The sequence below is a fragment of the Azolla caroliniana genome, unplaced genomic scaffold, assembly GCF_043228905.1.
Source record: "Azolla caroliniana isolate FFs.n. ecotype wild unplaced genomic scaffold, voAzoCaro1.0.p SCAF_10, whole genome shotgun sequence".
In the NCBI taxonomy this organism is placed as follows: Eukaryota; Viridiplantae; Streptophyta; class Polypodiopsida; order Salviniales; family Salviniaceae; genus Azolla; species Azolla caroliniana.
Genome location: NW_028230445.1, coordinates 12,140,743 through 12,212,831, shown reverse-complemented (window position 1 = coordinate 12,212,831; position 72,089 = coordinate 12,140,743). Strand labels below are relative to the sequence as shown.

The 72,089-nt window shown below is 46.1% G+C and overlaps 1 protein-coding gene across 6 annotated transcripts; it reads left to right on the top strand.

Annotated features, from left to right (window-relative positions):
- The first annotated feature begins 64,931 nt into the window (after positions 1–64,931).
- LOC147859055 (basic leucine zipper 2-like) lies at positions 64,932–71,227 on the top strand. Of its 6 annotated transcripts, none has more exons than XM_087325790.1 (7): positions 64,932–65,240; positions 68,587–68,654; positions 68,774–68,881; positions 68,977–69,671; positions 69,750–69,840; positions 70,126–70,252; positions 70,340–71,227. In XM_087325790.1, the coding sequence occupies exons 4-7, from the start codon at positions 68,992–68,994 to the stop codon at positions 70,675–70,677; spliced, it is 1,236 nt and encodes a 411-aa protein (XP_087181916.1). In that variant the 5' UTR covers positions 64,932–65,240; positions 68,587–68,654; positions 68,774–68,881; positions 68,977–68,991; the 3' UTR covers positions 70,678–71,227. The 6 variants fall into 6 exon arrangements, with proteins under 6 accessions (XP_087181916.1, XP_087181915.1, XP_087181918.1 ...); XM_087325789.1 differs by having other exon boundaries at positions 68,578–68,654; XM_087325792.1 differs by lacking the exon at positions 68,774–68,881 and having other exon boundaries at positions 69,001–69,671.
- The last annotated feature ends 862 nt before the right edge of the window (positions 71,228–72,089 follow it).

The following is a 72,089-nucleotide window of genomic DNA, read 5'->3' as shown; positions in this document are numbered from 1 at the left end:
AGTGAGGAGTCGGGATGTAATATTTCTTAGAAGACAAGACGATAGAGGACTGGAAGAAATAGAAGTCAGAATCGACTTCCAGTCGCCCTCAACTACCACCTTAAGACCAGTTGAACCACCACATTCGGCTAATCGGAGACAACTAGATGGAAGAGTTGAATCGGAGTTCGTCGACTCAAAGCAACCGACCTATGAGTCGGAATTGATGGACCTACTGAAGTCGATTGATGAATATGAATCAGAGTCAATGGACATCCGACAACCGATCAACATGAATGAACCTGAGCCGAGAGAAGAGTTGGTAGAGCCATTTGGAAGGAGATATCCTCTTAGAGAGAGAAGAGCACTGACAAGATATGCATGCCAGTCAATACATCCTCTTGATTGATGAAGGTGAACCAGAGTGCTATGATGAAGCCATTGTCGACAAGCACAAAGAAAGATGGTTGAGTGCAATGCAAGATGAGATGGGCTCCTTGCATGAAAACTACACCTACGACCTGGTAGAATTACCGAAAAGTAAGAGAGCACTCAGGAACAAATGGGTGTATAAGATGAAGACTGGAGAAGTCTACCATGCGCCTAGGTATAAATCTTGCATAGTTGTGAAGGGGTTGCAACAAAAAAAAGGTCTTCACTTCGTCGAGATTTTCACACCAGTCGTGAAGATGAGATCCATCCGAACTATTCTAAGCATTGTTGTTGGCATGGACCTAGAGATCGAACAATTGGATGTCAAGATAATATTCTTTCATGGGGAGTTAGATGAAGAGATCTACATGCAACAACCCAAAGGCTTTGAGGAGCAAGGGAAAGAGAACCTGGTGTGTCGACTGAAGAAAAGCTTGTATGGTCTGAAACAAGATCCACGCTAGTGGTACAAGAAGTTCGAATCTTTCACGGTGGAACATGGGTTCCAAAAAACACTAGCGGATCACTATGTGTTTGTCAAAAGGTATGATGACGGGGTCCAACGACAACATCGGTTGATGCGGCATCCGTGCTTGCTCCGTTGGTTGGCCCAGTCGCTGACATAGGTCACATTCCTTTGCATACCGCATGACATCCTTCAATGTTGTGGGCCACCACAATCCGCTTCTCCAAATTTTCCTTGCCGTAGTGTCTCCGGCATAGTGGCCTCCTGCCACCCCGCAATGGGATTCTCGAAGTATTGCCTCCTTCTCGTCATTCTGGATCGCACGTCGCCATATTCCGTCGGCTCCTTTATGGTACAAGGTGTCCTGTAATAAGCAAAAATGCTGACTCTACACTACCAACTAGTTCCGTTCATCCCGATTCAATTCTTCCGGAGGTAGTCTGGTGCTCAGGAACTGGTGCATGTTTGTAAGCCAATTATCCTCTCCGGCCACTATTTCATCCACCTTCGTCTCCGCGGTCACCCTGAATAACTGTGCCTCCAGAAACTCGTTGGGAACATCGTCTTTGGTTTCCCCGGATTCTAATCGGCTTAAGTAGTCGGCTACTGCATGTTGCACTCCCGGTCGGTGGAATATTTCAAATTCAAATTCTTGTAGCAACAACATCCACCGGGCCAGCTTGCTAGTTAAGAATGCTTTTGAGACCAAGTATAGTAGCACCGAATGATCCACATGAAATGAAAATTTTCATCCTAGGAGGTAATGGCGGAATTTTGTTACGTTATAAACCATCCCCAAGGCTTCTCTTTTTGTTGTAGAGTAGTTTCGTTCAGCCTTTGAGAGCTTCTGACTCACGTAGTACACTGGCCGGTACCACCTTGGTTCGGTGAGCTGCATGAGAACGCTGCCGATCGCGATTTCTGACGCGTCCATGAACACATGAAATTCCTTGGTCCAATCTGGGGGTTGCACTACCAACGCCTGCGACAACATTACTTTCAACATGTGATATACGCTATCCTCCAGCTCCGTCCATTGGAATGGATTCGGTGAACGGCCGCGTGTAAGGGTGTGGCAAAGTCGGCCAAATACCGGAGCATCCGGCTGTGCCACCAGATTTGTCCTAAGAACCAACTTAGTGCTTTGGCATTTGCCAGCGTCGGCACTTCCAAAATCGCTTTTACTTTATCCGGATCAACCGCAATGCCATCCTTGCTCACCATACATCCTAGTAATGTCCTGCTTGTCACTTCAAACACACATTTCGCCGGGTTCAGACTCAACCGGTATCCTCGGCACTTCGCTAAACCTAATCGGAGATGATCTAGGTGTTCACCTGGTCGGCTGTATACCACAAAGGCATCTAGAAACACCTGCATGAACGCATGAATGAATTCTCCGAATATCTCCTTAATGATGCGTTAAAAAGTTGTTGGTGCCGTCTTTAGTCTGAACATCATTACTACCGCCATGAATACTCCCCACTCTGTAATGAATGTTGTCTTCTCCTGGTCCGTTGAATGCATCCGGATTTGATTGTATCCACTGAATCCGTCGAGGAAGCTATACACTTCATGACCAGCTGTCGCGTCCAGAACCCTATCTGTAAATGGGAGTGGCAATGCATCCGTTACCGTTGCTGCATTTAACTTCCAGTAATCTACACAGACCCTGATTTTGCCATTTTTCTTGGGTACGACCACAATCGGGCTTAACCATGTTGTTTGCTTTACCGGCCGGATAAAACCGAGTCGAAGTAACTTGTCGATCTCCTCTTTCACTTTGGCCGCATAGTTCGGATTCATGCAATATCGCCTCTGTGCTACCGGTTTTGCGTCCTTGCTCAGGTGAATTTGGTGATGATATAGATGGGGGTCCAATCCTCGCATGTCTTTGTACGACCATGCGAATACGTCCCGGAATTCTTTTAGTAATGACACCATCGCTGCTTTTTCGAACAGTGGCATTTCTTTTGCCACATTGACCTGTTTCGATTCCTCCCCAGTTCCGAGGTTCACCTCCTCCAACTATGATGCTTTTACTCGTTGTGATACCCCGCCATTTCCTGTTCCAGGGATTGATGTGCTTGACGTAATTCCCGAATTGCTTCCTGATCCAGCTCCTCACCATCGTCTTCTGGTTGCACGATATACGGGGTAACTGCTTCTGCAATGTCTACTTCGAATAATGGCACTATCCTTGGATGCTCGTCTACGTAATGGTCTATCTCTTCGTCGACTAGGCCTTCTAGCATGTTAATGCTTTCTGCATATAGTGGCGTCCACTCGTTATTGGCGCCCATCCGTGGGTGTGTCAGTACTTGCACTTTTGCTTTGCCACATCGGAAAGTGATGATATTCCTCTGCCAATTCTGTTTTATGTGCGCCGTCCGCAGCTATGGTCTCCCTAGCAACAAGGGATATGCTCCTTGTGCGTTTAGCTGCCGCACCACCGCGGATATCCGTAATGCATGTTCGCCAATTGTGACCTCCAAATCCCGAATCAGTCTGGTTGGCCGGACCGAACTGGTATCTGCCATCCGGAGCTAGAATGGGCATGGTTCCCATTCCTGGATCCCCAACGTATCGCATGTACGTTGGCTAATTACGTTCACTCCCAATATGCCATCCATGACTGTTCCTGGTACTTCTCGTCCTTTGACGATGACTGTGATTGTAGGGTTTCTCGTGTCCACAATGGCCGATCCTTCTTCCAGATTCGAAAAGAATGTCGGAGCTGATGTGGGATTTTGTGGGGCCAATACCGATTTCAGTCCGTCAGTGAATCAGGGCACTAATTGCAGCTGTCGGCGTAGTGGTAGCATAATCTAGCAGTCTTGTAATGCCTACTACGTTGGATTCTCGTCCATGGTTTCTGTTTGTTCCTTCAGAGGTTTCCTTTGTTCTCATAGTTCGGTCACGTTCCATTCGTTCGCCTTTTCTATCCATTCAGTGGCCTGTTTCCGGATTGCTTCCTCAGCCTCCCATTCTACCGTTCTTCTTTTCGATCAAGTGGTGACCTGTTGAATATCAGCGACCTCCGCAATCACCATATTCACTGCCGGTTGTTTCTCGTTGGTCTTGACCGGGCACTGACCGTTATAGTGTCCTTCTTGTCAGTAGTAGTAACAGTACACTTTCCGTGTGTTACTTGATTCCGCTTTTCCCATATTACCGGACCGAAAGCCGATTATTGCCTAGTTTGGCTTGTCTATTCTCCATTGCTCTAATTGAGCACTGGTCATGTTTCTATCGGGCTCCCGTTGATAGTCTCTTGCTGGTTCTCGACGCTCATTTCTCCGCAAATTTCTCCTCCGATTATGGCGCCGGTTGTTCCGATTTCCCTCCTGGTTTGAGTGACGCCTATCCGAATCTGCATATTCTCCTCGTTGTTCATCCCTCCTTCTATTATAGTCGGGGGAATAATTGCGATCATACCTATCACGATTATATTCTCGGCTCTTATCCCTACGATCCAGATCATACTCCCGTCTGTCGTACTGGATATCTTATATTGGTCGGTAGCAGTCATGTCGCCTGAACTGTTCATTATCGTTTTGCCACTATGTCCAAGGTTCGATCTGCCGGACTAGTGCCATCTGTCGGTTTAGTAGATTATATTCACATTGGTCCATTGTGTGGGCTCGGGAATGGCATTACATGCATTGTGCCCTCATTGTGCATTCTACCGTTGAGTGTTCGAGGTTAAGGCACGTTGTGCATTGTACGGCCTGCCGAAACCGGAGGTCCTCTTCAATAGGGAGTGCTCATTGGAGTGCCCCCATTGATAGCCACGAATTGTGCTTGTTCATTTCCATTACCCGGTCCTTGACTTGGTCTATGGTGTTGGTTTGGAAATCGATTACCGCACACATTGTTCGGAGAGGTTCTTGAATCGAAGCACTGCCAAAAATATCGCTTTCACTTCTTCCGGCGGGGCTCTGGTGAGTTGACTGTGCAACATTTGGAACCGAATGATGAACTGCGACACGGTTTCTGTTGGGTCCTGCCGTGTCATGTAGAACTGACCGACGATTTCCCTTTGTTCCACCGGCCTGTGGAAGAAGCGCAGAAACTTTTTCTTTAATTCTTGAAATGTGGCAATGCTGCCAGGAAGGTGCTTGTTCGTGCCGCCAGTCCTTCCAGGGTCATGCCGAATTCCACTATCTTCGAGCGTTCGACGTTTGCTTTGGTCAGCCGTTGTGAAACATGGTTCGCTTCCCATGTTTGGAGAAAGGCGCAGATGTGGGCCTCCGCGTCCGGGTCATCCTGATATGTCGGATTGTAAAGAAATGAGGAGGCAAGAGTGGTTGTAATGCAGCGGGAGATGAGTGAGTGTGTGTGTGTGTGTCAAGATAGAGAGAGAGAGAGAGAGAGAGAGAGAGAGAGAGAGAGAGAGAGAGAGAGAGAGAGAGAGAGCTCTTACGAAAGAGATGGACAAACTGTATATTAACCAAAATTACATCAAAACATAAAACATCCAACAACAACTAAGTTACAATGCGTTGGTTTATATATCAACTAAGCTAGGGCAAGTGCCATTTCTATTATTTACAAAACTAGCCCAACATGTCGATGAGCTAGTGTGAAACCTATCTAAGGGAAGTTGTGTTCGACTCTCAACACGCCCCTTCGAGCACAACTTCTATCTATCGAGAAGGTTGTCCGGTTCGTACTTCGACTTGTCTAGTCGGATGTGTTGCGTACTCATTGCGTATTGCTTCCATGTCGCTTGTACCTGTACTCCCCCTCAAGTTCGGCAATGTAGATGTTGTGAGACCAAGGTCCGATGCAAATTGCCCGAGCTTGTCGACTCCTCAGACCTTCGTAAATATATTAGCAACTTGGAGGTGCGTACTGGTATGTTGTAGATCGATCTCGCCGGCCTGTACGCGCTCGCGGATGAAGTGGTAATGTACTTCAATATGTTTAGTCCACATGTGAAATATGGGGTTCCGCACCAGGTAGATACTGCTCATGTTGTCATAGTAGAGACGAATTGGATCGTTGATGGGAATGCCCAGATCCTTTAGTATGCGTTTACGCCATACGGCTTCACATGCGGCGACTGCAACACCCCTATATTTGGCTTCCGTGCCCGACAATGCGACTGTCGGCTGTTTCTTGCAGCTCCAGGAGATTGCTCCACTTCTGAGGGAGAAGACAAATCCGGAGGTGGATCGTCTATCCGCTTTATAGCCTGCCCAGTCCGCGTCGGTGTATCCTTATACATGATGTCGTAGGCCATTGTCATACTGACATACCGTAGTATCCTCTTAGCACAATCAAGATGAAGGTTTCACGGATTCTGCATGAATTGGCTAAGTAGGTCGACTGAATAACTGAGGTCTGGTCGCGTAATGGTTAGATAGATCAAACTACCGATCAGTTGTCGATACTGAGTCGGCTCTCTCTCAGCGGTTCCGGAATTGGCATCAATCTTTAGGTTACGATCGAGAGGGGTAGACATAGGCTTGCACTCGGTCATTCCGAACTTGTAGAGTAAGTTAAGAACGTAGTGCCTTTGTGAGATCATTATCCCGACTGGTGTCCGAATTACTTCAATGCCTAGGAAGTAATGGAGTTCGTGTAGGTCTTTCCTTTTGAATCTACCGGAGAGAAATGTTTTGACTTTGTTGATCTCGGCGAGATCCTTTCCTCCGATGACCAAGTCATCCACATATAAGATGATGATGATCGGGCTACCCGACTCATTTAGGATGTACAGAGAAGTATCAGATTTTGACATCCGAAATCCGACTTGATGAAGATACTGCGTGATCTTCAAATGCGAAACACGCGGTGCTTGTTTGAGGCCGTAGAGTGGCTTCTTGAGTTAGCATACGACGTGCGGATGTTTACGTGATTCGAATCAAGGTGGTTGTATCATGTACACCTCTTCTTCTAACTCTCCTTGGAGGAAAGCATTTTTCACGTCCATTTGGTGGAGGTGTCATCCCTTCGCTGTGGCGAGTGCAATTACTGTCCGTACAATTGTCATCTTTGCCACCGGGGCAAAGGTTTCTTCGAAGTCTATGTCGTGCGTTTGCACGTAGCCTTTCGCAACGAGCCATGCTTTGAAGCGATTTACGGATCCGTCGGCATTGTATTTTAATTTGTATATCCATATGCAGCCAATCGCTTTCTTGTTCGGAGGGACAGGAACAAGATCCCATGTCTCGTTTTTGCATAAAGCTTCCATCTCCTCATTCATCCCATCGACCCATCGCGGATCCTTTGCGGCTTCGGAAAGCATTTCTGGTTCCCGTACTGATGCTACTTTCATAATAAAAGTGTAGTGATACGCCATGTACTCATCGTAGCCATAGCGGTTTACGGGGTTCTTTTCATGTGTGGATTGGCGTAGCTCTCGATCTGTGGGGAGTATGACTTTCTTCACTCCATCTATGCGGATGTCGAGATCTTCAAATTCACTGTCAAGAGAGTGAAGCATCTTGGTCTCTTCCTTATCTTCATATTCCCACATTTTCGCCTTCCCTTTGTCCAGCTTCGGACTCGGCCGAGATGTGCTTTCATCGCTCGGCGGCTTTGATGGCCCACTCAACCGTGTCGTAATTGGGTTGTCTCCTAACATTTTTCTGAGCCGATCCTCATCTTCTATTTCTATTTCAGTGTCATCCGTGTCGAGTGGGGTTGGAGTCGATGTGTTCTCTGGTGCGTACCAGGATGTGTATTCGTCGAAGACTACGTCTCGACTTGTTCGAACCTTACGAGTAGATGGGTTGTAGCATTTGTACCCTTTCTGTTCGAGTGAGTATCCTATGAGGATACATTTCTCTGACTTTGGGTCAAGCTTTTGCCGCGTATTGTCGGGAATATGTACGTAGGCGATAGAACCGAAAATGCGGAGATGTGACAAGTCCGGCTTCTTTCCGAAGAACTTCTCATGCGGAGTTATATCGTGTACTCCCGAGGTTGTGCACCTATTCATGAGATATACGGCTGTATTTGCCGCTTCTACCCAATATGATTTCGGCAGGTTCTTCTCGTTCATCATGGCTCGTGTGACTTCTACAACATGACGATTTTTACGCTCTGCTACGCCATTCTGCTGAGGCGTATGTCGACACGAGAACTCTCGTCTGATTCCTTCTTTTCGAAGATACGCCGAAAATTCATTCAAAAAATATTCTTTGCCTCCATCTGATCGAAGACAGTGTACATGTCGTCCCGTAGTTTTTTCGACTTCGGCTTTGAATGTCTGGAAGTGCCTGAACACTTCACTCTTCTACTTCATCGGATAGATCCAGGTGTTCCTGGAGAAGTCGTTGATGAACATGACATAGTATCGGCATCCGCCGAATGTTGCTGTCTCGGCTGGTCCCCACACATCTGAATGTACGACATCCAGGATTCCTTTGCTCACATTCCGCTCTTTAGGGAATGGGTGACGACGTTGCTTTCCGAACCGACATGCTTCACATACGCCTGTAATCTCCTTTGCTGTGAAGTTCGGGAGCCGATTACGACTCCTTTCGATTGCATGTTTTGTAGCTTCTGGAGATTAATGTGGCGGATTCTCTTGTGCCACAGTTTTATGTCGGTTTCGAATTTTTGGCCCTTTGCATACATGGCCGACTTTATCTCGCTCGATTCGAGGATGAACATGCGGCCTTCTCGTCGGCCGTGAGCTACGACTTGATCGCCTTTCTCAATGAAGCATCATCATTATTGAAGCATACTTGCATTCCTTGTTCGACAATCTGACCGACTAAGACCAGGTTTTTCGTAATGGTGGGGACATGCAACACGTTCTTGAGGTAGGTTTGTTTGCCATCGTTTCCAAATGGGTCGTTCCTGATATGCTGTATGGGGTGAGTCATGTCATCTCCTGTTTCGACATATCCGGGACGTTCGGGCTTCTGAAGTTCCCAAAACCTATCTTCATGGGACGTCATGTGATTGGATGCTCCCGAATCGACAAACCATACGTTGTTCGGAGTGGAAGCGGTAGTTGACGCAAGTGCGGACATTGAGTGCGCTTCGTGCTTCATTGTGAACATTCCGCCATAGTCGCCGTAGTCGGAGTTCGTGGCGTAATTTGTTAGTTTTCGGCCTTGCTCACGCTTCTTCTTCCGACATTCCTCTTCGTAGTGGCCGGGTTTTCCATAGTACCCGCACTTAACTAGGTTCCTATGGTTGCTTGGTCCGGCGTGATGACTTTCCCTTCCGCCGAATTCTCTGGGACCGTTTCTGTCTACTTGCCATTGGTGGGAATTATGCTCATGGTTCTGTCGGTCTTGGCCGAATCGACCTCTCCTTCTGCGGTTTTGTCCTCTTCCTCCATCGAAGTTCGAATATAGCATTTGTCTTTCATGTGTGTTGTTCCTTTGACACACGTTATTCTCTTCGACTAGCAACAATGAAAGGAGGGAGGATTCTCTCTCGCGAGAACGGCTGATCTTATTGCGCCAAATCGCAGTGCCAAGCCACCGAGGCATATCTACACCATTTCTTCGTGGTCAATGCTAACATGAATCGATCCAAGGGCATCGCACAACTCCTTGATCTTTAAGGTGTAGTTGCCGATTGACATGTCTCTTTGTTGAAGATTGTTCAGCTCCTGTCGAAGTTGGAGCTTTCGTGCGGCCGTATTGGTTGCGAAGATCTTCTTGAGGTTTTCCCACGCCTGCTTCGGCATTTTTGCCTCTCGAATGTAGCCAAGCATATGATCATGAACGCATGATGCAACCCAATACAACTCACGGCTTGTAGCCTGCTCCCAAGCAGGATAGTCAGCGTGTGTTGGGTTGGGGTGTGATTCGTGACACGAAATATGCGTGTGCGGAATATATCTCGGCCACAACCAAGACTTCAATTACTTCGTTAGAATCATAACCATCGAAGAAATGGGCAATGAAGGTAAATGCACGTACACACAAATAATATGAGCAAGAGAGAGTAGACAGTATGTTTACGTTGAAAACCCTAAACGGGAAAAACCACGGGATCCCACTAGCTCCAACTATCACTATGTAAGGAGAATACAACAGAGGAACACAGAGGCAACAACCTCTTGCTCTAAATCTTTGCCTGACGGTAGTTACAACAGAGACACACTCTATCTCTGTCTCTTTGTCTCTCTCTCTTTCCCTCTGTTACGCTCTGTACAGTAGTTACACCAATAACTCTATACAAAATAATGACAACACAATGATACACTACTACACTCTGTTTGCCCTAGGTCGTATTTATACTAATATGAAATTACAACTATTTACAAATATAGCCCCAATGGGCTCTCAGAAACATATTTGCATATATGTCCCTTCATCTGGTGAGAGCTTCTCACCAGGCTTGCATCATCTGGTTCTCACCGGGTCTTCCTTGCCAGGTACTCATCATCCAGTTCTCACCAGGTCTGCATTGCCGGATACTCATATCCCGAAGGGACGGAAATCCTAACAAACTCCCCCTTCACTCCGGCATGGGATGCCTCGTCAATCCGATCCTCTTCCTGCATGCATCTAGCTTGTTAGGTGTAAGCACTTTGGTCATCATATCTGACCCGTTCTCCTCCGTGTGGATTTTCTTCAGCGCGAACTCCCGATCTTCTACTCGCTCCCAAATCCAGTGACACCTGCGCTGGATGTGCTTTGTCCTGGAATAATAGGCAACATTCTTTGCAAGGTGGATGGCACTCTAACTGTCGCAGTAGAGCCAGTATTTCTCTTGTCGGATCCCTAGCTCTTCGATAAAGTCCTTCATCCATAATATTTCCTTGCCGGCTTCCACAACTGCCGTGTACTCCGCTTCCGTGGTTGACAACGCAACCGTCTTTTGCAGCCTCGATTGCCACGAAACAGCTCCCCCTGCATATGTCATATGTAAAGAATCGGATATGATTCTTGTGAAACGGAAGAGATGTGTGAGAGAAGAGAGGAGAGGATAGAAACACAAGATAGATAAGAGACAATATGAAGTACTCAAGAAGAAGGAGATGTATATTAACAAGTAGACTATGAGATACAAAAAATAGCGCTACAAGGAGTCACAACCAACTTAATATGGACTAGGAGGGTGCTTTATATAGATTCACCCTCTCTCTTCATTTACTGACTACAACGTTCACTCTCTCACTAGAGCCTTGAGGAATGTGAAGCCTTACGGTCATGGGGAATGTGGAACCATTAGTTATGTGTCATAGAATATGAATCTAAGACACATAGTTTAATGTGTAGAGAGTGGTGGTGTGACTCTTGACCTTTGAGTGATCATATATTCTCAAAAGGTGTGTTCACACGTTGCTCTATGTTGAGCTTGATTTTCAACACGCCGCCTCAAGCTCAACTCGGGTCAGATCCTTTTGGTTGATGTCCGCTTCGGTTGGTATCCGGTTTAGACGATCTCCGTTGTCCGTTTCGGCTTGTACCCAGTTCGGTCTGTATCTGATTCTCGCATGTACTCCCCCTCAAGCTTGGTAAGTTAAGGATCATCAATCCAAGGTCTGACATGAATTGCCGAAGCTTGTCGGCTCCTGGGGCTTTCGTGAAGATATCGGCCATTTGAAGATTTGTGTTGATGTGTAGAAGATCGACATGTCTGGCCTGAATAGGCTCTCGAATGAAGTGATAGTGCACTTCGATATGCTTTGTGCGTGTGTGGAACACCGGGTTCCGAGCCCAATAAATACTGCTCATGTTGTCGCAGTAAAGGGGAGTTGGATCTTTGATGGGAACGCCCAGATCCTTCAAAATCCTCTTAAGCCATACGGCTTCACATGCAGCTACGAATACGCCCATGTATTCCGCCTCCGTAGTCGAAAGAGCGACGGTAGGCTGCTTCTTGCTACTCCACGAAATCGCTCCACTGCCGAGGGAGAAAACGAATCCAAAGGTCGATCGTCGATCGGCTTTGGAGCCAGCCCAATCCGCGTTCGTGTATCCTTCGAGTCGTATTGGTGTGGCTGATTTGTAGAGAATGCCGTAAACCATTGTCCCGCTCATATATCGTAATACTTCCTTAGCGCAATCAAAATGGATATCTCGCGGAGTTTGCATGAATTGGCTAAGGAGTCCGACCGGATAGCTAAGGTTGGGTCGTGAGATCGTGAGATAGATGAGACTCCAGATCAGTTGTCGATATTGAGTCAGATCGCACTCGTTCGTGCTGGAGTCGGCATCTAGTTTGAGGTTTCTATCGAGAGGCGTAGCGATCGATTTGCACTCTATCATCCCGAACTTGTATAAGAAGTTGAGAATGTAGTGCCGTTGCGAGATCAGAATGCCGGCCAGGGAGGATGGAGTCGGAAGACGATGATCTCGTGGTGATGGTGGCCGAAGTGGTGTTGGAGTCGGCACGAGTGGTGATGAGGCGAGAAGCAGCGCGACAAGCGGTTGAGCGAGTGGTCGAAAGAGTCGGCCGTTTCAATGGGGACGAAGTCCCATCTTACTTGGAAGCCTACAATGCGGAAATGGAGGAACGAGATGTGGACGAAGCGTTGAGGCTGGAGTTCTTCTGTCGGGCTGTCGCTGTCCGTATGCACGCGGAAGTGAAGGAGCTCCGACAAGCTCATAGTTCGTGGGAGGCCTTTGAAGAGGCACTCCTACAGGCATATGGAGGACGGCGGAAGAGCCGGGGACGACACGACTTCGACCAGTGGGTAGCATCGGCAAAGACCCATTGGGGCGCAACGAAGGCATTCCGAGAGTTCGAGCGACGGCTTGCTCGGCTCTCGGAGCGGGAAAAAGGTTTGGTGGGGGTGGACAAGGTCCTATTGTTCGTCAGGTCGATCGACTGAGCGGAACGAGAGGCCATCGTGATTGAGCTCGAAGAAGACGACGGAGAGAATGGGCTTACAGAGGATTGGTCGAAGGTCGGAAGGGTGTGCCAACGACTAGACAATGAGCGAGCTGAGAAGGCTAAGAGAAAGGTGCGCGACGGCATGCCATCACAGCGGGAAGAGGCCGAACGACAAAGAGAGTCGGCGAGGGTCGGTGTTGGGGCCAGGATTGTGGAGGCGTACGCAGCTCTCAAGGCAATGCTCGAGGAAGACGAAAGATCGAGGCCGCAAGCCGAAACTGAGGAGACGGACTTGCCCCACGCGATGGCGGAAGGTCGATACGATAGTACTACGGGAGAGGGTGCGGAACAAAACGCCCTCTTGACTTGCGGAGATAGAACGGCCAAGGACGAGGTTGAGATACCGATCGCGGGATCAGAACATTGGAACCAGTGGTGTTGGGCGTGTCAGCCCGAAACCCCGGTCATTGGAGAAGCAAGCCAAGACGGGGCTTGCGCGATCGGTAAGGAGACGACCGTTGACCACGAAGAGCCGGTGGCTGCGGACAAGGGCGTAAACCGGACGGGCGATTCTTTGAGCCTTCTTGCACTTGCTCCCGAGACGATGGCAGTCGGGCACGAGTGCCCACGTGAGTCCCAAGCAGAGGAAGGCGGCGGCGAGAGACCAAGAATCACCGGCGAGACGATACAGGGAAGGAGCGGACGAAAGCCCACGAACCCGATTCCAGAGAACTCGGCGTTCGGGCCATTATGCCCAAGTGAGACGGAGGAGATGGATGACGGTATCGAGGAGTCCTGGCACGATGCCAGCGAAGATGGATTGGGGATGGTCAGCGAAAAGGGCGACGAACAGACCAGGGAACAACCCGATCGGGGACCGAACCGCGCGATGCTCCGATACGGGTGGAGCGTAATCCGGTCGTGGATTGTTCGATCGGGGCCGGATTCGGCATGAAGGTGCCGATATGGGAGAGGGTGCGGGACGAGCCGCCCTCTTTTACATGGGGAGAAAGACCGACCGGGCGAAGGTCGGGAATTGGAAGGCAAGTGATCAAGGGTTCGGAACGAGTCTGTAGAGGTCGGCATCAGAGCCGAAACTTGGGACATTGGAGAACCAAGCCCAAACGGGGCTTGGTTGATCACAGACCAGATGCTTCTCACCGAACGTGCTTGGGAGCGGTACCCCGAACGAGCGTCGGCAAATCATTGTGGGGCGGAAACACCACGTCTTATCCGGAGACTCAGGCAGCTGGCAACGAGAGCCGGCGTGAGACCTAGAGAGATGGGAGATGGAGGCGGGTATGCGAGAAGGAGAGCAACGACGAGTTCGGGAGAAGTACAAGGGATGAAAGGAGAACGAAGACCGGTCCTACGGAGATCTTCACACTGATCCGGCTGTCGGCTCGAGTGTCGGCGTGAGTCCTATAGGAGAGGTCGGTGGCGACAGGAGAATGGGACCCGGCAATCCGAAGAATGACGAACGGACCCGAACGAGAACCGAGCGGAGTGGACTCTTGGATAACCATTCCGGGAGGGAGGAAGAGACCAGGCCTACGAAGAGGCCGAGGACACGGTACGTCGGTACCATGGGGGAGGGTGCGGAGCAAACCGCCCTCTCGGCATGCGGAAAAGGGCGACCCGGGACAGGGTTGGGAAGACAAATCGGAGGCCCAAGGAGGATCCTTCACACCGGATCTAGAGACTTCGGCAGTTGGCAACGCGGTCGACATAAGACCAAGATACTGACGGCGGCGGCGAGGTGACAAAGGCAAAGAACTACGGATGGGCAGTCCCACGAAGATCCTCACATCGATCCGGTTGTCGGCCCGAGTGCCGGCATGAGTCCTATAGGAGAGGTTGGTGGCGGCAGGTGAACATGATTGGACGACGGAAGCAGAGAAAGAAGGTATCAGGCCGGCAAGGCAGCTATGGACCATCTCAAACCTTCCGGCAAGGTGAGTGGGCGTAAGGAAGTCCGGTCCTACGGGATCCCCACACCAAACCAGAGGCTCCGGCTGTTCGGCCAACGTGGCAACATGAGACCGAGAGAGGTTGGTGGCGGTGGGAAACGAGACCCGACTACACGGGGGACACGAGGAGAATCCGACAGGGACTCGAACAAAGTCACCCCGAATTTCGGCAAGCAAAGAAACGAAGACCGGTCCTATGGGACCTTCACACCGGTTCCGGAGACTTCGGCTGTTCGGCCAACGTGTCAACGTAAGACCGAGGGAGAAGGAAGATGGCGGCAAGGAGCGGGACCTGACATCGACAAAGGCTGGTAAGATGGGGCGGACGAAGTGTGAAACCCGTACCGATCAGTTACGGTTTCGGAAGGAGCAAGTAGGGGCAAACACGGGAGGTGTGTCGGGCCGAAAAGGCACACTAGGGACGAAACAAGAGTCTCGCATGTGGCCATCATGGGCCGGATCGAAGCGTGACTACTGAACGGTGTTCGGCACGGGCGGTGCCAAACAAATGAAGCGGAAGAAGGCACAAGGGAGGTGCCGGGAACGGGGTGACAGGTGCCTAGTGGACTGCATAGGGTCGGAGTCAGGGGATGACAAGAGAGGCCGGAGGAGGATCCTTCACACTTGCTTCGTACATCTCGGGAGCTCCGTCGAAGTAGCGAAGATTGACATGGCAAGCTCGGGGTGACAAGCTGGTGGGGGCGAGGGGACGACGACAAGCGGGAGACTCAGGACCTGTTGCAGCAGCACGAAGACAGGAGGGGCCAAGCAGGCTACTACGGGGTGTTCCTCGGATGCGGAGGACACCGGTATGCGGGTGAGCGGCGATGCACAATCTGGCCGGGAAAGGGGCCGACAAGGCGTGCAATGAACCGAAGTACGGCACAGGCAATGCCAAACAACGGACGAGGGTATGCAGCACACGGAGGTGCCAGAGCGGAAAGGCGAGCGCGAAGATGGGTTGCGCGTAGAAGGCCAGAAAAGGGTCCTCCACACCGTTCCGGACATGGCGGTTCGAGACCATGGAGAAAGAAGGAGGCGGCGAGAGGATGAACGCAACGCGAAGCAGCATGGGACGGCAATCAGGACAACACGAATGGTCGACGAAGGCCAAGCAGGCCACTACGGGTGTTCTCCAAGCGGAGGACATCGGGCATATGGCGGAGACCGGAGCGTGCATACGGCCGAACAAGGGCCAGCGGAAGTACGTGTACTACGGAGATCGTGGTGAAGGACCCATCGACGGGTCGAATGAGCCTACGAAGAGGTAAGCGTGAAGGGAGAACCGCAACCGATGGTTCAAACCGGCAGCAAGTCGGGATGCGGATTACGGAAGACCGGTTTCTCACCGGCCAAAATCTCTCACCCTTCAACCAGATTTGGCACGTACCGGTGGACATGCAGTTAGGTGGGGGCGGATGTCGTGAAGAATTTCGGCCAGAGGCGGAAACTAGGAAATTTTGGCTACATCAGCGGGGTGCGCCATGTGCACGCACCCTCGTGTAATTGTGTGAATAATAGGAGTTAAGTCGAGACGAAGAATCCCATGTAAATCGGGATTTATCCCACATTGTAACGCATCCCTCTCCTTGTTCTAAAAAAGGAAGGGATGGTCCCTTGTAGAAGGGTTGCCCATTTTGTATTAGTAGGGTATACCGTTAGACGGAGTGACGTTCTCTCTCTCTCTCTATCTCTCTCTCTCTCTCTCTCTCTCTCTCTCTCTCGTTTTAGGGTTTCTTCTTCTTGCTCCCCTCTTTTCTTTTCTTCTCCTTCGTCCTTCTGTGCGACGAGCCTTGGCATCTAGCATTACAGTTTTCTGCCATGTACTCTGTGCAAGACCCCGTTCGGCGCGACAAGCCCGAGAGCTCCTCGACCGGCGGCTTGGCAGTAGACAACGGTTGTATCTTGTGCGGCCTAGGTCAGGCTTGAAGTCGGTGTTGATTCTCGTTGTCTTGTAAATACATATACATGTGGTTGTGCATATTCGGGTCCTTGTTGGTGTGCATGTGTGTGTCCTAGTGTTTCTTTCTTGCTTATGTACATGTTCGTGCGAGTGTCAGTGTTAAGCGCCTGCTCTCTCTCTCTCTCTCCCTCCGGTTGCTTCCGGTGTGCTCCTGGGGTGCCCCGAAAGGAGTGAAGCGCGGCTTCCTATGCTCCATCACTCCCTAGTCCAAGACCCCCGTGGTCCCGCCTTTCTCCACGCACACGCGTAAAAACGCGACAACGTGGTGCTTGCTTGAGGCCGTAGAGAGGCTTCTTAAATCGACATACAACTTTCGGATGGATGTTGGATTCGAAGCCAGGTGGTTGAACCATGTACACCTCCTCATCCAATTCACCTTGAAGAAAGGCATTCTTTACGTCCATTTGGTGGAGGTGCCACCCTTTCGCCGTTGCAAGTGCGATCACAATCCGCACAACCATCATCTTTGTCACCGGGGCAAAAGTATCTTCATAGATGACTCCATGTGTTTGCGCGTATCCTTTCACTACGAGTCGAGGTTTGTAGCGATTGACGGAGCCATCGGCATTATACTTCACCTTGTAGATCCATCTGCAACCTATCGCCTTCTTGTGTGGTGAGTGGGGAACGATATCCCATGTGTCGTTCTTGCATAGTGCACGCATCTCCTTGTTCATTGCTTTGATCCATCTTGGGTCCTTCGCGCCTTCGGAAAAGGTTTCCGGCTCCCATACTGTTGCGACCTTCATCATAAAGGCGTAATGGTATGCCATATACTCATCGTAGCCGAATCGGCTTACGGGGTTCTTTTCACAGGTGGATCGGCGTAGCTTCTTGTTTGCAAATTCTAAGGCTTTCTTCACTCCATTTGTCTGGATGTCAATGCCTTTGAAATCACTATGGAGGGAGTGAGTCGACTCGTTGCCATCGTAATGAGCGTCTTCATACTCCGGCATTTTGGCCTTCCCTTTGTCCAACTTCGGACAATCGAGATGTGCTTTGATCACTCAAAGGCTCTTGTGAGTCGTTCACTCTCTCACTAGAGCCTTGAGGAATGTGTAGCCTTACGGTCATGGGGAATGTGGAACCATTAGTTATGTGTCATAGAATATGAATCTATGACACATAGTTTAATGTTTAGAGAGTGGTGGTGTGACTCTTGACCTTTGAGTAATCATAGATTCTCAAAAGGTGTGTTCACACATTGCTCTAAGTTGAGCTTGATTTTCAACACGCCGCCTCAAGCTCAACTTGGGTCGGTTCCTTTCGGTTGATGTACGCTTTGGCTAGTATTTGGTTTAGACGATCTCCGTTGTCCGTTTCGGCTCGTACCCAGTTCGGTCGATATCTGATTCTCTCTTGTACTCCCCCTCAAGCTTGGCAAGTCAGGGATCATCAATCCAAGTTCTAACATAAATTGCCGAAGCTTGTCGGCTCCTAGGGCTTTTGTGAAGATGTCGGCCATTTGAAGATTTGTGTTGATGTGTAGAAGGTCAACATCTCCGGCCTGAACAGGCTCTCGAATGAAGTGATAGTGCACTTCGATATGCTTTGTGCGTGCGTGGAACACCGGGTTCCGAGCCAAATAAATATTGCTCATGTTGTCGCAGTAAAGGGGAGTTGGATCTTTGATGGGAACGCCCAGATCCTTCAAAATCCTCTTAATCCATACGGCTTCACATGCAGCTATGGTTGTGCCCCTGTATTCCGCCTCCGTACTCGAAAGAGCGACGGTAGGCAGCTTCTTGCTACTCCACGAAATCGCTCTGCTGCCGAGGGAGAAGATGAATCCAGAGGTCGATCGTCGATCGGCTTTGTAGCCAGCCCAATCCGCGTTTGTGTATCCTTCAAGTCGTATTGGTGTGGCCGATTTGTAGAGAATGTCGTAATCCATTGTTCCGCTCACATATGGTAATACTCGCTTAGCACAATCAAAATGGATATCTCGTGGAGTTTGCATGAATTGGCTAAGGTGTCCAACCGGATAGCTAAGGTCGGGTTGTGTGATCATTAGATAGACGAGACTCCAAATCAATTGTCGATATTGAGTCGGATCGCACTCGTTCGTGCTGGAGCTGGCATCTAGTTTGAGGTTTCTATCGAGAGGCGTAGCGATCGATTTGCACTCCGTCATCCCGAACTTGTATAACAAGTTGAGAATGTAGTGCCATTGAGAGATCATAATGCCGGCCAGATTCCGAATCACCTCGATGGCTAGGAAGTAGTGTAGCTCCTTCATGTCCATCATCTTGAATTTGTTGGAGTGGAGGACTTCACCTTGTTGATTTTGATGAGATCATCCACGTATAGAATGATGACAATTGGGTTCTTAGACTCGTTTCATACATAGAGGGAGTGGTCGGATTTCGACATTCGACCACCGATTTGATGAGGATATTGCGTAATCTTCGAATTCCAAGCACGTGGTGCTTGCTTGAGGCCGTAGAGAGGCTTCTTAAGTCAACATAAAGCTTTCGGATGGATGTTGGATTCGAACCTGAGTGGTTGAACCATGTACACCTCCTCTTCCAATTCACCTTGAAGAAAGGCGTTCTTTACGTCCATTTGGTGGAGGTGCCACCCTTTTGCCGCTGCAAGTGCGATCACGGTCCGCACAGTCGTCATCTTTGCCACCGGGGCAAAGGTCTCTTCATAGACGACTCCATGTGTTTGCGCGTATCATTTCGCTACGAGTCGAGGTTTGTAGCGATTGACGGACCCATCAGCATTATACTTCAGCTTGTAGATCCATCTAGAGCCTATCGCCTTCTTGTGCGGTGAGTGGGGAACAATATCCCATGTGTCGTTCTTGCATAGTGCACGCATATCCTCGTTCATTGCTTCGATCCATCTCGGGTCCTTCGCGCCTTCGGAAAAGGTTTCCGGCCCCCGTACTGTTGCGACCTTCATCATAAATGTTATTCTAAGGGCTGGACAATAGCCTAACAAAGGGTGTGTACGGAAGACACTTCACCAAAGTGTGTTACGGCGAGGTAACTTAGACTAACAATTGATCAGACCTTTATCAACTACTTAAGTAACATATCATGAATCTTAATAGACGCATAAGATAGAAAGTAATTAGCACAGAATGATAATCAATAGGCAGAGATAAGACAATAGAGCTTTATTAATTATGCGTCGTGATTTATAATGTAACCGGGCCTTTTTATAGATCACCAGCTCTGTATACAAAATGGTGCCAACGGGCACATTGATATGAACCGGTCCAGATCCGGATCGGCATACCGATTCCGGTCCGTCCGTTCACTTCTCAAAATATACTTAATTACGTAATATTCTAATAACAACTTCCGATAATTCCTGCCCTTTCACATTCTGGACTGTCCTCCACTCCTTGCCGGCTGGCTAACACATGGCACGCCCGTGGGACAGTACCTTGTACGTCGAATCCCACTATCCGGCCTTAAATCCTGGTCCAAAATGTTCAGAATGCTCTGATTGAGGGGCTCTAAGGGTTCTTCGGAAAGCTGATCGGACTGTTGTTGCTGTTGCTGCTCAGTTGGCTGTGGCCGTTGCTTCGGTTGCTGCTCCATTGGCTGTTGTTGTTGCTCCTGCTCCTGCTCCGTTGGTTGTTGTTGTTGCGTGGTCTCTTGCTCTTCTGGGCGTTGCTCCTCCGATAGCTATTGTTCGGTTCTCGGTGCCGGCGGTTGTTGCGGATATTCCTCCCTTGGCTGCTCCTCTTGAGTTAAATCCGGTTGGCTTGTCCCAGCCTTGCCTCTGTCCGTCCTTTGCTCTAACGATGGCTCTTCATCACTGAGATTGATTGTTGTCGTGCTCTTCGTCGCCTCTTGCTGTAGCCTCTCCTTTTCGTAACTTTCAAACCGGATTTGGTTATCCAGCCGATCATCGTCCAGTTGTGCCACTAGTTGTCGAACCACTGTTATCTGTTCATCAACCAACGGTACGAAGTCATCTGCCAATTCATCTTTCACGGTTGCAAAGTATTCCTTTTCCAACTTATAGAACTCATCTCCTTCCCTTTGCCGGTTTTCTACGTCCGCCCTCAGCAACTGTAGCTCGACAGCATGCTTCGCCCATTTCGACCACCATAATACTGAGTTGTCTTCAATCAAGCGCTTCGTTTGATTTTTCATGCTTGTACAATGCACCGGATCCACTCCAGCCCCATCTTTGATTTGTCTTCTATGGCCTGCCGTTCATCTTTCAACTGGTTGATCAGGTTTGTAGTTACCACGTCCTGGTCCTTGTAGCGCACCAGTTGATTCTAATAGGTTGTCTGCACTCTTTGTAAGACCATGGTGGCGTGTTCCATATCCGCATGATGTTGCATCTGGAGTTCCAGACGTTCCTGTGCCACTTCAGTTCGTATGTTTGCCTTCTCAGCCCGTTCTTCCGCTAGTGTCGTCTCCGCCCGTTGCAGTTCGTTTTGGAGCTTGAACATCTTCTCCTACTGTTGGTCGCTGTCGATGATGAGCTTCTTGTATTCCGTCTCGACATGTTTATAATCCCCGTGCTGGCGGTCAATATCATCTATTTTGTGCTTCAGCTTCAAATTGATTTGGTGGCGAGATCGGTCTTCCCTATCCTTTTGCTACCGAAGCTCTTCTTTAAGCCTCTCTATCTCTGTTTCCGCCATCCTTCGGAGTTTATCCTTTTTTGCAGCAATTTTTCTTACTCTTCCTTAAGCCGGTCATAGGCTTGGTGTCCCTTCCATAGGCTTTCTTCTACTCGGCAGAGGTTGTCGGTAGTCTTCCGTTGTTCCTCCTCCGCCGCCATTTTTAATTCTCTTTCCCTAGCCTATAATGCTTCTTGTGCGGCCAGGTCTTCTTTGAGAACTACAAACTCTTGTGCTTGCGCTGTAATTGTATCCGGGATTGTTTCCATCACCGGGCTCGTATTATTATGTATAGTTGTCGGTGTTTCATTATTCTGTACATGTACCGGAGCCACCGGTTCTTGTTCCTAGGGTCCTGTTATGACCATCTTAGCCAATTCTCCCGTGGCTATTTCCAATTCTTGTTCCAAGCTCCGGATCCTTGACCGAGCCTTCTCTAGTTCTCCGATTGTGGCTAGCAACCGGTCCAATTGTGCTTTCCCTTCTGCCTCCACATAATGGACCACTCCGGCTATTTGCTCACCGATCCACCGTAGCCATTGGCTGCCGGTGCCTTGTTGTTGTGTCCGCATGGAGGGTTCACCGATTTCTGCGCTTGCCAGTGGCTGATCTTGTCTGGTTACGTCGATTGGCAACTCTAGCTCCGGTTGGTTACCACTTGGCAGTTCCGGCTCTAGTTGGTTGTTCTGGCTCATATGTGGCTATAATTAAACCGGCTTTGTTCCTAGGCATTGCCGGGGGTTGAGGGTACACATGGCCAAACTCGTGGAGTACACGAGCAATCTCTCGGAATAAGCCATCCTAGTCGCCATGTGTGCGATATGCCTTGCTGGCCAGAGAGTACTCACCGAAGTATTCGTGAGCTGCTACGGGGTAGGGTTGTCAATGGTGAAGATGCCGCCTTCGGGTAGGCCCATCAGGGCACAGATTGCCTCCTTTGTGATTACTTCTATGTCGATGTCTTTGACAACATTTTCCGCCTCTCTGTGTGGTGGTGCCTCCATGATCCTCAAGAATCCTTCCAATCCATGTTGCCTCAACCACTTCTTGGCTGCCTCAGAAAGCACCATGCAGTCCATTTCTACTTCTGAGTCGGTGGGTGCTGGTGAGGTAGGTGCGTTAGTGGGCTTTGGGTGCTCGCGTCTGATTATCCTTAATCACCTGTGTGTGTTTGCAATTCTCTATTCGCGAAATGAGAAGGCCTCCATGCAGTGGAGGTTTTCTTTCTGCATGTTGGCGCCTTTCTCGATTCCTGCACATGCCACGTCGTGTACTATAATAGCAATGAAGTACCACATGGTGGCGTTTTAATGCGCTATAAATAGCCCACTACGTGGCTTTTCAAAGTGCCCGTTCACTCCCTATCATTGCATGTGGCCGTTCGCTCCTCGCCTCGCATGATTTGGGTTTGATTTGATCTGATTTTATTTTTTATTTTTTATTTTTTTAAAACAACGCTGTTAATCCATATCCGGCCCAAACGGACCCTTCTCCGGATTGTGGTCCCTTTCACCAGTTTTGTGCTTGCCGATTGCTTGACCGGTTGTCGTCTCATCGTGCTTACCGGTGTCCGGTTCGATGTCAGCCTTTGTTTGTTCAAACGGGTTTCTTGGCATGGGTCCATAGTATGGTTAGAGTCGAAACCCATTGACCCATTTACCCATAACTTCTCTGGAAAGTGTCCCTAGCTGGTAGGAACCATTGAACTCTCGTGTAATCCAATATGGTCCGGTCCACTGAAACCGTAGCTTCCCCGGCATCTTACCCATCCGGGTCTGGAATACAAGTATCGACTTGCAGATCTCTAACATTTTTTTGTTACCTTTCCGGTGTCAATCGACGAATGCTTTCCTTCTTTGTTGCTCCAGTTCCATGTGCATCAGGCTAGCTATCCGGTGTTCCTCCAGTTTGCATAGTGCTGCTAGGCGGATTGTTTCCGACTCCTTCTCGTTTAGGCGTTCCCGAACCTGTAACCGCAAACTGGGAACCTGGAATTTGATCGGCCTTACCACTTCCAATCCGAATGCTAATCAGAAAGGCGTTGTCCGGATACTTGTCTTATATGTTGTCCGGTAGGCCCAGTGTGCATTGTGCAGCTTTGTATCCCAATCCGTCCGGTTCTCATTGACAATTTTCCGCAGGATGTTTTGTAGCGTCTTATTTGTGGATTCGGCTAATCCATTCGCTTGTGGATAATACGGAGTGCTTCGCTTGTGCACCACCGCATAGAATGTCGTCAAGCTCTCCACCACTTTTCCTAGGAAATACCCACCTTGGTCGCTAACTAGCTCGATCGGACATCCATACTGGCACTAGATATATTCATATAAAAACTTTGTCGTGGATGCCGCAGTGTTGTCACGTAGTGCTTTGGCCTCCACCCACTTGGTGCAGTAGTCCATAACGACAATCACGTATCGGTTGCTAGTTCTCATTGCTGGTGATTTAAATGGGCCGACGAAGTCTAGCCGCCATTTCTGAAATGGTTCCAATGGCAGTACCGGCTAGTGAGGCATTCTTGCCTGTTCCGTTGGTTGGCCCATCCGCTGACATAAATCACATTCTTTAGCATACCGGACGACGTCTTTTATTGTTGTCGGCCACCATAGGCCACTCTGCCATATTTTCCTTGCCGTAGCGTCCCCAGCATAATGCCCTCCGGCAACGCCATAGTGTGCTTCGCGCAGTATTTGGTCTTGTTCGTCGTTGCGCACCGCGCACCGCCATATGCCATCCACGCCTTTATGGTACAGTGTGTCCTACAGTAGGCAGAACTGCCGGCTTTGTACTGCTAATCATTTCCGCACGTCTCTTTTCATCTCCTCTAGAGGTAATCCGGTGCTCAGGAATTGGTGCATGTTAGTGAGCCACATGTCCTCCTCGGCGACCGTACCATCTATTGTCGTTTCTGTTGTGACCATAAACAACTCTGCATCCGGAAACTCGTCTGGGACTCCGTCACCGGTTTCACCGGAGTCTAACCGACTCAAATAATCCGCAACCGCATGTTGTATGCCTGACTGGTGAAATATCTCGAACTCAAATTCCTGTAATAATAACGTCCACTGGGCCAGCTTACCCATGAATGATGCTTTTGAGACCAAGTAAAGTAGCGTCGAATGGTCTACATGAAAGGAAAATTTCCTCCCCACTAGATAGTGTCGGAACTTGGTGACGTTGTAGATCATGCCCAAGGCTTCTCTTTCCGTCGTTGAGTAATTACGTTCCGCCTGGGACAGCTTCCGGCTGGCATAATACACGGGCCGGTACCACTTCGGTTCGGTAAGCTGCATTAATGCGCTCCCAATTGCTATGTCGAACGCGTCTACGAATACATGGAATTCTTTAGACCAATCCGGAGGTTGCACCACCGGTGCTTGTGATAGTAGTACTTTTAATGCCCAGTAAGCCTTCTCTTCTGTGTTCGTCCATCGAAATGGTGTCTGGTGCACCGCAGCATGCAATGGTGTGGCCAGGTCTACCATATACTCGAAGCATCCGGCTATGCCACCGGATTTGTCCTAGGAACCGACTCAATGCTTTCACTGTAGTTGGTGTCGGTGCCTCCAAAATTGCTTTGACCTTGTCCTGGTCTACTGCAATACCGTCCTTGCTAACGATGTGGCCTAGTAATGCACCGCTTGACACTCCAAACACGCATTTCGCCGGGTTAAGGCTTAATTGGTAAACCCTACATTTCTCAAGACATAATTGGAGGTGTTGGAGGTGTTCCCCTTCTCGGTTGTACACGGCGAAATCGTCTAGGAACACTTGCATGAATGAAGGAATAAATTCTCCGAAAATCTCCATGATTATCTGTTGAAAGGTTGTCGGTGCCGTTTTAAGTCGGAACATCATGACTACGGCGACAAATACTCCCCATTCGGTAACAAAAACGGTTTTCTCCTGGTCGTCGGGGTGCATCCAGATCTGATTGTAGCCGTTGAATCCGTCCAGGAAACTATAAACTTCGTGACCGGCTACTGCATCCAGGACTCCATCCGTAAAAGGGAGTGGGAAGGCGTCGGTTACCGTTGTCGCATTCAACTTCCGGTAGTCGACACATACCCTGATTTTTCCGTTCTTTTTCGGTACGACGACTATCAGACTCAACCATGTCGCCTTCTTGACCGGTCAGATGAACCCTACTCGTAACAATTTGTCGATTTCATCCTTTACTTTTGCTACATAGTTAGGGTTCATCCGGTAGCATCGTTGCGCCACTAGCTTGGCATCCTTACTCAGATGTATCTGGTGTTGATACAACTGAGGATCTAGCCCCCGCATTTCCTCGTAAGACCACGTGAATACGCCCCGGAACTCCTTTAATATGGTGATCATTGCCATCTTCCTTTCTGGAGTCATTTCTTTGGTGATGTGAACCAGTCTTGCGTCTTCTACGGTGCCTAGGTTTACCTCTTCTAGCTGAGAGGCTTTTACGCGTTGAGATACTACCAATTCCTTTTCCAAAGCTCCCTGCGCTTGCCGTAACTCTCTGATGGCTTCTTTATTCGGTTCTTCATCGGCATCCTCCGGTTGCATTGTACATTGTGCCACTGCTTTGGCGACATCAACTTCAAATAAGGGTACAATTTCGGATTCTCCTGTAAGTACTGATCGACCTCTTCATTAGCCAATCCTTCAAGCATATTGACACATTCCGCATACAGCGGTGTCAGCTCCTTGCCGGTACTCGAACGTGGTTGTGTAGGTACTCGTACTTTTGCTTTGCCACGCCGGAAAGTAATTATGTTTTTCTGCCAGTTTTGCTTGATGTGCATTGTTTTTAGCCATGGGCGGCCTAGCGACAGTGGGTATGCCCCTTGTGCATTGAGCTGGAGGACTACTGCCAAAATGCAGAATGCATGACCTCCGATAGTCACTTCCAAATCTCGTATCAATCCGGTAGGTCTTACTGAACTTGTGTCTGCCATCCGGAGCCAAAATGGGCACGACTCCCAGTCCTGGATTCCTAGGGTATTACAAGTTTGGAGGCTAATCACGTTCATGCCCGATCCTCCGTCTATAATTGTTCCGGGTAGCTCTTGTCCCTTAACGATGGTTGTTATAGTTGGACTGCTCGTGTCCACTACCGTTGGTCCTTCCTCTAGATTAGAAAAGAACGCCAGAGCCGGTGGCGTGTCGATCGCAATCATTCCCGTCTTCAGTCCTTCCGTAAACTGAGGTACTAACTGCAATAGCCGACCTAAAGGCAGCGTGATTTGGCATTCTTGCAACGCCTGCCATGTTGGCTTTTCCGCCTGGCTATTGCCGGTGGGCTCCTCCGGATTCTCTTTTTGTTGTTCCAATTCTGCCACATTCCGCTCATTTGCCTTCTTTATCCATTCGGTTGCTTGCTTCCGGACGGCTTCTTGGGTTTCCCAGTCCGTTGCTTTTCCTTTTGACCTCGTGGTCACTTGTTGTATGTCCGCGACTTCCGCTACCACCATGTTTACCGTTGGTTGCTTATCGTAGCTTTTCGCCGGACATTGGTTACTGTAGTGTCCCTCTTGTTGGCAATAGTAGCAGTAAGCCTTCCGAGTGTTGCTGGATTCTGCTATCGCTCCGACACCCAGTTGAGGTCCTGTTGTAAGTGCTTGGCCTTGGTTCGGTTGGGTGCTTGGTGTACCCGTTTCCGACTCTCGTTGGTTATCCCCTTTTTTATTGAAATGCCGTTTTTTGTTGAAATGCTTTTTGTTTCGATAACCCTGTCGAGGCCGGTCATCATACTTGCCATAGTCCTCCCTTCGTGGGTTGTAATCGGGGGAGTGATCCCCCGGTTGTATCGCTCATTCTGTTCCCCATTATAGTCCCGATATCTATCATATCTATCATACCGATCGCGGTCATAAGCATCTCTTCGATCACTGTACCAGACATCTTGTGTCAGCCGGTAACGCTCCTTTCACCATCGGCACTCTTCTTCCTCCTCCTGGTTGCTCCGTGGTTCAATTTGCCAGACCGGTGGCGCTTGCCGATTCAACAAGTTATACTAGCACCAATCCATTGTGTGGTTTCTGGAATGGCAAAGTAGGCATTGAGAACGCATGGTGCACTCCAGCGTTGAGTGTTCGACATTCAGGCAAGTCGTACATTGAAGTGGTTGTCGAAATCGGAGGTCTTCATCAGTTGGTAACGTTCGTTGGAGTGCCCCCATCGTCAGCCACGAGCTGGAGTTTTCCATTTCCCTGACTCGGTCTATGACTTGGTCGACAGAACTCGTGCGGAAATCAATGACTGTGCACACCGTTCGTAGGGGTTCCCGGAGTGCTACTAGGAATATCGCCTTAGTCTCTTCCTCCGGTGTTGCCCGACTGAGCTGGCTATGCATTCTCTGGAATCGGATTACAAATTGTTGAATGTTCTCTGTGGGCTCCTGCCGGATGGTATAAAATAGGCCGACCATTTCCTGTTGATCCACCTCTTTGTGAAAAAAGTGTAGGAATTTAGTTTTCAATGCCTCAAACATCATGATGGTGCTGAGATCTTGCGTCAGGCGCCATCTGGCGGCGAGCCCTTCCAGGGTCATGCCAAACTCCGCCATCTTTGAGCATTCTGCTTCGGCTGCGGTTAAGCGTTATGACACATGATTCGCTTCCCAAGTCTCCTGAAATACATAGACGTGGGCCTGTACGTCCGGATCATCCCAGTACTTGGGATATTGAAACGGCATGTCGTTGTCCGATGTTGAAACGCGGGCTGGTGGTGTCGGAGGTCTTTCCTCCTCCTCCTTTGTCGGAGGTCTTTCTTCCTCTGTGGGAGTTCTTGCTTCCTCTATGGGAGGTCTTTCTTCCTCTATGGGGGGTCTTTCTTCCTCGGTGGGAGGTCTTTCCTCTGTTGCTTTGGGTGTAGAGGGTTACTCAAACCTTGGCCGGTCTGTGGCTTCCAGCTTTGTCAATTCTGGTTCTGGTGTCGGTAAGGTATCTGATTCCTCGTCCACCGGTCCGTCTAGGGTGTCGTGACTGCTGCGGTAATTGGAATGAGCGCTATATCTACCGTCCGAGTCCGATTAAAAGGCCGAAAATGGTGCTGAATAGCCTTCTCCTACAGCTAATGCCTGTAGAAGGGATTCCGCTTCCCGAAGACTACTTACGCTGCTTCCTTCGTCGGGGTGGAAATCTTGTTGCAAACGGAGTGACTCCTCGGCCACTCGCCAGATCACTTTGGAAAATGATTGATCCGCATGAATCTCTTCTGCCGCCTGCTGGAAGGCCTCTCGCTTGTGCAGCCGCTCAGCAAGTCTCCTTGCTCGATCCGTAACCGGTCCGTTCGTTGGTCTAGCCATCCATTCCCGTCATTGTTCACCGCGCTTATGCAGGAATCTTGGTCGCCAAAAACTGTGTTATTCCTAAGGGCCGGACAATAGCCTAACACAGGGTGTCTATGGAAGACACTTCACCAAAGGGTATTATGGCGAGGTAACATAGACTAATGATTGACCAGACCTTTATCGGCTACTTAAGCAACATATCATGAATCTTAATACACGCGTAAGATAGAAAGTAATTAGCACAGAATGGTAATCAATACATAGAGATAAGACAATAGAGCTTTATTAATTATCCGTCGTGATTTACAATGTAACCGGGCCTTTTTATAGATCACCAGCTCTGCCTACAAAATGGTGCCAACCGGCAGACTGATATGAACCGGTCCGGATCTGGATCGGCATACCGATTCCGGTCCGTCCGTTCACTTCTAAAAATATACTTAATTACGTAATATTCTAATAATAGCTTCCGATAATTCCGGCCCATTCACATTCTTGACTATCCTCCACTCCTTGCACGTTGGCTAACAATAAAGGCGTAATGGTATGTCATATACTCATCTTAGCTGAAGCGGCTTACAGGGTTCTTTTCACGAGTGGATCGATATAGCTGACAGGTTTTCTTCACTCCATTTCTCCGGATGTCAAGGCCTTTGAACTCACGATGGAGGGAGTGAGTCGATTCGTTGCCATCAAAATGAGCGTCTTCATACTCCGGCATTTTGGCCTTCCCTTTGTCTAACTTCGGACTTGGCCGACGGAGACGACCAATCCAAAGGTCGATCGTCAATCGGCTTTGTAGCCAGCCCAATCCACGTCTGTGTATCCTTCGAGTCGTATTGGTGTGGCCGATTTGTAGAGAATGCCATAATCCATTATTCCGCTCACATATCGTAATACTCGCTTAGCGCAATCAAAATGGATATCCCACGGAGTTTGCATTAATTGGCTAAGGAGTCCGACCGGATAGCTAAGGTCGGGTCGTGTGATCGTGAGGTAGATAAGACTCCAGATCAGTTGTCGATATTGAGTCGGATCGCACTCGTTCATGCCGGATTCGGCATCTAGTTTGAGGTTTCTATCGAGAGGCGTAGCGATTGATTTGCACGCCATCATCCCGAACTTGTATAACAAGTTGAGAATGTAGTGTCATTGAGAGATCATATTGCCGGCCAGACTCCGAATCACCTCGATTCCTAGGAAGTAGTGTAGCTCCTTCATGTCCGTCAGCTCGAATTTGTTGGAGAGGAGGGACTTCACCTTGTTGATGTTGACTAAATCCTCACCTCCTATAACGAGATCATCCACGTATAGAATGATGACAATTGGGCTTTTAGACTCGTTTCGTACATAGAGGGAGTTGTCGGATTTCGACATTCGACAGCCAATTTGATGAAGATATTGCATTATCTTCGAATGCCAAGCACGTCTTGCTTGCTTGAGGCCGTAGAGAGGCTTCTTAAGTCGATATACAGCTTTCAGATGAATGTTGGATTCGAAGCCAGGTGGTTGAACCATGTACACCTCCTCATCCAATTCACCTTGAAGAAAGGTATTCTTTACGTCCATTTGGTTGAGGTGCCACCCTTTCGCCGCTGCAAGTGCAATCACGATCCGCACAGTCGTCATCTTTGCCACCAAGGCAAAAGTCTCTTCATAGACGACTCCATGTGTTTGCGCATATCCTTTCACTACGAGTCGAGGTTTGTAGCGATTGACGGAGCCATCGGCATTATACTTCACCTTGTAGATCCATCTGCAACCTATCGCCTTCTTGTGTGGTGAGTGGGGAATGATATCCCATGTGTCATTCTTGCATAGTGCACACATCTCCTCGTTCATTGCTTTGATCCATCTCGGGTCCTTCGCGCCTTCGGAAAAGGTTTCCGGCTCCCATACTGTTGCGACCTTCATCAAAGGCGTGATGGTATGCCATACACTCATTGTAGCCGAAGCAGCTTACGAGGTTCTTTTCACGGGTGGATTGGCGTAGCTTCTCGTTTGTAGATTCTAAGGCTTTCTTCACTCAATTTGTACGGATGTGAAGGCCTTCGAACTCACTATGGAGGGAATGAGTCGATTCGTTGCCATCGAAATGAGCTTCTTCATACTCTGGCATTTTGGCCTTCCCTTTGTCCAACTTCAGACTTAGTCGAGATGTGCTATGATCGCTCAAAGGCTCTTGTGGTGCGCTCGGCTGGGTTGTGATCGGAATTTCTTCCAACATGCGCGTAAGGCGATCTTCATCCTCTATCATTTGTTCGGCGGATTCCGGGTCGAGTGGAATCGAAGTCAAAGTTGTCTCTGGTGCGTACCAGGATGCGAACTCGTCAAAAATGACGTCTCGACTTACTCGAGATTTTTGAGTTGAGGGGTTGTAGCATTTGTACCCCTTTTGCTCTAGTGAGTATCCTACGAGGATACATCTCTCCGACTTGAGGTCAAGCTTTTGAAACTTCTCGTCAGGGATGTGCACGTACGCAATGGAGCCGAATATCCAAACATGCGATAGCTCCGACTTCTTTCCGAAGAACTTCTCATGCGGAGTAAGTTTGTGCACACCCGATGTCGTACACCGATTCATGAGATAGACGGCCGTGTTAGCTGCTTCCGCCCAATACGATTTCAACATGTTCTTTTTGTTAAGCCTTTGAGGATGTGCCAATTCTTGCGTTCGGCCACTCCGTTCTGTTGTGGTGTATGTCGACACGAAAACTCTCGCCGTATTCATTCTTTCCGTAGAAACACCAAAAATTCGTCGGAGAAGTACTCCTTGCCTCCATTCGACCGAAGACATCTTACATGCCGTGGCTTTCTCGACTTCATTCTTAAATTTTTGGAAGTGTCCGAACACTTCGCTCTTTTATCGCATTGGGTAGATCCAAGTGTGCCTTGAGAAGTCGTGATGAAGGTCATATAGTATTGGCATGCGCCAAATGTCGCCATTTGAGTCGGGCCCCATACATCGGAATGAATTAAGTCGAGTACGCCTTTGCTCACGTTCCGCTTCTTTGGAAATGGGTGTCGATGTTTCTTGCCGAATTGGCAAGTGGCACACACGCCTTTAATCTCTTTCTCCATGAATGTAGGGAGCCCGATAACGACTCCTTTCGATTGCATTGCCTTGAGCTTTTGGAAGTTGATATGGCCAATCCGCTTGTGCCATAACTCTATGTCGGAATCGGCTTTCATGCCCTTTGCGAACATGGCCGATTTCATCTCGTGTGAGTCGAGAATGAACATTCGGTCCTCTTTTTCGGTGAAGCAACCGCCTTGATTCAATCGTCCTTGCATTCCTTGCTCTACAATTTGGCCGACGGAGACCAAATTCTTCGTGATAGTTGGTACATGCAAGACATTTTTAATATAAGTTTGCTTACCTTCTTCTCCGAATGGAACATTGCCGATGTGCCGAATTGGGTGCGTAGTATCGTCTCCGATTACGACATAGCCGAGTCAGTCCGGCTCTCGAAGTTCTCGGAACCATTCTTGATGCAACGTCATATGGTTCGAGGCACCGAAATCGACGAACCATACGTCTTCCAGACCGGAGGCATTAGTGGAAGTAGAGGCCGACATAGAATTCGCTCTATGTCTCATCACGAACATTCCGCCGCGATCGTCATAGTCGAGGTTGATGGCCTAGTTGGTGAGTTGTCAGCTAGTGGAAGCCCACTCGCGTATCTTCTTATGGCATTCTTCTTCGTGGTGGCCGACTTTCCCGCAATATCCGCATTCGATTGAGGTTTGTCGGCTCGAACCGGAATGGTGGCTCCCCGTTCTTCTGAAAGTTCCCCGATGGCCTCCATCTTGTTGCCGTAATTGAGAGCTGTTTTCGTAAATCGATCTGCCTCGTCCTTGGCCGAATCAACCTCTTCTTGCATGGGCGCATCCTCTTCCTTCGTCTGAATTCGTGTAGAGAGAGAAGGAAAAGAAAAGAAGGAAGAGGTGCTACTCCTTGTTCAAACATGGTTTTCTTCGACCAACAACATGGATTAAAGATCGAAGAACGAGGGCAGATTCTCCCATGCTAGTACGGCGGTCCGCATCGCGCCGAATCTTGGTGCAAGGCCGCCGAGGCATATTTGCACCATCTCGTCATCCTCCACGTTTATGCTTATCGAGCCGAGTGAATCACAAAGCTCCTTGATCTTCAAGGTGTAGCTCATGATGGACATATCCCTTTGTTGGATATTATTCAACTCTTGGCGGAGTTGAAGCTTTCCCGCGGTAGTGTTGGTAGCGAAAATCTTTTGTAGATTCTCCCACGCTTTCTTCGGCGTCTTGGCTTCTCGAATGTACCCGAACATGTGGTTGTGAACACATGTCGCCAAGCAATACATCACTCGGCTTGCCACTTGCTCCCACGTTGCATAGTTGACGTCTTCCGGATTGGGCTGATTTTCTTGTGCTCCTTTGATGTAGCTCCAATAGCCATGGCCGACAAGGTATTTGGTGCATCTTGTACTCCAAAGATGCGAAGTTGTTGCGATCCAACTTCTCGCTAGGGAGAGCGCTCCCCATTTGAGTACTCATTGTCGATGTAGATTTCTTCCTTCTTTTCTTTTCCTTCTCTCTCGAACACGAGCTATGTAGTCGCACTACAATGGCGATGACCCGGTTCTTCTTGAACGTCGGCGTAGAGCACAACACACGATCACGATGAGGCGAGTGGGCTAGATCGAGCTACCAAATCGCTCTAATACCATGTAAAGAATCGGATATGATTCTTGTGAAGCGGAAGAGATGTGAGTTATGTGTGTATGTGTGAGAGAAGTGATGAGAGGAGAGAAACACAAGATAGATAAGAGACAATATGAAGTACTCAAGAAGAAGAAGGAGATGTATATTAACAAGTAGAATATGAGATACAAAAAATAGCATTACAAGGAGTCACAACCAACTTAATATGGAGTAGGAGGAGGGAGAGTCACCCTCTCTCTTCATTTACTCACTACAACGTTCCCTCTCTCACTAGAGCCTTGAGGAATGTGAAGTCTTACAGTCATGGGGAATGTGGAACCATTAGTTATGTGTCATAGAATATGAATCTATGACACATAGTTTAATGTGTAGAGAGTGGTGGTGTGACTCTTGACCTTTGAGTAATCATAGATTCTCAAAAGGTGTGTTCACACGTTGCTCTATGTTGAGCTTGATTCTCAACATCATAACATATCCCGATGTTGACCGGTTGGTATCCGCATCATCCAACATATCTGAATCTATGAAACCGTCAAGTTGGGGTTTATCAGAGCCGAATCGGAGGCACATACTTGAGGTGCCTTTCAAGTACCGGAGTATCCATTTTACCGCATTCCAATGCTCCTTGCCGGGATTGCTCATGAACCGGCTCACCACTCCTACTGCGTATCCGATATCCAGTCGGGTACACACCATTGCGTACATTAAGCTCACGACGGCAGAGGCATATGGTATCTTCATCATATCCGCCTTCTCTGCCTTCGTCTTTGGCCTTTGCTTACCGGATAAACTACAATTTTCCGGGAGTGTCGATCTGACCGGTTTCGCATCTGACATGTTGAACTGCTGAAGCACCTTTGTCACGTATTTCTCCTGTGACTGTCACAATTGCTTCTTTGACCGGTTCTGAATGATATGCATCCCTAGTATCTGTCTTGCAGGACCCAAGTCTTTCATTGAGAATGTCCGGTTCAAAGCCTTCTTTAGCATCCGTATCTTGACTTGGTCTCGTCCGACGATCAACATGTCGTCCACGTACAAGAGGAGTATCAGGAAGTCTCCTCCTTCGAACTTCTTCACAAATACGTAGTGATCATCCTGCGTCTTGTCGTACCCTTAATTGGTCATGAAGGAGTCGAACTTTCGGTACCATTGCCGAGGAGCCTGTTTCAAACCGTACAAGCTCTTCTTCAACCGGCAAACCAGGTGCTCCTTCCCTTTCTTCACAAATCCCTCCGGTTGCTGCATGTAGATCTCCTCTTCGAGGTCTCCGTGGAGGAACGTCGTCTTCACGTCTAACTGCTCTACCTCGAGGTCCGTGCTTGCCGCTATACTCAGCACCGTCCGGATGGAAGTCATCTTCACTACCGGGGCAAATATCTCGTTGAAGTCCACTCCCTTCTTCTACTGGAACCCCTTCACCACGATCCTGGCTTTGTACCTTGTACACCCACTTATTCCAGAGTGCCCGCTTTCCTTTCGGCAACTCCACCAGTTCATATGTGTGGTTCTCATGCAGGGAATCCATCTCATCCTGCATGGCACTTAACCACTTGCGGTTGTGGATGTCCTCATTTACTTCTTCGAAGCTTTCCGGCTCCCCCTCATCGGTTAGCAACACGTGCTCTGCATCAGGAAATCTCTGGGGGGGCCTTCTCTCTCTGAGAGGATATCTGCGTCCTTGGCTTTCGGTAACCGGCTCCTCTATTTGTTCTTCATCCGAATCCAATTCGGGGTCTTGGCCGGTTCCGGTTTCTGCTTCTTCTTCTTCGGTCGGTTTGGTTTCCTTTCCGTAACCGGCCGGTTCTTTGAGTGTCAACCGGCTCTTAGCCGGGTAGGTCCGTATCTCATCGAACCGATCCTTACCAGTCGACTCAGAGTTCATTATCTTCTTCTCCAAATCCCATTCGGCAAGGGTCTTGTCCTCCATGAAGATAATATCTCGACTCCGGAAAACCTTCTTGTCGACCGGATCCCAAACTCGATAGCCGAACTCATCATCGCCGTATCCGAGGAATATGCAAGGACAGGACTTTGGATCCAACGTTGCTCTCCAACTATGTAAGCGAGACACTCAAACACCTTCAGATGCCGGTAAGACACTTCCTTACCGGTCCACACCCTCTGCGGCGTGTCTCCGTCCAAGGGCACTAAGGGTGATCTGTTTATCACGTACGTCGTTGTCGTCAGCGCCTCAGCCCAAAACGTCTTGGGTAACTTTGCATGTGCCAGCATACTCCAGACCCTCTCCATTATGGTCTGGTTCATCCTCTTGGCCAACCCGTTTAATTCCGGCGTCTTCCGCAAGGTATATTTGAGCTAGAATCCCTTCGAGCGGCAGTACTCCTCAAACTGCCCCTGGTATTCTCCTCCGTTATCTGCTCGAACCGTCTTCAACTTCCGGCCGGTTTCTCTTTCCACTCTCGCGTTGTCGTGCCTTTTGACTCCGGATCGTTGCATGAGTCGGGTGGGAACCACTCAGGTTTTGGACTAGGAGAAAGAAGAATATGAGATAAGGCTCCTTATGAATGGATTGCAAGAAAGAGAAATATTTGAAGGAAGATATGAAACTCATGAATCCCACGAGTATAGTGTATTAATTGATACTTAGAATGTAAGAGAGAAATAGATGGAAAAAATCGTGAATCCCACGAATATATTAGATTGATCAAATCCTTGTAAAATAATCAACAACCCCCCATACATCTTTCTCTCATCCTTATATAAGGATGGAAGAGGCTAAGCATAGGTTCATGCTTTCTCTAAAGTGTTCATGCACACTAAATGTGCATGAGTTGCCTTCTTTCACTATGCTTTTATTTCCTAAATATAGTGCTCATGCTCGCTAGATGTGCACGAGTCATTTTTTTTATTGGTGTACATTTTTCTTATAAATAAAGTATTCACGAATTCTAAAAAATGCATGACTTACCTTTTAATAAAGGTAGGCGTAAATAAAGGTCTTATACGTATTAAATCTATATACAAAACACTTAGGATAAGTTAGTACAATGGTAAGGTTGGGGTTTGTCTACGTGGAGGTATAGGGTTCAAATCTTGCCCTATGCATGTAATAAATACTTTTAATATTTTATTTTATTTATTATACATACTTTAAATCGGATATAGTATTTCACATATTTCACGTAGTGTGTGATTCACACTACGACAGCGTGGAGCTCCCTGAAGATGGATAACACCTGATCCTTCGTCCTCAATGGTGTGGCCCACAGCTTCCGGTTGTGGTCGTCTATGAACGTCACGAAGTACTGCGATCCAGCATGTGACTTCGTGTCCACTTGACACACATCGATATGCACCAACTCCAGTGGTGCATTACGTCTCATCAGTGGTCTTGAGAGGAAGGAGGTCCGGTTTTGCTTACCGGTCATGCAATCGGTGCACTTCTCAAGATGCACGTCTTTCACCGGAATGAGGTTAGCAAAGGCAAGCCTCTTCATCCCCTTCTCGCTCATGTGACACAGTCTCTTGTGCCACAGCTTACCGGTAGTGTCGGATGCAACGTTCACTTCTTCCGGGCATAACCGGGCATTCATCAGGTACAAAGTGTTGACTTTCCGGGCCTGAGCCACTATTAGGCTCCCTTTGTTGAACTTCATAACACCGTTCCGGATGCTACCCGTGTATAACCTTCATCATCTAGCCGATCGGCTGATATAAGGTTCAATCGAACCTCCAGAACGTGTCGGACATCCTTCAGCAGCAACTTGTATCTGGTTGGTGTTGTCAGCCACACGTCTCCTACGCCAACAATTCGGCATGTACCTTCATTCCCCATCCGGACACAGTTGTGATCACCGGTTGTGTAGGATGAGAAGCATTTCCGGTTCGGGGTTAGGTGGAACGACACTCCGGAATCGACCACCCACATTGTCTCGTCGCCAACAAGGTTCAACTCACTCTCCTCGGTGATGAGCATCAACTCTTCTTCACTTGCCACGATTGTCGTCATTCCCTTCTGCTCCGGTCCCCTCCGGTCTTTACCGTTTCGGTCCGTGACCGCTTTGAATCGGTATTGTCGGTTTCCTTGTCTTTCTGGAAATGCCGACATTTCTTCTGGAAGTGCCTCGGCTTCCCACAGTAGAAGCAAGTGCGCCTTCCCCTTGACTTTGACCGTGTCCCCAAGTTTTCCCGGTTCTAGGCACTCTAGTTCCTTTGTCTTCCGCGTTCCGATTCGGTAAGGAGCGCTTTGGAGTCGGAGCTCGTATCCTTGTCTTTCCGACGCGCCTCCTCATCTAGCAAGCTCGACTTGACTCTTGCTAGGGATAATTGTTTTCCTTCCGGTCCGGCGTTGCCCAAAGTGACAACTAACGTCTCCCAGCTATCTGGGAGGGAACCGAGCAGGAGCACTGCTAGTACCTCATCAGCGAGAGGTACTTCCAACGATGTTGCTTGGTGAATCAGCCCCTGGAAGGCATTCATGTGCTCCGCCATACTAGAGCCATCTTGGTACCGGAGCCGCACTAGCTTCCAGAATACCAAAACCCGATTAACGGCATTCTTGTTCTAGAACATAATGTTGATCTTCTCCCAGAGCTCATGAGGATTACTCTCCTCATTAAAGTTGGTGTACAAGCTCATGTCGATGAACCACCGTATGTACACCGTTGTCTTCATGTGCATCACCTCCCATATCGTGGCATCGATCTTGTCCGATCTCTTGTCCCCAAACTGAACCGAGACCCAAAGATCTTTAACCACGAGCATGTCCCTCATCTTCGACATCCACATTGAGTAGTTGGAGCCGGTGAGCTTGAACATGCCGCCAAATGAATCTTCCATTTTCTGTGTCGTTTTGCTCTGATACTAGATTGATGCGAAATATGCGTGTGCAGAATATATCTCGGCCAGAACCGAGACTTCAATCACTTCGTTAGAATCACAACCATAGAAGAAATGGGCAATGAAGATAAATGCATGTACACACAAATAATATGAGCAAGAGAGAGTACACAGTATGTTTACGTGGAAAACCCTAAACGGGAAAAACCACGGGAGCCCACTAGCTCCAACTATCACTATGTAAGGAGAATACAACAGAGGAACATAGAGGCAACGATCTCTTGCTCTCAATCTTGCTTGACGGTAGTTACAACAGAGACACACTCTATCTCTGTCTCTGTCTCTCTTTCCCTCTGCTACGCTCTGTACAATAATTACACCAATAACTCTATATAAAATAATGACAACACAATGATACACTACTACACTCTGTTTGCCCTAGGTCATATTTATACTAATATGACATTAGGACTATTTATAGATATAGCCCCAATGGGCTCTTAGAAACATATTTCCATATATGTCCCTTCATCCGGTGAGAGCTTCTCACCGGGCCTGCACATCTGGTTCTCACCGAGTCTTCCTTGCCAGGTGCGTTGCCAGGTACTCATATCCCATCCGGAGGGACCGAAATCCTAACAATTCATGAGCTCCTTCGATGTAGCTCCAATATCCTTGTTTGACAAGGTATTGATGCATCTTGTATTCCCAAGATGCAAAGTTCGTTCTGTCAAGCTTCTCGGTAGGAAGAGCGCTTCCCGTTTGAGTATTCATGGTGATTTCTTCTCTGTCGATGGGCCGGTTCTGTTGATCGTCGGCGTGCAGCACAACATAGTCGAATAAGCTTGATCAGACAACCACACGCTCTAATACCATGTAAAGAAATGAGGCAAGAGTAGTTGTAATGCAGCGGAAGATGAGTGTGTGTGTGTTTGTGTGTGTGTGTCAAGATAGAGAGAGTGTGTGTGTGAGAGAGAGAGCTCTTACGACAGAGATGGAAAAACTGTATATTAACCAAAATTACATCAAAACATAAAACATCCAACAACAACTAAGTTACAATGCGTTGGTTTATATACCAACTAAGCTAGGGCAAGTGCCCTTTCTATTATTTACAAAACTAGCCCAACATGTCCATGAGCTAGTGTGAAACCTATCTAAGGGAAGTTGTGTTCGACATGGTGTCATCGTCTATCAGTTTTGCCAGAGGTTGTGTCGGTACCTGCTCCTCCTACTTCTTTGGTGACTCAAATGGTGATGTCGGAGCACGTTCCTCCTGAGTTTCCAATTGGTTGTGTGGTGATGTCGGTACTTGCTCGTCTGAGCTTGGTTCGTTGACCGAGGATGCCGGTTTCTTTGTTTCTGGTTCTGGCATTGGTAGATTTTCCGAATCTTCGTCGTCCGGGTCTTTCGGGGTGTCGTGACTACTTCGGTAGTTGGACTGAACGTTGTGCTCCCTGTCCGAATTCGATTCAATCGCCGACAACGCCCCCCATCTCCCTCTCCTGCTACAAGGGTCTGTAGGATGGATTCTGCGTTCTGCAAACTGCTCAAACTGCTTCCTTCGTCCGGGTATGGATTGTGTTGTAACCGGAGTGACTCCTCTGTGACCCGCCGAATCACGTTGGAGAAAGACCAATCCGATCGAATCTCCTCAGCCGCCTGTTGGTAAGCCTCCCGCCTCCGCAGTCTCTCGGCTAGTCTTCTCACTCGTTCGGTGACTGGGTCGTTTGTTGGCCTAGTCATCCATCCCCCTGTTGTTCACTAATTGCCTCTAACACAAGGTGTCCCTTCGGAACACTTCGCCAAAGGGTGGTTACAGTAAGGGATTTAGCACTTAACAACCATAACCGGTTGTCGTCTTGTTCGGTATCCATATTCACAACACACCTCAAGTACACGCGTAAGATTCATTCATGGAGTGCAGAACGGAATAGAATATGAAGATCCACAAGATATAATAACAAAACTTCCTTATATTAATATTTCGTCCCTTAATACATCGATACCCGGATCATTTTTTAGGTATCCGGTTCTGTGTTACAAAATGGTGCCTAACCGACAACCGGCTACGAATCCGTCCGGATCCGGATCGGCACACCTATTCCGGATCCGTCCATTCCCCTAATTAATAATATTATTTTATATCCGCAAACCGGCTCGGCCCTTCCTCATTACATACTTGGCTGCCAACGGCCAACAGAGAGAATTCAGTTGCAGATACACACCAGAACGAAACAATGTGGCCAAAAGGAAGAACCGGTCAATTATGGAGGCGGCAAGGACAATTCTAGAAGTGAAGAGCATGCCCAAGTTCTATTGGGCTGAAGCGATCCAGACGATCGTCTACATCCAAAACCGGATCAGGGATAAGGTGTCAGCACACGAGCTTTATTTCGGGCAGATGCCGAATTTAAGGCAACTTAAGATATTTGTTGGCATTGCATATGTGCATGTGCCAGATGAGAAGCGAAGAAAGCTGGACCCGAAGTTGGAGAAGTGCATCATTGTCAGCTACTCACATGAGCAAAAGGGTTATAAGTGTTAGAACCCCCGAACAAAACAAGTTCGAGTTAGTCGAGATGTCGAATTTGATGAGTTGACATCATGGTACTCTCTCCCCACTCTAATGTCCGACTCCGACCCTATTCCGGAGGATGAGGCCAGTGAGCCCGAAACGATCCGGGTAGAAGATGAAGAAGGATTCAATACTCTAGATGAGAGTCCGATCTCATTCCGGTTAAGTGGAGACTCAGTCCAGAATGACCAGTTCGATGACGAGCCGGCGAGTAGTGGAGACTCGGTCATGCTCACCCCGCGCAAGGAACCAAAGACACGGTTCACGGCTGCCACCTTCACCAAACCTTGCCTCTGTTTTCTGTCACTATCCGAATAAACCTGTTTGTCTACAAGTTTCCGAATGCTATTCTTTACACATTTGGTGTCATCTCTGTTGTCTATATAAGTGCATTGCTATTTCCTGATCATTTCTTCCATTGTGAGAATTGGTTGTTGCCGAGAGCTATTCCACATAGAACAGAAGGGTTATTAGTGTTATAACCCCCGATCGAAAGCGGTCCGAGTCAATGGAGATGTCGTTTTTGATGAATCGGCATCTTGGTACTTCTCTCCACCCGAGCCCGAGCCGATTGCAGTTGATGATCCGGTGGAATTTGGAACAAAGAGAAGTGTCGCGGAATCCGAGCAGTCAGATAGTTCGACTTCTCTTCGGATTAGTGGACCGAATCCGGACTGGTTGTGTTGGAGTGGTCAACCGGATGATGAGTCGGCTAGTAGTGAAGACTCGGTCATACTCTCTCCACCCAAGGAACCAACGAGACCGTTCACGTGCAAAGAGAAGGGGATGAAGAAGATGTGGGAGTATGACACCGGTATCGCTCAATCAAATTGAAGTGAATCCAACTCCCGAACGAACAAAAAGGAACCTCCTAGGAAGAGGTCGAAGTCGGCTGAGAAGGCTGCAAAATCGGCGACTCGGGAATTGCGCAGATCTACCCACCAGAAGAACCCCGTGAAGAGGTACGGGTATAATGAGTATATGGCGCATCATTATGCGTACATGGGTTGACGCGGCTAAGGACTAGATTTGGTGGAAGGCCATGGAGGAAGAGATGCACGCACTCATGGAAAACGAGACGTGGGATTTAGTCAATGTACTAAAAGGAGTGAAGCCAATCGGTTGCCAGTGGGTGTACAAGGTGAAATACAACACTAACGGCTCCATTAATAGGTACAAGGCCCGGTTAGTGGCCAAGGGCTACGAGCAACAACACAACATCGATTACGATGAGACATTCATGCCGGTCGGAAAGATGACGATTGTTTGTGTTTTCCTTGCAGTGGCAGTGGCAGTGGCGAAGGCGTATGAATATATTTTAGGAGTTAGTGTAGAGCTCATCTATGAGCATTGAAGTACGTGTCAGTACTTCTGTCAGTCCGTATGGACTTGTATAAAAGTGCTCACTGAGCACATCTATGTATAGATCGAGTATTGTTTTGAATCGTTTTTTGTTGTGTATCTCTCTCTCTCTGTCTCTCCCGCGTACTTGTATATTCAAGCCCTCCATTAAACCTGCATATTTTCTGTGTTCGGTTTTCTACTTGCTTCTGCACGCTATTCTTTTCTTGGTATCAGAGCACGAGGGTTGAGAACCTCTACAGCCGATATAGCTTGAAAGGAAAACCAAGCAAGAAGAACAGGTAAAACAAATGGATAGAGGCATGGCTAGCTCGCTTCCGATAGAGAAGCTCGACAAAAACAACTATGTGTCTTGGTCCTACAAGATGCACCAGTACCTGCTTGGGCATGGTTACTGGAGCTATGTTGACGGAGCAAATGACACAACATCCGATTCGACACACAAGGACTTCCCAGCTTGGGAACAGTTGGCAAGCAGAGTTCTCTACTGCTTCGCGTCTTGTGTGGGCGAACAGCTTCTGAGCTATATTCGGGATGCGGAAACGCCGAAGGATGCTTGGGGAAATCTGAAGAAGATTTTTGCCGCAAGTACCACAGCTAGGAAGCTTCAACTCCGACAAGAGCTGAGGAACTTACGACAACGCGACTTGTCATTGGCTGACTACACCTTGAAGATCAAAGACATATGCGACTCCTTAGCCTCTATCGATGTGAACGTCGAGGAAGGTGAGATGGTGCAGATCTGTCTCGGGGGACTGGCGTCAAAGTTCGGAGCGTTCCGAACTGCTGTGTGTACATGAGAGAATACACCATCATTTTTCAACCTACAGTCGATGCTCCTTATAGAGGAGAACCGCACGGGTGCATCGACGAGCATGCATTCCGACAGCAAGATGTTGTACACGAAGGGAGATAGACTCCGTGGTCGTGGTGGACGAGGCGAGTTGGTGCGCAATGGAGGCGGCCGACGGGATCAAGGAAGAAGGCACCAAAGTGATGACGACAGCGAGTCGAGGCGATGAGAACCGGCAAGGGAAATCCGCCACGGAATGCTAGTATTGTGGCAAGAAAGGCCACACGGAGAGCGAGTGCTAGAAAAAGCGCGCCGATTCGGAGAGAACTGGGTTCGAATCAGGTTCCGGACAAACCGACAAAGGACATCTACAGTGATTGCACTACGCCGAAGGATCCGGATGAGACACAAAGCAAACTCGATGAAGAAGTCCACCCCGAAGTCGGACGAGGTGTGGTACGTTGACTCCGGCGCATCAAACCACATGACGTGCCACAAGGAGTGGTTCTCATACCTTGAGAAACCGATGCAACCGGGAGTAGTCGCAACCGGAGACGACACTCCGCATCCGATCGTGAATGTCAGTGAAGTTCCCCTGAGCCATGTTGAGCAAAAAGGGAAACTCATGAACATGTAACACATCCCGACAATCACAAAGAATCTGGTGTCGGTCGAGCAGATCGTCGACCAGGGGATGCAAGTCCAGTTCACGCATCTCGGGTGCTTCATCGAGGAAAAAAGCCGAGTTATTGCGCAAGGGCACAAAGACGGGAGGATGTTTATCCTCGATTCTAGTGATGGTGGCACCCCAATGTTCACGAAAGGACAAAAAGTCGAGTCGGATATCGACTTATGACACAAGTGGATAGGCCACGTTAACTATCAACGACTTCAGGACCTGCAATCGAAACAGGTGGTGTTCGGATTGCCCAAATTTAGTGCCCGAAAGGCACAAATTTGTGAAGCATGCCAGCTAGGGAAGCAACACCGACTTCCTTTCCCCAACGAGCGTAACCGGAGCCGGAACAAGCTTGACATGATACGTTCCAATGAATGGGGGCCGGCATAGAACGTTAGTCTTGGCGGGAGTCAATATTTCGTCTCCTTCATCAACGACTATATGCGGCACACGTGGATCTACCTCATTGAGAAGAAGAGTGAAGTCTTCGACTGTTTCCGAGACCTCAAGAGTTTCGTCGAAAGGGAAACTAGAAGAAAGATCAAGTGCCTATGGTCGGATAGCGGAAAAGAGTACTTTTCCGGTCAATTCAACAGGTATCTACAACAGATGGGAATTCGACGCAAATTCAATTGCAGATATACGTCGGAGCAAAACGGCGTGGCCGAAAGGAAAAAATCAGTCGGTTGTGGAAGCAGCACGGGCAATGATGGAGGAGAAGAGTTTGCCCAAGTTGTACTGGGCCGAAGCGGTTCGGACCGCAGTCTACATCCAAAACCGAATCGGAGAAAATGTGTTGGCACATGAGCTATACTTCGGAACGAAGCCGAATTTGCGACACTTAAGAGTTTTCGGTAGCATTGCATATGTGCATGTACCGAAGGAGAAGTAGAGGAAGCTGGATGTGGAAGCCGAGAAGTATATTTTGGTCGGCTATTCGGACGAATAGAAGGGTTATAAGTGTTATAACCATCGCACCAAACAAGCGCGTGTGAGCCGCAACGTTGTGTTTGACGAGTTTGCATCCTGGTACTTGCCTCCAACTCCAGACCTCACCTCCAATCGGAGTTCTTATGAGGTTAGCGAGGCTGAGATGCCTCTGGATGAGCCTGAAATCGGGACCCATGAAGAGAGACCGATTTCGTTTCGGTTAAGTGGACCGAATGGACAACTTAGTTAGTTCGACCAGTCCGATGAAGAGCCGGCGAGTAGTGGAGACTCGGTCGTGCATTCCCTGCGCAGGAAGCTGAGGAGACGGCTTACGTGCAAGGAAAAAGGGAAGAAAAAGGTGTCGGATTACGGCACGGATAGGAATGAGTCGGATCAACGCGAGTCCAACTCCGAGGGAAGTGATGACGGGTCTTCGAGAGCAAAGTCTGTGTCGGCTAAGAACGCCTCAACATCGGCTAATCAGCAATTACGCCGATCTACCCTCCAGAAGAACCCTATTTTGCGGTTTGGATACAATGAGTACATGGCACATCACTATGCGTACATGAGCCGTCTAGCAGAATTGCGTGATCTGGAGAGCTACGCAGAAGCGGCAAAGGGCGCGAATTGGCATGCCGCAATGGAGGAAGAGATGCGCGCATTAGCAGAGAATGAAACCTAGGACCTGGTTGACGCACCGAAATGTTTGAAGTCGATCGGATGTAGGTGGGTGTACAAGGTCAAATACAACACTGACGGCTCAGTCAACAGCTACAAGGCCCGGTTAGTATCGAAAGGCTACGCGCAGAAGCACGATGTCGTGAGAATCCGTCACTATGTGCGGATGCTATCTTAACCGTCGTCGATCGATATATGAAGATGGCACATTTTGTGCCGTGTACTAAGGCCATCACTAGCGAGGAAACCGCCGCCCTCGTCATGCGTGAGGTATTTCGGCCTCACGACCTCCCAGACAGTATCATCAGTGACCGAGGACCTCAATTCGTCTCCAAATTTTGGCAACATCTCTTCAAGATGCTCAAGGTCTCTTGCAACCTCTCCTCCGGCTACCATCCCCAAACCGATGGGCAGGCGGAACGAACAAACCAAACACTAGAACAATATCTCCGGTGTTTCCTGAGTTATCAACAGGACGATTGGGCTGAGATTCTCCACTTTGCGGAGTTTGCGTACAATAATGCTATTCACTCCTCGACTCAGGTCTCCCCATTTTTCGCTTATACCGGTTTTCATCCTCGCTGGTCGGTGATCGACACCCCAGAGCTACCTACCAACCCTCGTGTCGAGGATCATTTGGAGAGGCTACGCAAGATCCAGATGGATCTCTCTACTCACCTTCGTCATGCTCAACACACACAGAAGACTTATGCGGATCGTCATCGGATTCCCTCCTCTTTTGCCATCGGAGATCGAGTATGGCTCTTACGTCGTCACATCAAGACTACTCGACCATGCGACAAGTTGGATTATCGACGACTCGGTCCTTTCCGTATTACGGGTAAGGTTAATGATGTCACATTCCGCCTTGATCTCGCTCCGCAGCTTCAGATACATCCGGTTTTCCATTGTTCTCTTCTTGAACCTTATAAAGCAAACACCATTCCCGATCATGTTACACCACCGCTGCCGCCGCTGGAGTTGGACGCCGACCCGGAGTATGAAGTTGCTGCCATCCTCGATTCCAAACTTGTTTGCAACAAACTTTATTATTTGGTCGATTGGCTCGATTATAGTCCGAGCGAACGTACTTGGGAACCCGTCGAGCATGTTGCCAATGCTCAGGTTCTTCTTGCTTATTTCCACCGAAAGTATCCGGACAAACCCGGTCCGCAATCAGCGCTGACTCGTTCCACTCGTCTTCTTTAAGGGGGAGATAGTGTCATGATATGGCAAGACTCGAACCCATGACCTTATGCTACATGGGTCGAGCTCTTACCATTAGACTATCAATTGTAATTTATAGGATATTATTTTCATTTATACTTTATCATAGAAAATTGATGTATATTCCAGATCTCTCTAGAACATTCTAGAAGCTTCAGGATTATTCCTAAAAACACTATAAAAGGAGGCACAAGGCATTGTTTTGAACCAAATTGGTTCAACGCCAGTCTTAAGCCTCTTAGCCACTTTGTACTTATCTTTCACATAATATATTAGATGCTATCATCATCTTTCTCTCTCTCTCTCATTCTCGCTATCTCTCTCTCTCTCCTATTCTCTCTTCCTCTCGGGAATCTTACGCAATCCCGTCCTCTTAGTACTAATAGTACTTCTCTTCTCTAGTACTAATTCTCTCTCTGTTTAGTACTATTCCTGACAATACTTCTCTTCTCTAGTACTAATTCTCTCTTTGTTTAGTACTATTCCTGACAGGCAGGAGGATGCTAGAGGGAGCCCGAGGAGAGGATTGGCTACCACAAACACTAACACTACAATCCGGCCTCAAGTTGAGCTTGAGGGAGAGTGTTGAGCAAACAAGCTCAACCAGATCCGAATTGGCTCAATAAGCCAGAGCCGGATCAGTATCCAGAACGGAGAACCGGATAGGTATCCAGATGGATATCCGGAACCAAGAGCCAAATCAGAGAGATGGATCGAATTGTAATTGGGAAGTCGTTAGAGGTCTACAATCTTAGCCTAGTACGTAGGCATATTCCGTGGAGTTAGTGTCAACCGCTCGTATGAGCATTGAAGTACTTGTCAATACTTCTGTCAGTCCTTTTAAGGACTTGTATAAAAGTGTTCACAGAGCACATTGTATGTAAAGAGAGTTTTTAGTGTTTTGGAATATACACATTTCTGTGTTCTGCTCTAACTTTGTCTCTCCCATGTAAGGATTCCATCAAACCTATGCCTGCATGCTTTAGTTGTCCGGACAAGCCGGTTTTGTCTTACTTCCGCAATTGTATTCTTTTAAATTGATATTAGGTTCAACTTGATATCGAGGACATGTCGAACTTCCTTAAGAGTCAACCGACACCCTGTTGACGTCGTCACACAGACACTTATGACTCTGGCTATCTTGCACTCTCCATTGTCATCCCCAGCTATGTAAGTCAAGACATACTCTCTCGACGGAGTTATATGGAAAGATGTACTAGAATCGATCACCCAAGTGCATTCTTCACTAGCTAGGTTTGCACTTGTCTGTTCACAGATGAACAGAAGTTCTTCATTGCACGTAGCAATGGCCGAAGTGCCCTTTTCATCAGGAATCTTCCTGGGTTCAAAATTATTACCGACACCCTTGTCCTTCTTAATATGTTGGTAGTCCTTCTGGAAATGTCTAGGCTTTCCACAATAAAAGTATGTTAGCTTACCTCTAGACTTCAATCTGGCTTGGGATTTTTCCCTTCTTTGTGGACTCCTTCGCCAGTTCCTTCCTCTGTTTGAATGTTGTGTCACATTCGCATCTGCCTGGGACAGGACACCCTTGTCCTTCCTCCTCGTCTCCTCGTTCAAGATACTTGTCTTTACCATTTGTAGAGACAGGTTCTCTTCTTGGCACGAGGTGCTAAGAGTCGCCACTAGATTCTCCCAGCTATCTGGCAAGGTGCACAGTAGCAGGATGGCCTGCATTGCATCCTCAAGGGGGAACTTGGTTGCGGCAAGTTGATTTTCGTACCCCATGAATGTGCTTATCTGTTAGACGATGCTCTCATCATCTCTATATTTCAGATGTACGATCTTTCTCATCAGTGAGGTTTTATTGAGGGCGTTCTTCCTCTCATATAGACCTGACAGCTTCTGCCACATCTCGTGGGCATTCGTGTCATTCGCCACATGCTGAAGGAGACTTACATCAACGCACTATCGAATGGTGGCCACCACCTTTCTGTTAAGAAGTTTCCATTGCGACTCTAATACCCCCGTGGGTATTTCTGCTTTGTCAATCAGCTCGTACAAATCTTTGACTATGAGAAGGTCCTCCATCTTAATCTTCTAGTCCGCATAGTTATGAGAGTTTAGAACTATCATACCTGGGAAGCCGCTCACACCTCCTTCCATGCTTGCACCTCAAGCTCTGATACCAGTCTGTCGAGAATCAAATCGTCAATCCTCAATAGATATGTTGATGGTACACAACTCAGAATAATAAACAACAAGATGAATAGAAAGTACAATGCACAAATTTACGTGGAAACCCTAAAATGGGAGAAAAGCCACGGGAGAACATGGCTTCACTATACATTGGATGTACAAGGAAGAAGATTACAACACTCTCTATGTGGGGTGTATCAGCCTCTCAATGTTCTTGATGTCTGATGTTATGAACACATCTATGGCGTTGTTCTCACGCTCTTCTCTCTCTCTCTCTCTCTCTTGGTGAAAACACACAATTATATTAATAAATGTGTGTGAAAAACACTACTTGCAATACGTGTGACAATGGAGTATGGTCACACACTAACCACACTACACTACATGGGTAGTGGAACATGTTGAATTGCCAATAGGCAAGACAAACACTCCACCGAGGAAAGAATTTCTACTTGTTCCAATAAAGAAAATTGCCACATTAGTGCTCCCTTCAACATTCGTAGATATGCTTTCACTCCATGTCTACCATCAAATACAAAAGCGTTGCACATGTTCCAATTATGACGCAATCCCCAATATCTCAGAAATAGGAAAACAATCTCCATCTCTGATTTTGGGTCAACCTGTGTAAATTGTGCAAACACCCATTGTCTAGGTGTCAAATAACTCTGTGATATAACTTGCCAAATTTGAGAAATGTAACTCCAAATTTAACAAGCAATTGGACATTGTATAAATCGATGAGTACTATCTTCTATCTGAACTGTGCAAAAGAAGCAAGTACTCTTTGCTAGTCCACGACGCTTTAAAGCTAATCCCAAAGGCAATCCTCCAATCAAAACTCTCCAAATGAATACCTTTGCAACAAGTGGCAATTTAGAATGCCAACTACGTTGTAAGATCTGCCACCACCCATGATTAGATTTGTGTATTTTCCATTCTTCTTCAGCCTTAGATGATAACCATCCATGAGACTCAACGGAACAATGATACAAAAGATTAGTAGTCACTTGTAACAATGGTATTTGACCCCTTAAACTCCAATCAATTCACGGTTGTTCTCCTGTTTGTAGAGGTAAGGGACCTTGCATCAATGCAATATTCTGTAGTTGTTGCCAAATAAACCCATAATTAGGCGGGATGCGTAATAATTGTTGTGCTTCAGTAAACTCCAAAATTCTTTGAGATGGAACCTCAACTATATCTCCCACCTCTTTGACCCCCAAACGAAACAAACGATTAAATTGAGAACGCAATCTCTCCTTTCCTGGCCAACATAATAACCGAGAAGACACAAGTAACTCTTTTTGCAAAGAGTTGCAATGCTCTCTACTAGATGATGGTTTCCATACACATGACAAGAGTGCTTCTTGCCATGAGGTAACTAAGTGTTGAACACATGAAGAACCCGGAATCCTAAGTGAAATACATCCATTCAGTAATTGCCACCATGAAGCTTTAATCGTTGTCCTCCCATGTGTTAAACCCTTGTTCTCAATGAAATATTGAACAATAGATATCCATGGTTGTGAGTTTGAACACATGTCTTGTAATAATGAAAATCTACGATCCATCATATGCATAGATAAGTTCAATATTCCAACCCCCCCCAATCGCTTAGGGGTTGCTAGATGATTCCAAGCAATCCATGTGATTCCCATCTTATCCCTCTTCTTCCACAACAAATATCGAAGAGGTTGCAAAACAGAATTCAACGTCTTCTTTGTCCATGGCAATAATGGCAAGTAATATAATATCATGGGTTCCATAATACATTGTGCAACCTTCAAGCGAACATGAAATGGCCAAGATTGTGACTTCCAATACATGAACTTATCCCTCAACTTACTAGACATCCATTCAATCAATTGACCATTTGTAACATTCATTCCTAATGGATAGCCCAAGTGTTGAAAAATAGAGCCTTTCTTCACCACGGATCCTTGCCATCCTAAACATTCCAAATTCCTTTCAGTGCATGATATGAGACTAGACTTCCTCCGATTAATATGTAATCCGGAAGCCAATTCAAACTGATTCCATACAAGCATCCCCTTCTCAAGTTTCTCCCGTGAGGCTTGTAAAAACATGAAAGAATCATTCACCAAAGCTTCTGCTACTATTTGCCCTCCGAACGGAAGGTGTAAACCCACAATGTCACCATTTATTGCAAGTCTTGATAGCATCACTAACAAAGGATGAGTAACAATAGCAAACAACAATGGGCTAAGAGGGCATCCTTGACGAACAGATCTTGTGAGGGCAATATCTGATGTAACTCCCCCATTAAGCATTACTCGAGACACTACATCTTGTCCTAATAAAAATATGAGACGAGACATACGAGGTCCAAAGCCCATTGTATGCATTAACCCAGAAACAAAAGACCAATTAACATGATCATAAGCTTTCTCCAAATCTAATTGCACCATAATCAATTCTTGATGAGTGTTCCGAGCATAATCCATGGCCATTTGAGCATTCAACACATTATGCAATATATTTCTACCTGCAATAAAACCATATTGGGCGGGGTGTATCAACTTTGGCAAATACTTTTGTAATCTATTTGCCAAGTCCTTCGTAAATATCTTGTACAACCCCCCCATCAAAGAAATAGGTCTCCATTGATGAAATGACTCAGGAGATGCCACCTTTGGAACTAGTTTAATTAGACCAATCTTCCAAGCTTGAGGCATACAACCAGAATCCCAAGATTGTTGAAACATCAAAGTCAAGGGCCCCTTTAAAATGTTGGAATATCTCTTAAAAACTTCATTTGTCAAGCCATCCCAACCAAGGCTCTTACCACTAGGAAGATGCCTTAAAACTACATCCACCTCATCCTCAGTGAAATCCGCATCCAATTCATGACTAATGAGATCATGCACAATACATCCAACCACATCATAAAACTCATGACGTGCTCTACTCACCTCATCTATCATTAACAATTGTGGACCAATCAACTCCTTAAAGTAATGAAGACATATGTCAATTATTGTTGTAAGATCCACTATCAATTCATCCCCTTGCTTCACATGTACCACATTAGATCGAGCATAAGTAGGATGTAATGCTTGGAAAAACAAATGAGATTGACATTGATTATCAATGAGTCTTTCCCTGAGTTGTCGCATCTTAGCATAATGATAACTTTGGCATTGCAACTGAGAAATAATAACATGCAATTAACTCTGAATATCCAAAAGCTCCTCATCTCATGGTGTATGTATCAATAATGCATTACACCTAGAGAGAACTTGTGAGAATTGTCGAATAAGACCTCTTCTTCGTTGAGCATTGGTTACTCCATACATACGATGAATGATGTTAATGTTTCGTAATGTGATATCCCATGCTTTAACTCCTTTAAGATTCACTTGTTGAGAAAAATTTACCAAAATTTGCTCCATGAGAGAATCAAAGTGAGGTTGAAGCAAAAGAGAAGAGTTAAAGCGTAGTGGAGGCTTTCCAAGTAAAGATTTATACATGTCAATTGCATGATTACACACCTCCAAGCAAATAGGAAAGTGATTTGAAGTTCCAACATCTTGTAGAACGTTCATATGAAGTGATGTTGGTAAAAAAGAATCATCATGCATCACATACATTCTATCTAACCAACTCCATTTTGTATATGTTGAGCAGATTGGAAGGTAAAACCTGGATCATTCCCTTGCAACCATGTCCAAACATCCAACTTCAGAACCTCCATAGCCAATGAGTCCCAAGCAAGTTGCTCAGGATCATCCATGATTGAATGTTCAGACATGGATTGAAATGCATCAACACACATGTTAAAATCGCCCATAAGTAATCCTGGACGTCCAATAGATAAGGTTTGAAGGAGTAAACCCCATAATGCAATACGTTGAGTGGCTTGGTTAGAGGCATAAATCCCAACCACCCACACAACCTCGCCAAAAATAGTGATTTCTAGAACCAAAAACCGACCATAAGGATCATTATGCACCACTTGAGGATAATACTTATCCCTCATGATTAATACCACACCTGAATAATGATTATTAAGATGTCCTGCATAAAATGATGAATATCCACGCAAATGCACTGTGGATCCTGCTAACTCATGACACTTATGCTCAACTGCACATACTACATCCCATTCTCTACTTAACAAAGTTTCCCATAGTATATACTTCTTATGAGGAGAACATGCCCCTCTCACATTCCATGTTACCACTTTCATTCAATCAACAATGTTATGGGAGCACTTGCTCCTTTAGAGCAACCGATGTCATGAAACTAGTCAAAGCATGCTCCAATGCTGCATATGGATTTTCATGCACCACATCCTTAGGGTTGTCTATCGAAATCTTTTTTTTAGGTCCTCCCGCTTGACGAAAACCTCGAGAATTAGATGAATTTACAACTCGTCCCAATGAATCAAATTGAAGGTGAAGGGGTAATCCCTTATCCCTAGATTGTCGTTTCCAAGGAACTTTTCGAGGGCCCTCCCTAGTTCTTGAATTACCTTGCCAAGTAGTCACACAAGTAGTGGGCAAGCTACTACGCTGCATATTCATTGATTTCCCTTTCGACTTGCCCTTAACCTCATGCCAATCGTTGTCAACAACATCACTACTAGCTCTATCCAACAGTTTTTTCCCCTTATCTTTAACCACTAAACTTTGTTTTTCCATATCCATAGATTCAATTCCCTTATTGTTAGGGCCCAAACCTTGAAGTGAGACCTCTTTATAACTTGCTCTAGGTGATGTTCCTTCATCCACAAAATCTGACACACCAACATCTCTCCCAACTCCTTCCTTATCGTTCCCTTCAATAGGAACCTCTGTAGTTGAAGGACAATGACCGTGGCATTCCGCCATAAAGTGACCCCATTCACCACATCCAAAACAATGACCTGCAAATGTCTCCCACTTCAGTTTAAAACAAAGACTTCTCATACTAGGAGCATTCATATGCACCCATCCTGGCCTCTTGTGACTTGTATCCCATAACACACAAAATCTGCACTTATTTGTAGCATTTGCATGTGAAGATACCAACACTTTACCCATTTGACTCATCAACTCTGGTAAAAGTGGCCATAAAAAAGCATGCTTACAATCCACTGTAACCCAAACAGAACATTCTTGTTTTAACAAAGCATGATAGTCCACTACGGGGGACCATTGCATAACATGCACCAATCGTTTGTCAAAAAACATAGGAACTTTACCCAGCAATGCACTTCGATGCTCCGATGAACAAAATACCACATCATAAAACCCTCGTGGTCCCGCATATATATTTTCAACACAATTTGGTGACATGATTGTGTTCAACCATTGTTTAATCCAATTAACATATGGGAGTTTGCCGGTAAAAAATAATATAACAGCACGATCATAGAATACATCAAATGATTTCACCGATGGTGTTGTTAAATGACGCTTCCTCTAGAATATGAGACACAAATTCTTCTTCTTCAATTATGCTTTCTTCTTTCAGCATCTTCTCGAAGTCTTGTATCCGGCGCTTGTCCTTCTTGTTGAGTAGTGTTAGTTTACATGCACCACTAGGTGTCACACATGTTGCTTCTTCTTGCGATCCACTAATTTTGCTTCCTTGTGGGGACTTATGATTGCTCGGACTATTTGTGCCCCACGCGTCAATAGTTCGCTCTAAAAATCCGAGGATTCGCCTCCAAGGCTATCTTGGTTCCTTTCGTGATTAGCCCGCACCGTAAGGATTTGAACAGACCTTTGATTGTCAAGGCTCTTGACTCGCGCGAAGGCCGCTCCATTATCGAACACCTTAGTCTCCATCCGGGACGATGTGATATATGGTTGTCCTAGGATGACGGGATGTGACTCTGAGTCTTGCACGAAGAAGTGTTGATCCATCTCCACATCTCCAATCATGACATTGGGGCAAGCTCCGTACAGGTCTTCCGTGGCCTTCGTTGCCGCTCGTATCTTCCATCCGTGGTTTGTATTGATTGACCATCTTCCTTTCTTGTAGAATTCGGTCGACAGGAGGTTGATCTCCGAACCATGGTCAATCAAGGCTACCACGGTCTCCTTCTTCTCTCCGATCTTCACCGGCGTCTCCGTTGTCGCTCTTGCCCAATGAGGCCAAGAGTAATGGTTGTCCGCCATCACTTCTTCTTCCTCCTCCTCTTCGGATCTTGCCATGGTTATGGCACTTGTTTTCACCTCTTCTTCATCCGATTGTTGCCGCTTCCGCTTAATCAAGTCCACGATAGTATCGTGGAACTCCTTCTTAGCGATCCCAAGTAGCTCTCTCAAAGTAAGGTCGACATGACTGTCTAAAACCTTCTCCTCAAGGACCTTCCACAAGTTGGTTGTTTGTTCTATGTCCGACCTTAGCTTGTAAGTCGGCGCCACTCGTTCCTTTCCTTTCTTCACAGATTCATCGACTTCCATCCGAGAAGGTTGGCTCGATCCACCGGGCTTCATGCTTGTTTCTCCTATCTCTTTTCGTGGCGTAGGTTGGGCTTGTCCTTCTTTCCATGCATTCCTCGTATTATGACGCTTTGATGTGCCATCTTCTTCACCGGTTCTTTTCCTCTTCTCTTCAACAAGAGCTTCATAGTTGTCGCACACAACCTCCGCAAAGCTTGTGTTATCGTCGATTGGATCCAACCATCCGGTAACTCGTCGCACATTCCAATCAGCATGTTTTAAATCCTCCAAATCTATTTTTCCTTTCTTTTCACACTCGAATACCGTTGGCCAAAACCCAACTCCCAGCTTGATCGTCTTTAGTGTTATTCGGTCGACAATTGCTATTTTGCCGACACAGTATAAGACGAACGTTCGAGTTGAACGTTCTATCAAGAAGTTGTGGTTAGACGGATAGATACGAATTAGCTATACACTTATCGATGATAATAGACACCGAGATCGTGACTTATGTAATATAGCTTAAATAGAGGAAAGATCTTCCTCCATCTCCAAAACCTCGTCTGCGTCGTCCTGCAAAATGTCGAATAATGAGGGTTCTGCCTCTTGTGTTGCCATGTGTTCCTCATCTTCTTCCTCAGATTCAGTATCCTCCCCATTGTTGTTTTCCTGTCGGGTTCCTTCCATCGATGGGCTTGGCTTTGCTTCTGTTCCTGCTTTCGATGCCCTGAGTCCAAGTGTTTTGGTAATTCTTTCGGCTTCGATATTGTCTAACTCGACAGATGTCTCGACATCATTCTTGTCAAATTCCTGCATGATTCTGTTGATTTCTTCTTTAAAATAAGCCGACATATCGTATAGGTCCTTAGCAATATCCTCCTGAACTGTGGTCATTGCTTCTTCCAACATCTTGAGGAAGCCCTTGCCCTGCACCTTCCTATTTTCTCTGTCGGCTCTTAATAGCTGAAGCTCTGCTGCTTGTGCCGACCATGTTTGCCAACCCTTCTCTAGCGATTCATTGACCAATTTTAGGGTGTTAATTCGGTGACGTCTAATGATTGCTTGAACCCTGTCCTGAGTCATTCTAGCCTCAAACTGTGTTGTTGCCAATGTTTTCCGTAAATCAATGATTACCGCATTGGTCTGTCCTTCTGCCTACATCAGCTTAGCTTGGGCCACTAAGAGGTCAAGTCATCGTTTTTCGGAGACTGTTTGAATTTCTGCACATCGGTTTTCTAGCTTTGCTTTTTCTTCATTCCAGTTGTTCTACTATTGAATAATTTTTTCGTTGATTCCGTCAATCAATTTGTCTTTATCCGCCCACTGTGTTGCAAAACAAGTCTCTTGGCTCTTGACATATTCTTCCAGTTCCTCGACCTGTTGCCATGTATTCTCTTGCTATTGGGCTAATTTTTGGCGTAAATCTTGTATTACATTATCCTTTTCCCCTAAACATCTGTCGGTCGTCGTTTTTGCCGACTGTAATTGAATCTCTATTTCCCTGAACCGGTCCTCAATCTTTCCTGCCTTAATTTCCGCCTCCCTTCATGCTTGTTCAGCTTGGTACAACCTCTTTTGTAACTCTGAATCCGTCTCCAAAGGTTTCCTTTGTGGCTCTGGCTGGACTATTTGTTCTCTCGCTTTTTCTAGAGCCCCTTGTTCTTCTTGCAGTTTATTCTTCAATTGCTGATTTTCTGCCTGCATTTGTTTGTACTGTGCATTAAACACCTCTGCAGCTGTTGTAGCCTATTTGTATAATTCGGCCATACCCCTGGCAGCTCTGCAAGCCTTTCTCATATTCACGGTGTACTTCCACTAGTGCCTCATGTAATGGTGGTATTTGAATGGCTTCACCTCTATTTTTAGCATGTCGTTGTCGACCAGTTCTATCCACTTCCGCTTGCTCATTTGGTTCGATAGCTCCACATAATGACCTCTGGATCATTATTTGATCTCTGTGCTCTTGCGCCATTCTTTCCGACACTTCTTGTAGTCTTTTAACTAACCATTCTAATAGTTCATATGATGTTCCGAACTGCAAAATGGTAGCTAATTCATGTGTTGCTGCCGGAATGTTGGAAAAACCGAGTGCCTCTTGTACCATTGCCGTTGATGCCTGCCCTTTTTGAACTCGTGATGTGTCATCTGGATTGACACGAGGTATTTGCATGCTTTGGGTGGTTTGGTCGTTAGTTCTCTTTTTCTTCTGCACAGGTTGTTCTTGCTCCGGTCTAGAGTATCTTTGAGACCGTTGCTTCACCCTTCGTTGTTTCGGTAGTTGCTGCTCCATGCCAACTTTCTTGCGATTGTTGTTGCTGTGACGATTGCTCGTCTGTCGTCCCTCGTTGTTGCATCCTCTGTGGTTGAGACTCCGGTGGTGGAGTCGGTAATTTCTAGGTAGGTTCGGGTTGTGGTATCGACTGTTGTGGTGCCTTGGTTCAAGTTGGTCAGACTCGGTCCGAGTGGTATCATCTTGCGTTGATTCTTCTTCCCTCCACTCTTCCCTTTGGACTTGTCATCGGGCTCGGGATGACTGTACCTAAGGTGGCCGACGCACCTCTGATCGGTTTTCTGTCTCTGCAGTCCGAAATAATACCGATAACCATTGAGCAAAAATTGGCTTCATTGGTTTCGCTCTCCGAACTCCGTTTAGTTGCTCTCTCAAAGCATCTACCAACAGAAGCCCCCAATTGAAAGCTTCGCCTTCATAAGCGGCGATAATAAATCTGGCCCTCTTTTTGGGCATACAGGAAAATCTAGGACTAACAAACCCTACTTCTAATAAAAAATTTGAAAGTGGAAAAACACATCCCTACCTCCCTGTGTTTGATACGCTTTGGCAGAGGGCGAATATTCACCAAAATAGGACCGCAAAACATCCTCTGTGACTTTGTTGACAACGTCGAACCCGCCTCTTGGCATCTCCAACACGGTCTGTACCTTCTTATTCGTGATCGTCGAGACATCGATTTCTGCCAACAGAGCTTTCGCGTTTGGCTGCAGCTCTGTTTCTGCGACTTTCAAAAATCCCTGTAACTTATTGCGAACGAGCCAGCGGCACAAGGTGTCAGATACGACAATCGGCATGTTGTCGTCCTCGATGAACAGATCTTCACTCAGTGAGGGTTGTGAGAACTATTGTGGGCTATGGCGAGAAAAATCAGAAAACCTATTAGCTCGAATGTGTTTCTGCTTCTATGGTGACAGAGTCATTACAGAAATAGGTTTTAAGAGATGAATCTTTTGCATGATGCCTAGGGAATAAAAGTACTATTAATGTTATGATGACTAGGCGTACTAGTGGAGTGATGGCTAGAAATAGTAATAAAGACTAATAGAAATACGCCTCCACCTTTTTTACTTATAGTCTTTTGAAATTACTCCAAGACTCTCTTCGTGAAAGTTAGTTATGATTTGGCAAGAAAATTTTCTTTTGATTGCATGGTTTGTAATGATTTATGGGTATGCCTACATATTTGTGAGTGAAAGGAAAATGTTGGGTTGGGTATAATGTAGATGGATAAAAAGTTGTTGAAATATGGTGTTAAGGTTTAGATTCTTGTGGTGTAGGAGTTCATAATTTATAGTATTCTGCCTAAGTTGGTTGCATAAATGGTTGCCAAGTTGAAAGAGTTCCTAAAGTTTGATTTTGATTGGGTTGAAAGAGGACCCAATGAAGGGAGGTATGGCGCAATTCATTCTTCAACAATGTATATGAGACTATAATAGTGATGCATGTGTTCTAACTTCAATTTTAGCTGCATATTTTTTGCAAGAAGGAGTATCAAAAGCAACATATCTGCCAAGTTGGAGAATGAAAACATCAAAGAGGTGGCAAAGGCAGAGATTAATGAGGTTGCAGAACCCATACCGGAACAAGACCCATCAGATGTTGATGCTCCTCCAAAAGGTAAGTTTGTGTACATCCATATATTCCAATTATAGGTATGTATAGCTTTGTTTATTCTAATGCATGTCATTACCAACACTTTCACACCAGACGTACTTGACCCGGTCTCACTCTTCAAGTAAGGTTAAGATCCAATGAGGATCAAATCTCTTACATGTATAGTTACAAAGTCATTTGAGAAACCCACGGTTTCATAAGAAAATGGAGATGGAGGCACATTTGTGGAAGGTACCTGAACCTAATGTAGTGCTTCCAAGAGGACTGAAGATAGAGGAAGAGGAGCATTCGGCTCGAGGAAAAGTGAGTGGTACATCATTCTTCGGCAACAATGAAATGGAAAGGTCAATAAAGCATATTTTTTATTTTGAACTGAAATACAATAGATCTCGCCAATCATATCATAGACAATTGAGGACAAGGGTGTTTAACCAATGGAATACTATGCTTACACAACTTTTGTAAAAGTTAATATGTGGAAGCTTAGATAAATAGGCTCAACCGAATACTGACAGTAGGGATAGATCATAACATAAACTTAATTCAAACTAATAACACTTTGTACATACAAACGTCCCATAGAACACTTTTTATACAAGTCCTTAAAAGGACTGATAGAAGTACTGACATGTACTTCAATGCTCATATGAGCGACTGACACTAACTCCAAGGAATATGCCTACGTACTAGGCTCGGACCGTAGGCTCCAACAACCTACCGGTTCTCACTATTCCGGAGTACGATCCAATTCTCCGGTCCGGCTCTAGGTTCCAGATACCGATATATCCATACACCTATCTGATTCTCCGTTCCGGATCTGGTTGAGCTTGCTTGCTCAACACTCCCCCTCAAGCTCAACTTGAGGTCGGATCGCTATGTGTGTCTGCCGGTCCTCACCTCTGGCTCCTCTTAGCATATTCCCACCTTGCTCGTGCTCCTTGACCCGTCCGGTTCCGCTTTCCACGACCCGTCCAGTCCCGCGCACCTTAACCTTCTCGATCGGCTTGTCTGCTCATAAGGCCCATCTCAGCTCCTTTGTTGTTGCGACTCCGTCGCATCTCGACCCATTGGTTCCTTTGTGTCGGTGTCGACTTCCGCTCCCTCATTCATTTGGCCTTCAGTTGATCCGGCTCCTCCGGATCAAGCACCTCTTCTGAATTGGGTGACTCTGATTCGTTCCAGCTCTTGTCCAAATTGGTTGTCTCCAATTCATCCTCAATCTTCAGGCCCTTTACCACATCAGACTAAGTCCGGGTCTTGGCCTTCTCCTTCCGATCGACTCTTTCCTTCTTGACTCTGCCGCCGTCGTCGCTTGTTCCGACTTCTTCAGTCGACCCGGCTAAGTTTCCCTTTGTTCCGACTTCTTCTTGTCTCCCTTTGTTTGGGTTGTTTCCTTCTCTCCAGCTACTTGTCTGATGCCATTACTTGACTTTCTAGTTCCTGTTCCAGTTTCCTCCTTGTCCTCCTTTCTCCCCCTCAAGTGCGGCATGTCGAGATGCTGAAGACCAACCATCTCCAAAAAATGTTGCAATTTGTCTAGGGCGAGAGGTTTGGTGAAGATGTTGGCAGTCTGTAATCCGTCGGAACATACACAAGTTCGACTTCACCGGAGAGGACACGCTCATAGACAAAATGGTAGTGCACCTCAATGTGCTTGGTCCGGGCATGAAAAATGGGGTTCTTCGCCAGCTGGATGCTGTTGAGGTTGTAGCAGTAGATCGTCGTCGGATCAGACACCTCCAACTACAGATCCTTTAAGGAGCCTCTTGAGCCATATAGCTTCGCATGTCGCGACAACCGCTCCTCGGTACTCGGCCTTGGTGCTCGTCAGTGCTAATGTCGGCTACTTCTTACTCCTCTAGGCGACCATGGTGCTTCCTAGTGAAAACACATATCCAGATGTAGACCTACGGTCGCCTGCATTCCAACCCAATCGGCATCCATGTAGCCGACAAGCTGTTCGGCTACACTGGTTCGATATTGCAACCCCTTGTCCTTAGTGCCATTGATGTACCTGAGTATTCGGAGCGCACACTGAAGGTGCTCCACGGTTGGATGCGCCATGAATTGACTAATCAGTCTGATCGGATAGCTGAGGTCCGGTCGGGTGATGGTTAGATATATGAGGCTTCCGACTATTTGTCGGAATCATGTCGGGTCGCATGTCGTTCTAGAGTCAGGGAGGAGCTTCACATTCCTATCCAGAGGGGTTGAGACGGACTTGCATGCCGTCATACCGAATTTGAAGAGCATACTCAACACATAGTGGTGTTGACTAAGCAGTATGCCTTCCGAGGTGCAGATCATTTTGATCTCGAGGAAGTAATGAAGGTCCCCAAGATCGAACTTGATATGGTAAATTTCATCCAGGTCGGCACCAACGATGACTAACTCATCAACATAAAGCAAAATGCTTTCCGGCCCATTCCGACCTTGCCGGATGAAAAGTGAAGAGTCCAACTTCGACACGGCAAACCCCATCCGACGTAGTCGTTGCATGATTTTCATGTTCCAAGCATGCGGGGCTTGCTTGAGTTCGTAAACGGACTTCTTCATTTGGCAAACGGTCGATGTGTTCATCCGCACTGAAATCTAGGGGGTTGGACCATATATACCGATTCCACAAGATCACCTTGTAGGAACGCATTTTTCACATCCATTTGATATAGATGTCACCCCTTCGCTGCTGCCACTGCAAGTAAGACACGGACGGTCGTCATCTTCGCAACCGGCGTGAAGGTCTCGTCATAATCGATTACGTGTTGTGCATAGCCTTTTGCCACCTACCGGGCTTTGTACTAGTTGACAGAGCCATCAGTGTTGTATTTGACCTTGTATACCCACCGGCAACCGATTGGCTTCACTCTTGTCGAGACGTCCACCAAGTCCCACGTCTCATTCGTTGTTAGCATGTGCATCTCTTCCTCCATTGCGGCACTCCAATTCGCGTCCTTTGTTGCCTCTGCATAGCTCTCCGGCGCACGCACCTCCGCCACTTTCGTCATGTACGCCTAGTGATATGCCATGTACTCGTTATACCCATACCGTTTGACGGGGTTCTTCTAGTAGGTTGATCGACGTAACTTCTTGTTAGCCAATTTTAAGGCCCTCTTGGTCGGTTCAAACTTCGTTCCTGGAGGTCCTTCTTCGTTCTTTCCGAAGTCGGTCTCACTCTAATCTGACTCTTCTTTGTCGGTGTCATACTCTGGCATCTTCTTCTTCCCTTTCTCTTTGCGTGTGAACCGTATCCTTGGTTTTTTTTATGCGGGGAAAGCACGACTGAGTCTTCGTTGCTCCCTGGCTCATCCTCTTGCTCGTCCTTTTGACTTAGCTCTCTATTCGGTCCGCTCAGCTGAAATGAGATCAAACTCTCATCTAGAGTACCAAATCCTTCTTCCTTCCTCTTCTGCCCCGATCGCTTCGGGCTCACTGGCCTCAACTTTCGGAATTGGGTCGAAGTCAGGGTCGGAGTCGGCAGAGAGTACCAGGATGTCGATTCGTCAAACTCGACATTCATCCGGGGGTTGTGGCACTTGTACCCCTTCTACTCATGAGAGTGGCCGACCAATATGCACTTCTCCGACTTCGGGTCCAACTTCCTCCTCTTCTCATCCAGCACATGCACATAGGCAATGCTACCGAATATCCTAAGATGCCTTAAATTTAGCTTCTGCCCGAAATATAGCTTATCCCCGATCCGGTTTTGGATGTAGACGGCTGTTCGGACCGCTTCGGCCCAGTAGAACTTGGGCATGCTCTTCTCTTCCAACATTGCCCGTGCAACCTCCACAATTGACCGGTTTGTCAGCCACACCGTTTTGTTCCAGTGTGTATCCACAACTAAATTCCCTCCGAATTCCTTTCTGCTGCAGATAAATGTTGAATTGGCTGGAAAAACATTCTTTTCCGCCATTTGATCGCAGGCACTTGATCTTTCTCTCCATTTCCCATTCGACAAGGCTTTGTAGGTTCTAGAAACAGTCGAAGACTTCGCTTTTCTTCTCAATGAGATAGATCCACGTGTGTCAGTTGTAGTCGTCGATGAAGGAGATGAAATATCGGCTCCTGCCAAGACTAACGTTTTGTGTCAGTACCCATACATCCGAATGTATCAAGTCGAGCTTGTTACGGCCCCAGTTTCTTTTGGTGAGAAATGGAAGCCGATGTTGCTTCCCAAACTGGCAAGCTTCACAAATTTGGGCCTTCTGACATTGAATTTTGGCAATCCGAAAACAACTTGTTTCAATTGTAGGTCTTGAAGCTGTTGATAGTTGACATGGCCAATCCGCTCGTGCCACAAGTCAATATCCGACTCGACTTTCTATCCTTTTGCAAATAAGGTGGTGCCTACGTCATTGGTGTCGAGGACGAACATCCTCCCACATTCCCAGGTCAACGATATGTCCGACCGGCACCAAGTTCTTCGTAAATGTCGGAACGTGCAACATGTTCATAAACTTCCCTCTCTGTCCGACATGGCTGAGGGGAACTTCTCCGACATGTTCAATCGAGTGAGGAATGTCGTCTTTGGTTTCGACAACTCCTGGTTGCTTCGACTTTTTCAGAAATGAGAACCACTCTTCGTGGCTTGTCATGTGGTTAGATGCTCCGGAGTCAACGTACCACACTTCCTCCAATCTGGAAGTGGTCTTCTTCAATGAGTTCGCCTGTGTTTCATCACAAATGCTGGCCCTTTTCCGGTCTTTCCGGTCCGTATCCTTTCGATCCTTTAGGGTAGTGCAAGCTTTGCTGGTTCCCTTGTCCGGTCTTGCCGGATCCGGATTTATCCGAATCGGCACGCTTCTCCTAGCACTCTCTTTCTTTGTGGCCCTTCCTGCCACAGTACCAACATTTCGTTTCGGTCTTTGATTACCAGTTTCCTGCGCCACTTTGAATCCCCCTACTTGTGGAGGGTCCGGAACTGCTGTCAGCACTATCTCTGTGCCTCCAATTTTGCTCTTGCCGGCCGTTGCTATTGTGTGCCAACCCACCTCATCCTCCACGCCCACGGGGCCAATCCGCCTCTGTGTACAACATCCAACTATCAAATTGAGTGGCCCTTGACCCACTCACGTGGTTTTCTTCGACCATGAGCATCGATTGCAGGTCGAAGAAGGACAATGGCTTCTCCCGGATGCAATTTGTCGTCCAGATTGGCCTGTACTGGTGTGTTAGACCACTGAGGCAGATCTGGACCATCTCGTCTTTGTCCACCGTCACGTTGATGGACTGGAACGTGTCGCATATCTCCTTGATCTTGGTGGTGTAGTCAGTGACTGACATGTCCCTTAGTCGGATACTGTGGAGTTCTTGCTGGAGCTGTAACGTCCAAGCCGTGGTACTTGTGGCAAAAATCTGTGAGCGTCACCCGTCGGCAGTAGAGTATTCTCAACCCTCGTGCTCTGATACCATGTAAAAGTTAATATGCAGAAGTGAAGAAGCAATATATTTGGTGTCTATGGTGCACCTGTGTATATGGCGTATTTGAAATCCTACATGAATATGGTGTATATGGTAAAATCATAAGTGATATGGTGTATTTGTAATCCTAAGTGTATATTATAGGCATGAATAGACTTTATCTCGTGGTAAGTTGTACCATAGTATTCTACACATGAGGATAAAGTGTGAGGGTTAATCGAGAATGTAAAGAAGGGAGGATTACTTTTAATCCTAGGAATTGAGACAACCCATAAGGGCCAAGTGTGAACTTGCTTGGGGGGCTTAGGTCTGGCTATAAATATGAGGCCTAGCTACCCTCATCAGTGACATCATTCGACAACGTCGAGACTGTGATCTTGAGGTGAACAAACTCTTGTAGTGAGCGTGCTAGTACCAAGTACGGCTCGATGCCATGGCAGTGGTATGGGACTTTGATCAAGGAAGGCTCAAGTCCGTCTTGATCCCTTCGCTTGGGGGTGGTTAGGTGGATCAACACCCTTCTTTCTCTCTCTCTCTCTCTCTCTCTTACATGTCCTTATTTCATGCTTACATTAGGAATAATATCTAAGAGTGTCTATGGTGTATTTGAAATCCCAAGTGAAATCCTAATTGTCAAAGTGTATACGGTGAAATCAAAGTGTCTATGGTGTATTTGAAATCCCAAGTGAAATCTTAATGGTCAAAGTATATATGGTGTATTTGAACTCCGATTTGGTAGCAAATATGTACATAGTCACGAGCCAAACATATACATACATACATACATACATACATATGTACATTACATTACATACATTGGCTTGTCAAATAAAAGAAATTGCAAAACTCCTCCTCCCTCCTCCATCTTTCCCGTCGAATTCCTCGGAAATCCTCCTAGCCCTAGCTCTGTATTCATCAGATCTGCGAGACAGAAAACTGAGGAGAAGCAAGACGGAATCTGAATAAGAAGGAGACGAAGACGAAGGTTAAGAATAAGACAGCCCATTTTTCGTTCCTTTCCAACGCTGAAACCCTGATGTTTGGGAATGTTTGGGAATGTTTGAATTCGGTATTATTTGTTCCTTCAACCACAACATTCTTTGCTGAAAAAGGGACTTCTATGACTACTTCTGTTTCCAGATCTATCTTTGAATCAGGTGAATCCTAATAATACTATGAACGTCAACATGCACATATATAGAAATCATCTATATGAGCATTAACATGCATATGTCAAGTCAAGTCAATTGATAGAATGTTACGTGTATATGTATCTAGGTTAAGTCATTGTATAAATGTTATATCTAGGTCAATAGATCAATATATATGTTATATCTAGGTTAAGTCATTAATTGTGTATGAATATCTTAAGCCATTAACTGTATGTATACATATAGAATATTTTGTGCATATGTTAAAGTGTTTATTTGTATATATAACTTCGGGTTGGCTATAGATTTTCAACATTCTGGCTTTGGATTGGTATATAGGAATGAAAGTGACCTCTACTCATTACATTGTTTTTTATCTGTATATACTTGTTTCTTGAGAGAGACATATGCATGCTTTCATCGTTCATCTCAACATTGTGTCCGGAGTTTCTACTTCAAGGTTTGTCTTCTACAAAGGAATCCGAAAGTAATTTGCAAAGAGGAACAGCCTTGATGCATTAACTTTATATATCAGTCTGGAGCTTGAGAAGGGTCTCCCTTAAAATGAAGGGCACAAGTGTTGTACCATCAATCTGGAGATACTTTGGAACTACATGAAATTGTATTTAACAACAGATGTGCACTCTAGAAATCAAGCCTTGAACCATGATGAGACCTCCCATTTGCATGCATCGTATGAATGCTCGATAGATAGAGACTCTACAAGCCCTGATGAAAACATTTGAAGTCTTGGGCACCGAGGAATGGAATTGTCTTTCAAAGTATCCGAAGCTTTAGAAAGACCCTGAAGCCACAAAGAAGATGATAGAATCTCCACCTTTTGAAACCTGAAGAGATTCCTGAAGTGATGGTCTGTCTGGACTCTTGTAGGTGAAAATGAAATTGTCTGATATTGCATATGTACTGCCTCCACTATCCGCAATTCATGTCCTAGACTGAAAATATAAACCTGTTCTTATAGCTGCAAACATGAGAGTGTGATTCGAGACTCTTGTAGGTGAAAATGAAATTGTCTGATATTGCATATGTACTGCCTCCACTATCCGCGATTCATGTCCTAGACTGAAAATATAAACCTGTTCTTATAGCTGCAAACATGAGAGTGCGATTCGAGGATCCAGAATAAATAGATGAAGAAGGTGAATCTTGAACTTTCTTGACATCATTTCTTTGGGTTCAATATCTCAAATTGGAAAGGTAAAGTTATGCATGTATCAGCAATCAAGTGTCCACTATCCAAAGAGTGGTGACTGGAGAAGCAGAGTCACACTCCACGGGGTATTTTCTTGGCATGCAACACTCCACAGGGTGACCTTAATGATCAGTTTGAAAGTTGGGACCTTTTCCTACATGATTTGAGGCTTTAACGAGACCTTCAAAAAGAGATGAAGCCCGTGCTTCAGGTAGTATGGGCTTCATGAGGAGGAGGTGGGGAGGCTGGGGAATTTAGTGCTGGAAAAATGGAAGCCATACTGATCAAAATAGAGGGCTTACTTTTCTAGGTGCAATTTCTAACCATAAAATTCACATGGCATGCTGATGATAATTATATCAGCTAGGCTAAAATAATAACAATAATATCGAGGGGCATAAGAAATATCATGACCGGACAAAACTGTCCCGATGCTTTGAAAATATGTTACTGTTGGCATATTTATTTATGGACTGAAGTTGGAAGTACTTCTAACAAGTTTTCCATCATCCTTCCCTTTGGAGAAGTGATAGAAACTCAGTTCGAGGGTTCCTAGTACATAATGGGTGTTGATATATAAATCTACACCTACTCTTTGGCATTGCAACTTGAGTAGGGATTCCCTACCTTCTAGTCCCAAACTCTGTATCTATTAAGTTCTGTTTTAATGTTAACTACTTAATTCAGCTAATTTATCTTCTTATCATATTTCTCACTTAATCATATAAATGCAAATTTGTAATCCTGGACTATTTTGATCATGTAAAGTTTCAAGGGTATACGCCGTGACAAGCCTAAGTTCCTAAACCATGTGACATGGTAGAGCACCCACTTCTCCATCAATAAGTCTAAATTTTATGATACACACAAGGGGTCTGCACACATATTCTATCCATAATTCTTCCATGCTCCACTCAAAGAAACATCTTGCTAAATTCTGTTCAAATAGCTGTCTTTGAAGCTTTGTGCCACTATGATTCTCCCATGGATAGCCAATGCTGTTAATGATTCTCATTGCCTGTTCTCATGCAGCTATGCAGGCAATATTGAAGGTCAAGCGCCATCCTATGAAAATTTTCCTCGAGTAGCCTACCACTCAGATTGATTTACAAACCCTCTTTGACAATTCCCTTCCTAAAGATACATTTGGGGATGTATGCTTGACTGGGACTACTCAGTCCACCTTCAGCGGAGGCATGAGCCCAGCGACCTGAACGTTCCATATGAATCATGTCAATTAAAATGCCTAATTCTTTTCTTCTTACTATTAGTTTCCAACTCCATGTATGTGTGACTCTGATCATGATAGGAAATGTAGATTAGTTCAACTCTGAAATTGGGATAATCATTGTAATTAAATGTTAATGTGATTTGAATTTTACAGTGTGTTTTTGTCTTGATTCTGCTTCAAAATAGTAAAACATTTAGCATGGATTTCCGACATGCTGGAAACTTAAAACCCATAGATCCATGTTGGGATTAAAGGCCCTGAGGTTGCTCCTATTAAATGAGAAAAACATTTTTATGTATTTTAATATTTTTAGGTTTTTTTTGGAGTTGTATTATCTCATTTTTAGAACTGTACTACAATTTCATAATTGTTTTTAGTTTCTATATCTCTGCCTTCAGATTTTCAGAAAACTCCTGTTCTGTCTCTACTTCTTCACAATCCTTTGTTCTGTGTTTGTGTCGCAAACTATATTTTCTAGGAGCTATTCACCATTATTGATAGATACGACAATTTCCGAGTTAACATTTTTGCCACAAATAGGTTGTGTAATAATGGAATCAAATGCCTGCTCTGGATGAGTCTTCCATTGTAGTTGTTCCAAAATAAAGAGAACTTTGCCGGTTGTTAATTTAGTAATCATCCAAGTTATTAGGAATTGCATATCCTGCTGGGAGACTGTCGCTATCTCCCTTCTGAAACCCCATTTTTTGTAGATCCACCTAATAGCATACATATTGTATTTGACTTGCTCTAGTTGCATATCACTTTTACCATGCACATAGTATATAATGATTTAAGTTTAATTTTGTTAACTTTACGAATGAGGTGATTTTGCATAACTGTGTTGTAGCCCTTGTTTTTGTTAAGGGAGTGATTTTATCTGAAGATCTGCAATTCAGTTATTGCAGGTTCTGACATTTTGCCTAGAGAAGAGTGAACTGTGAAATCTGCCTCTACTTCTACATAGTAGAGCCAGGTATGTTTTTAATAAAGAGCTATTTTATATTGCGTTTTATGGTCAGGAAAATTTTAGTTATGGGTGCGAAAGTTGAAGTCCTTTTACCTCATTTAAGACCATATTATTTTCCTGTTTAGATTTTGCACATAAAATATAATCAGCTCGCATCATTGGGCAAGTGAACCATTTTATGAGTAACAGCTAAATCTTCATGCTTGTAAGCTTTGAAAATCTCTTCATTACTAGTATTGTTAATATGCATGATTTCACCTTTGCAGTCCTCAATATCTTCAAACAGACTTTTATATTATCATAAGGATCGATTACTCTGTTATCATAGGTCTGGTGATTCTTCATGGCACAGATACTCGAAGGGGAAAACCAGGGAATTTCAAGAGGATTCATATGCAATGCTCCCCCTCGCCTTCCTCCCAAATTTCCTGTGAATCGGGGGTCATCACCATCAGAAATTGATGCTCCTTGTTATAACAATCAAATGAATGTGAGTCCAGTTCAGCATATGCGAACACCTTCTCATAATACAGAGCTCCAAGAACAGCCATTATGGTTAAATGAATTACTGGAGGATTCTGAGGGTCCTAGTAGGAGAGGTTCCCACAGGCGAAGCGCCAGTGACTCATTTACATATCTAGAAAATCCAAGGAGTCTGTATAGGTTTAGTAACATTGCCGAAGAGGATGAATCAGAGTGCAATGCTTCGCTACCATGTAGGAGATTGGGTAATGAAGACAGTGACCAATTGACTGACCTTTTGGATGAGATCCAGCAGCTGCAAAATCAACAGAACCTCCCAATCAGTGCAAGAACTCAACCAGTAAATTGTAAATCTGATGTATCTAATGCAAATAAGCTAATTACTTCTAGAACTGTAGTGGGAGACTCACAGGATCAATTGGTCTTCTGGCCAAAGCACGAAAGAGTGAAAGAAGTGTTTTTACATGAAAGTGTGATTGGAGGATCTACATCATTAGGCAGCCATGATGAAGGGAGTGCTGATCCCAAGCAGGCAAAGCGGTATAACCATCAAACTTTGAATTGACTAGTCATATAATGATATTGTTTGAACCTCTAATTAGGTGATTGAATTTTTAGAGTTCTGTCCAATCGGCAATCTGCTCAGCGTTCTCGGGTCAGGAAGCTTCAGTATATTGCAGAGCTTGAAAGGATAGTCAATGGTTTACAGGTTTGTTTAGCTTTACTAGAAACAATGCATGTTTTCAAGTGAATCACCTCAGATAAATGATGCACTTGTCATCTCAAACATTGATTATATGGCCACTCCATCAATAGTAAAAATTAATTGATCGTGTTTAAAATATGCTCTTTTATTGTTTTTCCACTTAACTGGTGATCAATATCTACTTGCGTTATTGATGGAAGTGTCAACTTGCATATGCAGCTAAAATATGCAAGTTAAATACTCATGAATAGTGCTTTTAATCTAATACTTGGATGGGTATTTGTATAGATGGATGTGTCTTCACTATCAACACAGATGCTTTATATCCAGCATCAGCAGGCCATTTTGGACATGGACAACAGTGCATTGAAGCAGCGAATCACATTCTGTCTGCAAGAGAAAAACATTAAGGATTGTAAGTGGACATCCAATAAAGACCTTTAATTTTATGCGACAACTTTTATGTTTTTTTAAACATTGGTTGAATTGTGAACATTTGCAGCTGAAAATGAGACTTTGATAAATGATGTGAGAAGGCTACAGAAAATGAGCGAGTTTCAAGTGCTCCACCAGCAGCAGAAGCATAAACAACAGTTACAGCGGCGGAACATACACCGACATTCATCTCTGCCATCAGATTTTGCTGCCCAAATGCAGCAGTTTAGTGAATCTAATGCTGGGTCTCGCTATTCTCCATCAGATTCAATTGCGGGACTAATGAAAGATATGGCTAGCATCACTTTGAATGAAACAGCTTCAACAAGTGAAGTAGCAAAGGATGGTGGGCGAACAAGCTCTTTAGAAGGGGGCAATGCATCTGCATCATCTAGCATTAGGTGATCAACTGTTTCTTCACATTCACAAATATTTGTATCAGCAAGATATATATATATATAGAAAAAGGTGGAATTGGATTCCAAGCGAGAGTTCTGTAATGCCTCACCTTGTTCTGGAGTGCAATATAGATCATAGGGCAGAAGGGACTCTGTTTTTCTTTTCTTTCCTTTCTATTCCCTTGAGTGGGGGAGGGAATTGTCATTTTTTTGGTAACCAAGGGGCAGGGGCAGGGGCAAGCGGCAGTGGGAATTTAACTCCGACCTATGGTTTACTTTATATTTGCTTGTTTGAGGTTCTGCAAGTTCGTAAGAGTTTTGGAGTTATGACTGGTCATATATATACATGAATTCTCGACCTCTAAGGAAACATTTCCATTTAAAAGTGACTATCAGAGAAGGATGGCCACAGGTTGCTAATTGAGATTTATTTTTCACTCTATTAGCCACTGCATTTGTTGAACTTTATATATCTAGTGGTCTATACACTCAAGATAAGAGGTTGAATCTTCCCAAACTCCTATTTCTTAAAACAGAAATTCAAATATTTTTTGTCATACTGCTGCTCTAGGTGAATCTATTATTTCTTTACGTGATCCGTTTGACCTGACAAGAAAGCAGACCTTTCAATGTATACCATGAAAGTTTTATTTCTCAGTTTGGAGATGTATGAAGACAACCGAATGTTAAGATATATTGATACCTTCAGAAACAGAAAATTCTGTACTCTTATCTCTTTGCTCTAATTATGTTTGTTATACAAAAGATGATCTTTGATCTTGCTGTGCAAAATAGGAATGCTGATTATTATTGGTCACTTTGATAAATGCAAAGATGTGTCACGTGGCACACTAGCAATATTCACAAAAGTGGAAAAATTGCTGGTTATATTGTCCTAGGAATGGAACGAATTTGGATATCCATTTTGCTGTATCGTAATACAAATTAATAGACATTTTGATTCATTTTTTGTTTGTATAATAACTATTTCAGTAGTGCGAAATTTTATTTAGTATATCAGAATTGCTGAGAACTTTTATGCTTTATTAATGTCATGAAGATATTTTGCATTTAGTTTTTATTAATAGTGATATTTCAACTGGAAGGGTGTTTGTGGCACTACCTCTTTCTTTATGACCAGTTTAGTGGGATATAGAAATAAGAGTAAGGATGTTTGTGGCATTACTTTCTCTCTTTTATGACTTTGTTTACCAGGATATAGAAATAAGAGTAGGCAGAAAGGACCACATTTTGTTATCAGCATTTTGACAATGGGGAGGTAAAAGTACATGAATAAAATAGTGGTGACATTCTTTATGCGGAAAGATTGAAGTGTGTCTTGTCATGCTTGGCATAATATGCCTTGTTTTTTGCTGCAACATTAAGCTCTGTTCATGCCAAGATTGCCTTCAATTGTGT

What these genes read in the sequence shown, in the direction of transcription:
- LOC147859055 (XM_087325787.1), top strand. Translation starts at nt 68,992, where the DNA reads ATGGCACAGATACTCGAAGGGGAAAACCAGGGAATTTCAAGAGGATTC. An exon ending in GATCCCAAGCAGGCAAAGCG is followed by an intron (nt 69,672 to 69,749) that starts GTATAACCATCA and finishes TTGAATTTTTAG; the next exon opens with AGTTCTGTCCAATCGGCAAT. An exon ending in AGAGAAAAACATTAAGGATT is followed by an intron (nt 70,253 to 70,339) that starts GTAAGTGGACAT and finishes GAACATTTGCAG; the next exon opens with CTGAAAATGAGACTTTGATA.